The sequence below is a fragment of the Homalodisca vitripennis genome, chromosome 1, assembly GCF_021130785.1.
Source record: "Homalodisca vitripennis isolate AUS2020 chromosome 1, UT_GWSS_2.1, whole genome shotgun sequence".
NCBI classification, from domain to species: Eukaryota; Metazoa; Arthropoda; class Insecta; order Hemiptera; family Cicadellidae; genus Homalodisca; species Homalodisca vitripennis.
This window is the reverse complement of record NC_060207.1, coordinates 29,820,259-29,892,347: the sequence shown is the minus strand read 5'-3', so window position 1 is coordinate 29,892,347 and position 72,089 is coordinate 29,820,259. Positions and strand designations below refer to the sequence as shown.

The window sequence follows — 72,089 nt, the reverse complement described above, 5'->3', positions numbered from 1 at the left end:
CTTTACGCCAATAACTCTATAGCCGCCCCATAAAGAGATCTGATTGTTTAAACATATTGTTTTTCATCGATTTCTAAGATTTAATTATAAGTTGGACCATAAAAAATTACTAAGCCGGACCAGACTGTTTGACACCTTGTTAGAGGCTACATATTGTACTGGTACAGCTCGGCAGAAGAGGTAATAACTCATATCGACACAGGTGAACAGTTATCTCCGAACACAGGATTACGATCGGCCGATAGAACCGGTCCAGTAATATTAATAAGGCGGCGGCTCAGGCACATCATTTCCATAATTCTCACAGTTTTTCGGTCTGTGTCCCATTCACCCTGGGGCCGGGAGTAAACCGAGGCGGGACACGTCGGGCTACAGAGAAACCCTTTCGGTGGCGGGAGCCCGGCCTCCTGGAATGCGGGGTTAATGCCTTCCCCACGGTTCCAGGAATTGTGAACGGGGTGAGCACTCTAATAACTGGGATTAGAATCAATCATGAGGTTACTCCTCGTTATTGGTAAGTGAAATTTTTATCTTTTTTCACTCATAATTTAAAATTGAAATGAAAAAAAAAATACAAAAAAACATAATGTAGTTTGCATACTTCTGGTGTACTAATTTTAATCGACGTGTAGAGGAACATAAACTAAACATTTAGGGACGTATGATGTACAAAGTATTATTTTGTTCAAATAAATGTAGCGAACTAATTTTGCATTTGAAATCATTCATTGGCCGAGCGTTAGTGAAACCTGAAACTTAAGGGACTACAATTGTATTGCTGTCATTGTTTCATTGACATTACCAGATAGAAAGTAATCCGCCATGTGTATTGCTTTTAAACAAAAATAATAACATAAAGGATATGTTTCATTATATTTTTACAATTACTAAAATGAAAAAAATATTTTAAAATGACATAATTTATTATAATAATTAACTATTTGGTACCCCGACTACTTGTCGCGTACCAGCCTTCGCTTCAGGAACATTGTCTATTAATTAAAAATTAGCTTCGCTGACGCTCAGCCAATCACTCGCGGAGAAAATATTTGTACTTACTTTTACACTTTTAATGTTTTGTTAATTAAATCTTACTCAATGATAGCTTTGATTTAACTTTAGAGAAAATTCCGTTTACAGTTCGTATATTTTAAACTTTCTCTACATAATTATATTTATGTAAATGAGTTTATACAAGCCTGAGATATTTGTGATCAGCTTCAACAGAATTTTCTTCTACACGTTAAAATCTCATGTGTGTTATTCAGTTTCTTTAACAATTTTTTTATGCAGCATTTTCTTGTTCCCATCATAGTTACCCACAAAACCAATGCAAAAATTTCCCGAATGCTTCTCCGAATTTCATCGTGACACGCACCATTATCGAACTCACTTTTACTTATATAGATATACAGTTAATGAAACATTTCAAGTCTATAGTTCGTTTTCAGATATTATGTGAACAGACAGACAGTTAGACAGAAATTACATTTTTCCTGTCCCCATAACGTCTTTGTCGAGATATTTTGCACATGATACATTTAAATTTCGTTAGTTACGTTAGGTTTAATAGAAATGTTCAAATAATAAAAGTCCCGTTGCAGTAGGAATGTGAGACTGCGCTGAAATCTAATCAATGAGATACATACCACCATAGTGAGGAGTATTGTCATTGTAATCCGATTGTCGAGGGTTGCCATATTTATGATTGCACCTACACCCCCTCACAGTAAGAAGAGAAGCTGGAAGCCGAAAGGGAGAGGCTTTGATCTCTTTCAACCAAAATTATTAATGGCGCGCCAAGTAGACAGGTTGTTGAATTTACAAGCTTGTCCCTTGCGTCAGGACATTCCTAGTAAGTCATCCGCTTAAAAACCGAGATCTCCCGTAGATTTTTAACCTGTCAAGTCTTTGTTGAGATTATTTCGTTAAGTGTTTATTAAAGGTACAGGTTATAAATTAAAAGGACTTTGAGTACTGGTAGAGAGAAAAGTTGTCAGGTAGATTTTGTATACAAAATCACCCTGTTGTAATTATCCTCATGATAGTACTCGTACTTACCGAAAATTTCTGCAGAACATCGTCAAACACGACTCCCAGAACCCAAAACGGAACCCCCTTACAACTGTATATGCGATGTATAAAGAGACTTGTGGAAAACATACCAGACCAAAACAAGCCCAAACAAGTTGAAGAAAGTTGGCACAAAAATTGATCTTATAAACATATCGGCCAAGATCATTAGCCAGCAAGGTTCGCAGATTTGTTTTATTATGGTGGCCGTTCAAACTTAAACAAATGCATAACTCCGTTATTTATGAACCTAGAAGGAAAATAAAATGTGTTCTGAAATGCTTATACCGTTTCTTAGACCATTTATAAATAATGTTGTTTTATCTAAAACAATTTTCGAATAATGAGTACTCATAAAACCCCTGAGGATAAATTAATATTCCACTTGTGACAAAACTTACTTCTTCTGAATAAGCCGAAAGAACTATTTAATTAGTTATTAATTTCCCCGTAATCATTTTCAAAGTTATTCTAACAATTAATGTGGCTTTATAGAGAAGGAAAACGATAGGCCATGACTGAATGTATAATTTTTTTAAGAGAAATGTGGATAGTAGGAGAATTGTAACGTAGATTCAAAAATTGCTGTCGCCAAAGAGTTTAAACACTTTTGCTTTACAATCATGACATAAGTTTGTACAATAGGATCTGTCAGGGTTTTAGGTAAGAGCATGACTGAAAGAACCTTTTCTTCAGGCGAGAGGGAAAGGTTATCTCGTCCAGTCAACGCGGCGCGGCGCGGCCAACATGGCTAACATGTGAACAGAGCTCGATTTGTCAGCTGCCACTCAATGTCAGTTCTGACAGCGGCAATCATCAGCGTGACATCAGCATAATTAACATGACAACATCAGACAATGCAGAAGCTGGCACTGTTTGATGAATAGTTAGCAGTTTATAAACGGGAAAGAAAACTATGTCCAACATTTTTTTTCTGTAAACTGAAATAAAATTTCGATTTCTACAATATAGTTCAACTGCAAATGGAGGAGCAGCTAGCAACAGAAACTTACAAAAGAGCACAAACTTTGGCTATTCAAATATTATTGTGGCTTGCTAAAAAAAACCAATGTAATGTTAGCCAGTGTTTAAGGTGGATCCAAAATTCAGCCTTATCATTCATTAATTGCTAAAAAACCAATGTTGTAATGTTAGCCAGTGTTTAAGGTGGATACAAAATTCAGCCTTATCATTCATTAATTGCTAAAATAACCAATGTTGTAATGTTAGCCAGTGTTTAAGGTGGATCCAAAATTCAGCCTTATCATTCATTAATTGCTAAAAAAACCAATGTTGTAATGTTAGCCAGTGTTTAAGGTTGATCGAAAATTCGGCCTTATCATTCATTAATTCATCATCAGCCCCAGCGCTTTCTAGATTCTCTGATAGCCTAAGATAGTGAGATTCTCAGAGGCCAAATAATGGTTATGTAGCTAATTATTGACTCAAGAGGCTAGTGTATTTATATAGTTGGTAGTTCCTAAATAATGGAAGCTCTCTGAGTGTCCTAGAGAATCATATCCTCCTCCCTCAACAGTGGGGTTCTATAAGCCAGGAGCTCTGACAAGTTGGGAGTTCCCAGAGGCCAGAATCGTTAAGACAGGAACCTCACAGAATCTGAAGTGGCCTTATATGCCTTTAGCTTCCGAGGATGAGAGTTCCTAAAGGCCTGAAGCTTCCAAGAGCTGGAGTTCACAGATGCTAGAAGTTTCTAGAAGACCTCTATAAAGGCAGAGGCTAGTGTCTTCTAAAGACATATTGCAACCCAAGAGTAGTATTTCCAAAAGCTCGTATATGCCCTTTAACTAATCCTCAGTTATGAGGTTTTTAACGACAGAATCAATAAAATCAGGCAAAGACGAGCCTTTCTAGGCGGACTTTAGGCTCAGAACAGGTCACTGGCTTGAGATTTCAAGATATTAGGTAAACCAGATGATCACAGATGAAAATTTATACACTGGAAGGTCCAGGAGCTTGTTATTTGTAGAGGCTGATGGCGTCATTTAACGATCGAGGCATTTCAGAAGATAGTTAATGCTAGAGTATGTAGGCTCTTACAATAACACTTGACTTAGAGAATGATGATTTTAGAGGACATTCCTAAAGACGGGAGAACTGTAGAGATGTGGTGAACCGTGATGCAGATATTTCCAGAGTGCCATTGGAGGCAGATAAGTTTGAACATTGAACCTTCCACTACCGCATATAATTCATTTTAGAGGCTAAAAGGTTTCTAGATGCCAGTTAATGACTTGTTTTTAGAGGCCTTTAGCTAGCTATGCAGCTAACTATTGGTCTAAGAGGGTAGTGTCTTAATATAGTTGGTAGTTCCCAAATAATAGAAGCTCTCAGGTCGGAAGTTCCACGATAATCACACGACTGATACTTCAACGGTGTTACCAAAGTAGTTGGCGAGGTAGGCTGGGAACTTCTAGAAGATAGATTATCCCGTTGATTGTGTATACTCAGAGACTAGACGCTTTCAAAGATGAAATGGTCCACTGCCCAGAGATTAAAAACCTGTTTCTTTTGAACCATCTCGGATATATACCTCATTCTTTGTAAATGGTAATCCAAGAGATCCTGTAGCAATTCACATGATAATGCATAGTATCGTTCAGAAATTGTATGCGCAATGTAGATCTCAACATATGCAATTTGAGTTATTCTGTATTAATTAGTTCTACAATGTTAAATATATTTTTAGTCATGCATTGAACTATAAATTAGTATAAAATACATTTCACCTTTAAAATCTCGACAATGACATACATTCTTGACAGTTATATTTGATAATATCACAGAATATGTTGGTGAAGGTAAAATAGTTAACATCCATTACAAAGTTAAAAGACTTAAAACTTTATCCATGATTTTCTGATCTTATCTAAATGTTAGAGATGGCTATTTGAAGTACAATTCTTGTGTTGATTGGTGTGTTAGTGTACAGCTAAACAATAAGGAAAATTCCTACACTGGCCGCCCCTTAGAAAGCTTGACCTGGCGGTTCTCTAGGCCTGGACACTCGGTAGATGGGGGCCACGTCACTTAGGCTTACCCAAGTGCTGAAATATAGTCACTTTTATATTCAAGAGCCCCGCTAATGGTTTAAAGTTGCTAAGAAATCACACCATAATGACAATCAGCATGCCAAGACGACTTGACTTCCACAACCCGCATTTTCACACAAAGTACAGGTTTTATGGTTATGTTTGGAAGTGGCGTTTAACTGACCAGATTGAATGTAATAGCTTTAGAATAGCTTTAATAAAGTGGCATTTGAAACGAAACAAATCGGCTTTAAAATCGTTACGATAATGTGTTAGAACCTACAGCTATATTGCTGTATAATATTGGTAAATATTGGTAAATGGTATATTGCTTTAACCTGCTTATTATATTATAAACGACAAAAACAAACTAAGACTATTGCACTATCACTACTTTAATTATTTTATTTTTCCTGAATTGAAATTTTTCACATCTTCCAGTGAGCGAATGCAAGTTAGCAATTTAAACTATAGCCAACAAACATTACTTTATATCTTTATGTAAGGTATTTTCACAAGCTACTAGACATTCCAGCACGAGACTTTTGAAACACAACTCAACTATACATTGTGGGCGAATTCCTAAACTTTGACTTGTTCTACGGACTGATAGTTTACGAATAGACGAAGGTAGGGAAGTGGACAAACGTGTTACAGTGTTGCAGCGTCCCATGTATCACAGTAACACCCACGGTCCGCCTAACGGTTAACAGACCGGTTAAAACACAGTTTGTCTTTTCTCAATGGCCAACCCACAAATTGACCCGAGCTGACTTCCCAGATAGTTCAATCTGTCATAACTATTTCACTTACCATAGATGTGTGTGGTCCATAAACTCTTATTCTTACGTGGGATTAAATATTTTCAACAAAATTCCTAGAAATGCTTGTGATATTGATTTTAAATGTTTTAAAACAAAATTGTACAGTTGGCTATTGAGGAATCCTTTTTACAGTGTAAATGAGTTTTTAGATCTTTCAAACATTGACATTAGCTTTAATTGATGACCTTGCCTTACCTGCGATATTAATGTTGAACTTTTTTCATTTTTTGCAGATAACGGATTTTTTTAAACTTTTTATCATCATTGTGCATTACCTTGAATGGAACTTAAAGTGGCAATTAGTGTTGCCCTTCAAATATTGACTAACTTTAATTCTTGTACTTTGCTTTTTTCTGTGAAGAATGAATTTTATTACTTGAATTATATTTTAACTTTAAGTAAAGATGTACCAATAAAGACAGAACTAGTATTTACTATTATTTGTTTTGTAATGCCTTGTGGCAATTTGACTTCAAATGTATGAGTTACCAACTTGTTTTTGTTGCAATAAAGACTTTTACTTTGACTCAAACGTAATTCTTTAGAAATTAAGACTTTTCTAAGACTATTCAACAGTTGATATAATTGAAATTTAGAATGCTTTTTCTAGAAAGTAAGACGGGTCTGAGATATGATGGATTTCGAACTGTGAGAAATGATCCACCCACCCACAAGAAGCGGCCAGACGGCTCTAAGATAACAAGGGCTCGAACGCCGTTGTGATGAGGGTTGGAGCTTAGGGTGGTTGAACCTGTGACGTGGTGTCTGTCTGGGTCAGGTATGCGATAAGGACAGGTTCAAGGATAGCTCGTGAACTTTTACTGTCCTTACATTCTTCTCCCATGATGATTAACTCGTTCACAACTTTCCTTGAGGATAGTTATTGGTACTAGCTGAATATACAGTGTTATCCCGCTGTAATGCAATCTTGGTGTACCGCATATTTTTTGCTATACATGCAATAATCACTGAAACATATTAATTATATTATTTGTTGAAAATTATTTAAATATGTTTATATGAGGCAGACTTCAACAGCCCAATAGACCCGGAACCTCTTGTAGTATTTATTGTTGCTATTACTATAGGTAAGCACCCCTGATTTTTTCATCGTTTGGTTATTAAAAAAATTACTTTATTTCTTCTTAACGTGCTTTAAATTCAATAAAAGTAAGTCTATATTTTATAGAATTTATTCTTTTTCTTAACGTAGGTAGAACAATTTTTCACATAACTCACGAATAAGTTTTTGGGCCCAAGGTCCCCAAAATTTGAAATCCACCTCTGATGTTTTTAATTATCCAAAAATTGATACATCAGTGTATGTGAACAAAATGTACAAACACAGTATATAGTTCATTCAAGTGTATGAGTACCTGTGTTGCATTTTTCAGGGTCAATGTATATACAAGAATCGTCGGACACCATTCAACTGCATTCTGTTGATAATTAGAGGAAGATACCTCTGCCTGTTGTGACAACTACAATGCGCTGTTGAACAAATTTCCTGATCCAACTTATCTAGTTAGATAGCGAAAAAAATAATGTACTACAGATAAAATTATTAAATTAAAGCAAAATAAACTGTTAGTCAAATCAGGAGAAGGGGGCGTTATTGTAACCATTATTTAATAAGATGCTAGATCCGCCGAGGTGTTAAATAAATTAAAAACGCCTATCAACTAACTATCTTTAATGAACAAGTGTATAAAAAAGTCAGATCAATCAGTAAAATTCCATCAAGGTGATTGATCATGCCGGGCCGCCCGTCATTACTGTGACGGTGGACGTGCATTGTGATGCGGAGGTAATGTATTCACTCTAGCGGGAGCGACGCCTCTCTTCTCGGCCATTCCAATAAATCTACCCTGGGGTGAGTTGCATTCTTACCGAAACCCGAGTACAATTATTCCCGAGCCGCTACACAAATTACGGAATGCCGAGGATTCCTACGAGTGTCGTGCCGAGTGCTCAGGTGTTATTACTGCTCTGTGCTCAGGACACCGTGGCGCCAACCCTATCCCTTACTTCCGGTCGGGTACAAACCTCAATTACTTTTTTACACCGTTACAAAAACTATACTCCCTGGGTGACACTCCATTTCGGAAAAATTCTGTCCACGAAGGTTGATATCCTAAGCTGTTTTGTAATACACAAGGTAATTAAATCACATAAAATCTCGAAAATTTCTATTTCCTTTATCTAAATGTTCCCGATTCGTTTGTTCCCCATATAAGTGCTGGATTTATTGAATTGGTGTTTGATTGACAAATTTATTTAAACAATCGTAAAATTTCTAGTGAAAATGATGTGAAAACAGGAGAGTATTAGGCTTATGCTCTATGTTGTGCAATGTTATGTGTTAAAACTGAGCACAATTTAATTCGTAGTCGTAAGAGATCCAACGACAACATGCTGTCTTAAACATTGTAGGTCTTCGTGACCTAGTGGTTTTAATTCTAAATGCAATCTGGAATAGTGTATACAATGATATGTGTTAAATGTTACTGTGTGTTTCGTTAGTGTTATATTTGTTTAAAATCAAATGTTTGGCAAACCAGAAAAAATAAACAACAATAGAATATCCAACGGGTATGAATGTGGAGTTTAACTCCAGTTTACTTCCTTTCTCTTGGTGCAGCGTCTGGAATCTAACGCTGTCACAGACGAATCCTGGAATCTGGAGTCATGTTCGTCTGAATAGATCCCAAAAAATCGGCGGCGAGAAGCTCTAACAAACTCTTTACATCGTTTCAGCATCAGAGACACCTAGAATGCAAAATATAAAGTAATCTAAGTGAAGTGGTATTCTCATGGTGTCATCAGGTGCACAATGAGGGTTCAGACAAACATGACAGACAACATTCCAAGAGTCAAGCCTGTGACAGTGGCAGATTCAAGACGCTGCACTAAGAAGAAGGTGAACTGGAGCTAAACTAAACATTCACAATGAATCAACCCTTACCACCAAAGCTATGTTATGTATATATTATGTGTAGTATCTCTGTAATTTATTATACACATTTTAACTTTATCGGACAAATGTATTTAGTTTCAAATATTCATCACCATAAAGTTTTAATACCAAATTTTAAAAATTAAAACTTGTTAATTGTGTATAAGATTCAAATTCAAAATAATTTTTCACTGTTGCACTGGCGGATTGAATAAATTCATTCATATTTACTAATTGCATATTACTTAAAAGCTCCTAATATAAAAAAATAAAGTCTAGGAGCCGAGTTAAAATATATTGACACTTTTTCTTTTGAAAAGGCAGATATTTTACGAGTAATAATTCCATGCAGATGAGTTCTAGTATAAAGTTTAAATAGCATTCATCAAATAAGATAGTTGCATATTGTAAAACAATAGTACTTAACGTGTTTTAAGTGTAAAATAAAGTTGTCAAGATTTCATCTCTTATTTTTAATTTTTATCTTATTGCAATAATAGATGTAGCTCTCTAATGGTGCTAAGTATCAAAATTAAGTTCTTTCACGCAAGACGCCAATCCCAGTCCTTGACAGTATAATAATTCTATGATTACAGACTCATCACCATTTTTAAGTTCTCTTAAGCGTGACAACGTATGCGGAGTTCATATATTATCCAAACACAGTAGCTAACTAGTACAATTGGATAAATTGATAAAAAGTAGATAAACCCATATAAAATTACTTATATACTAATATTGGTAGTCATGCAGTACATATTGCAGTAATAAAGTTTTCATTGGATATAAGTTTTGGCCGTGGATTTGTTCTCAACAATGTTTCATTGTCTCATGTTTGTGACAATAATGCCTTTCACTGCATCATTGTTTGTGTATCATCTGGGTACACAGCCCATGAGACAATATGTGTACGAGTACGGTCAGTCGTCACTTCGCTCGGGCATTGAAGTGGAATCGACAAGCAATGTGAGTGCATTACCATAAATCGAGTCGAGTCATGGTCTGCTATCAAAGCTGCCGCTACGAGGTCTGACTCACCAGAGCCTCAGGGCTGCCGGTATTGTGTGGGGAAGTGGGGGGAATAGTGACCTCAGTCAACATCCTCTGTGGTGGTTCTGACTCCGGTGAAGAGTGTTCCAGGCCATTAGCATTGATCAGACAGAGTAAGGAAAATATTTCTCAAGGAAGTATTTCTATGCCCCAGAGTATATTTTTGCTAATGACTTTAACGTTAAATCAATTTGTACGTTTCACCATTTTTCGTATGAAAAACTTAAACAAGTATTAGTTTAGGAGCAATACCTTTGCGTTGGTTACTTTCAGGATGAAAACCCCGGAAAAATATTTAGACAAAAGTCCGACCAGTTCAACGGTGTGGTGGCGAGTGTACTCTATCATTGAATTGTGTGGCACTCAAAAGCTGCCGTACATGGCGCTAGTCATAGTTTGTACTCGAACACTCAGTTATTCGGTCTCAATTTTCTTTATTTATAGGATAAACATATTGTCGACTATTATAGAGCATTAAGTTAATATTTTATTTATTCTCCAATTAATCATGAATGGTATTGAATGTAATGAAAAATACTTTGATGGCGTTCATAAATTAATTTATACAAAAACCTATTCTTACTTTCAAAGCTTAAACACATAACACTTTTTCTAAACTGTTTGAAGATAAAGTGAATCTTTAAGAATATATTCCAATTCATTTTATCTTCAAACAGCTTAGGAAAAAGTAATATTTTTAAACTTTGTTAGTAAGTATAAGTTTCTGTACAATTTGTTAACTCTATAAAAGCATTTTTAGACCATAACCTGTCAAAAACACTGGCAACAATAATAAATAGTTTTTAAGCCTTATTTGTTGTATGGACGATTAATTGTTAATAAAGTTTTTTAAGAATAAAAAATAAATTTAAATCTACTTTCAAAGCTTAATCTAACTCTGATATTTTTAAAAACTGCCTAGAGGTAGGACATAGAATCCAGCGAGTGCATTAACAGTGTCATCTGATCGGGGGTTAAAAAATCTAAAAAGTGCGTTAAATGGGACGGAGCCAAAAACTGGATCTAGGAGTTTGTGAAGTTCATTCTTAAACACTCGGATGTTTAATCCTAAAAATACTCTAGGACTTCAGCCATGAAGCAACTGTCTTGGGGCAATTTTGAAAGCCCTTGATGAACTTCGGAATTTTACAGCAGAAACTGACGTTGGAAATTAATTGTAGAACATATATTCTTGAGTGTGTCATGTTATAAGCAGGCACGGTGTTATGATTTAGACACGTGCTATTATGTGCTTACGCACAGGGTGGCAAGATTTGGGAGACGGCAAAATTTTAAATTTTACTTTTAATGTTCATAATAAAATATTTACAGAGCACTTAATTATAAAAAGTTATGTTGTATTATGTACTCATCAGTCATATCATTACATGCTTGTCTGAATGGGGCCGGCATGGCGTAACTTATATAGTTTGTGTAGACTTCAACAAATATTGTCCAGAGGGAATCCGCTACCACCTATCGCTCTACTACTCTCGTATCAAAAAGTATACATATCCAAGTGTGTACATACTACCAGTTTGAACTACGAACTAACTAGTACAGTTAAACGATGAGAGCTACATTACATTTTAGCTTGTTTAGTTCTGCGTTTAGACGTACAAATCGAATAATGTACAATAACCAAAATTGTACTTTTGAAAATTTCGTTTCGGGAACTTGTGATTCGATTAAGATGGGTGTTAAGTTAGAATTTTTTTTTAAGTATACGAATAAAAGATGTTTTCCAACTACTATCTTGACCTTTCTTCTTTACCGGGTGGTTCAAAAACTTTGGCTTCGGTCACATTATGGAGATCTAAAGTATCTTAAAGTCATTATCTTGGGGGTGTCATTTTGTAAACTACTATTTAAAAGTTTAATTATATCACCGGGTTCATTGAAAATTGTTAATTCACCTCGGCCTACTCATTGAAACGCACAAACCCTGCGGAGAGCGATGTCCAACGACCGCTCCCGCCCTGCATTGTAAGAAGCCGTAATAACGTTTGACTATTTCTCATGAGGGCTTTGGATGACGAATTGAAGGTTTAAAAATTAATTTCTTACTAAGAAACATTGATTTTATCTATTTCAGCAGCAATGCTTTTCATTGAATCAGTCTAAGTTATGAAGAAGTGATTGACAATTTTACCCCCATGCAAGCTAGAATAAAACCTTACTTAAGTAAGCTAAAGGTCATTTTTTGAATTCAAAGAGAATTTTTTTAATCCATAATTTTTTGCTGTAATTATTTTTGTTGTTAAATGCGCAAACTTTAGAACCATTAGTTAATTATTGAAGAAATGCTATTATAATTTAAAGTAAGTTTTAAGTAAAAATATGTTAAATCTATATTTAATCATAGTTTGGTCCCTAATTTGTATGGTGTTACTTAACGGTTATGTGTTAGGTGGTTATGTGTTAGGGTACGAATAGACAGTGACGTAACACAATGCCATGCGACACGAAATTGTCCAATACAGTGACGCATGCAATAAAATACACGCTCTGTGTGTTTTATTCCTATATCTATCTGTTTGATAGTTTCACCTCGCGTCGCATTGCAAAAATGCTGTGTATTCCTAACCCTATACGAGGCTGGCTGATGGATGAAGGAAAGGGGCGAGTGGGAATTTGTGGGGGGAGGGGTAAACGAGTATAGGGCGCATAATTCCTAAATACGAGCATAGTTATAAGTGTCAAAATTATAAATCATAGGTTTTGTATATTAAATGGTATTTGGCAATAAAATATTTAAAGCAATACTGTAGGAGAGCCACGAGACGACCTCTGGTCGGTTTGCATATCGGCAAATTGTAGGCGCTAATCACATCTCTTGATACTAACTATAATCGTGTTTACTATTGTTTCAGAGGTAATTACTGACTCAAGTGCCCGCAAAATAAGGCTATACCGCTACAATACAGTTCTAACATGTACTGGGTCAGGGGTCTTCTCGTGATTCGCCTACAGAACTATTATAAACGTACAATCACAATATCTGACTGACTGCAATCAAATCAAGTCCACAGTTTTTAGAACCACTTATGTGTCTATAACTGTCCTGTAAGGTTTGTTTCAAAATAATGGAGTTTCTAATTTTGTTTAAGTATATTTTAAATACTATTAAAATGTTATCACTACCATCAATGTTGTACAAATTAACATTAAAACTAATAATGTGTTTTAATTTAGCTTTTCTTAATGATAGTTACACATGAAATCTAGCTCTTTCTCTAAGTTTTCTTCTGCGACTTATGGCCAAAATGATTAAAACTTTGGTGGAGTACATTGGGCTAATATTATTATTTTCAAAATGTAAAGACTTTGCAGACGCCTACAGTTGCAGTTTAGGAAAGATTTACGACATGATTCTCTTGTATTGGTATTTATTAAATAGTTTTTTAAGCTTGAACGCTCTCAAAAATTGCTGTAGAAGTCCCCATACAACTCATAAGAAGATCCATAATAGCCGTCACACTGTTTAAATTATGAAATATATCGTAATACTATTATATTACTAAAGGCTTCAAAATATGGGTATCGGTGGCAACATTTGGATAAACTACATTTGTGTGAACATTCCACTTAATCGATGTATATTCCTATAAATTTGAAGATGTAGACTTCTATTATGGAGTCTGCCAACATCGTCATGCAGTCGCAGGGCCATACTCACAATCTGTAGAACGCAACTGTGAGAACAAAAAGTTAGATATTTTGAAAGAGGTGAACTGTCAAAATTTTGCACACAGCTTAAGGGGTGTCTGTACCTTTTTACTCCACAATGTTATTTAAATGGGAGAACATTCCCTCTTTTAGGTACGCTTTGTTCACTTATCTATTTAACAATTGAAATTTTTACAGAATGCTCTTTATAACTTAGATTTCATGTCCTCATGGTCAAAATGTGATTTTTACTTATTTTATAAAAAAATTTCTAACTATGAAATTTTTTAAACCCTGTTTTTATTAAGTTTATACTAAAAATATTAAACCATAACTTAGTTTATGAAGAAAATAAGTATCAAGCACTACTTACCATATTGTGAAGTACATCTGTGCCAAATTTCATGTTGTTATCTCTTATAGTTTTTTTGTAAAGCGTACCTTAAGTTAAAAAAACACAAATGTCGGTAAATCGCACTTAAAGTTTGATATATACAATATTTAAACTATGTTTGTCTTATTAAAATCCTCCTGCACAGTAAGTCTCCTCCTCATCTTCCTTCTTTCTCTTTGTAAGTCTTCTCATCTTCCTTTTTTTCTTGTTTTTACTTGTGCCTCAATTTCTGCCTTCCGAACCCTGTGTTCATCGTACTTATTCAAGCCGTCAATCATGAACTTACCAGGATCTAAACCAAGTCTTTCCAAGACATTACATTTTGCCTTTGAGCTATCATTGAAACATATCACAGCATCAGTGACTCCAAGCTTAACAGTCTCCAAGCCAACAAAAACAGTTTTTGGAATTCTTTGCCAGATGGTACTATTAAAACTCTCATTCGGGTTTTGAGCCTTTCCATGTGTGCACCATTCTAATAATTCTTTTTTTGGCAAGTCCTTAAAAACAGGCTCTATGGCCTTCATAACAGGAACAGGAATTACATGGTCATGGGTGTAGTAAGTTTTCAAAGCCTTTAGCCTTGTTGTATTTGCACCATGACTCAGGTCCAAGAGGACAACATTCATGCTGCGGTTTATCGTCACTTGAAATTCTGTGATAGTATATAGCCCAAATAGCATTTTCCATGGCTCCCACATCATGAGTATTATTTCTTATGGCCTTGCCATAGTAGTTTGAAAGGTGATTTATTTCAGTATTAGTTAACCGTCCTTTTCTGCCAAGGCTCAAGCCGTCAGCTAACTTAGTTTTGTTTGTTTCAGCCTTCAACCGTCTCAATCTTGTGCCTACTCTCTTTTGAACGTGGCCTACACATTCTAATTTACTAATCTGTACATCATTTCCATATGGCCTATCTTCCAGTCCTGCAGCAAACCCCTTGGAATCGCCGTCCCCTAAATATCAGTTTTTCCGTACAGCGAAGTTTTTCCTCTGAACGAGGAAATAAAGCTTTAGCTCCAGCAACCTCCATTCCGCCACTATAACCAGCATAATTACAGCAGCAAAGACCTGATTCTTTATGTAATGTCTGTTTTTGTTGAGGCCTATTAGATTTTTGCACACAGGCAGTACAAAACTTTGATAGACATTCAAAGTCTAGTACTTTCCCAGTATCAATAATGCAGTCACCGTTACCACCCCGTTCATCGAGGTATGGCCTCGCTTTAGCCACGTACCGTCAAACCAGGCAGCTATGTCACTGTTTCCATCATTTTCTCGTATAGCTTCACATGCGGCATTTCTAGTGGAAACATCACCTACTTCAGTAGCCGCTCTAAGCGAGGACTTAGTATATTTCCTACTTCTAGTGTTAGGCGGTGCTATATTCATTACAGCAGAAAATAATTCTCCCGCTTCCAATCCTTTGCCAATAGACCTTAGAGCACAAACATACCGTGTGTTCACCTCATATGTATTTATAATAATTTTGGAGGTAATTTTATATGCTTCAAAGTCACAATTATTACATTTCAGGGTTAGCCTATGTGCTAAACCAGATTTGAAATATTAGTTAAGGATCTGTTTTAACATTCGGCAAAAAATGTATATGATAAAACTAAATGTTATTACTTACTTATAAATTATTACGCTTTGTCATACTGACGCCGTACCAAACAGAATCCACAATAACGATGACGTGACCTCAATGCTACACAGATACATAGCAGTCTTTCTTGTTGGACTATTTTGAAGACCAAGCGCCAGGGTAATACACTGCTGGTATTGAACTTCCAACCTCCTACATAGATATGTGTTGACCCATATTCTCTTCCTGATTGAAACATCGCGGCATCACCACTTTTCTATTTCTTTATCGGTTACCAATAACAATAGAATACATGGTGTCATGGTATGTAAATAAATTAAAATGTATGCGATTAAATGGCTGTTATATTCCGCTATATCGACTTGAAGATTTAATTTTTGCACTGAAGGTGGTTTCTTTTACAGTAAGTTAATATAAATAAACACTAGATTTTACTTGTCGCATCCTCCTAACTTCACCTCTAAATAAACGCAGTTTTAGGCGTACGGTATCTTTTTATTAGATGTAATCCGTTGCGGGTAATTTACAACAAGAATCAACTAGTTTATTTAAATTAAATTTTTAAATTACGTACTCTGTGTAGGAATATTCCACCAGCAATTTCGTCCGTCAGATATACAACGGTTTTTTGTGTAATTTTTAAATGCTGAGCAACCGAAGACTCTGTTACCTGAATTTAACGTATTACACACACTCATACACATACTAAGGGTTTTGGATGTAAATGTAAGTGTTATATTTACACGATTTAACAAACTGTTACGTATCCATTAGTCATAATCAGACTTAGCCAGAATATAAAAAATATGAGTGTTTTTTTTTTTATATATAAAACTATTTAGTATATATTTAAATATTTAAATAAACTACTTATAGTAATATTTTAATTTTTAATTCATTAAATTTTTATTTATAGTTCATTAAATTTAGTTATGTTATTTTTAGTTTCGTGAGTGTTGTAAATAATAACAATAAATAATATCAACATTTTTATTTCAGATCTACCCTCCACCACCCCCCAAGTACAGGCAATACTTGAGACAACTAATCTATTACAAAATTTGAAATAATCAGTTATAAACAGTAAATCACCAAAATTTTAGAGGGTTATTCAAAAGTTAACACTGGGGAAAACATTGTTTGATATGTAAGTAATTTGTTATTTATATGAGTTCTGGTGCTTTCATTGAAGTCCGGGCCCGATGACTGATTTGGAGTGTTAGTGTCAGTTACAGTTCTTCTTCATTAACTGGAAATTTCGGGGCCATGGGTAGAGTTCCCGGCCGCTCACTGACATTTAGACTGTTGGTGTTAATTTTAATTCTTCATCAACTGGAAATTTCGGGGCCATGGGTAGAGTTCCCGGCCGCTCACTGACATTTAGACTGTTGGTGTCAGTTTTAATTCTTCTTCATCAACTGGAAATTTCGGGGCCATGGGTAGAGTTCCCGGCCGCTCACTGACATTTTGAATGTTGGTGTCAGTTTGAATTCTTCTTCAACTGGAAATTTCGGGGCCATGGGTAGAGTTCCCTGCCGCTCACTGACATTTAGACCGTTGGTGTCAGTTTGAATTCTTCTTCATCAACTGGAAATTTCGGGGCCATGGGTAGAGTTCCCGGCCGCTCACTGACATTTAGACTGTTGGTGTCAGTTTTAATTCTTCTTCATCAACTGGAAATTTCGGGGCCATGGGTAGAGTTCCCGGCCGCTCACTGACATTTAGACTGTTGGTGTCAGTTTTAATTCTTCTTCATCAACTGGAAATTTCGAGGCCATGGGTAGAGTTCCCGGCCGCTCACTGACATTTAGACTGTTGGTGTCAGTTTTAATTCTTCTTCATCAACTGGGAATTTCGGGCCATGGGTAGAGTTCCCGGCCGCCCGATTTCCAAATGTACAAAATATTGAAAAAAATATCTTAGACCCGGAGATAACATGTTTAGGTGTAGTATATTTCTTGTGAACTGTCGTCGTTTTCCTCCAGTGGATGTTTCAAATACTTCAAATTTTATTTACGTGTCACGCTAACACTTTGAATTTTGAATGGTAGTTTGCTGAATGTTTAATAACCATAGTTACTAATTTCAACAATCACATAATAAACATGTTAAATATGAATAGTTTACAACGTCTGTGGCTGTATTTGGAAGACATTGATTCTCGTGATTTGGAGGATGCAGGCTTTACAGAAGAAAAACGTTTTATTTTTATTTCTAGAATAAGTTGCTGAGTTATTTTAATTTACTAAGATAAATTCCATATATAAGGCTTTATATCATAATTAATTATCGATTTTGAAATAAAAGTGATTTGTGGAGAGATCAGTGATAAGTAAATCGCATTTAATATTAATGCATATATGATATAACTCTAACTCAAAAACTTCTCTAATTATTAATCTCCAGCGCAATATATAACATATCAAACTGTTTTTATTTCAGGAGAATGCGCCAACGTATCGTATGCTGATGCCATTGACGTATAATACACCCATACATGATGGGTTGGTAATCGTCATCTGTTTACTGTCAAGCACCTACATTACTAACACGGATTACAGTTTTATAGTATGAGGCTAGTTGAGTAACTAAATGTAAAATTGAATAAATGTATTAAAATGTGTAATCTTCTAATATATACGATTAAACTATTTTACCACCCACAGTAAAAAGCTTTCAGGCGAGAAGGTACTGCAACTTCTGGTCTACTTGTTCTTACATCACATTTCATACAAACATTTCGCTCTGTTGTATTCTACTACTATTCATTTTACCTTGTGCCAATGTATGACCAATAGCAAATTACAGCTAGACTGTAATACGTATTCACGGGTATTCCTAAGTTTACGATTCACAACAACCTAGAAATTTATACGGGAGATTATGCACATGACGAAGCTGTACCGAAGCTTCTGTACTGGGATGTGTTGCAGATTATTAATGATGATGACCGACAGACGCCCTAATCAAGAATTATTACCGACTACGGATGTGGGCAGTCAACATTTTTATTTGAAGACTGTTTGTTTTGTCACACTGCTTACATTTACAATTTAACTGTACAAACTCTGAAATTAGTTCTATATTTACAATAATATTTACATTCATGTCACTACTTACAAAACCTTTTGGTAGGCTAGAGTTATTTATTTTCTTGGAGCTGGATGAGAGGTTAGTGGTAGGCCTAGGACTTTGAGTGCCACTTTCATTCACAATCTTATTAGTATTGGACCTTTTCCTTTGTGTTGGTTGCCTGTGATTCGATATTTTGAATTAAATTTTCTAACTCTATGCATTTTTTTGTCAATGAAGTACTATTTAGACCAGAAATAAATCAAAACACTTTCACAACACTGACACCAAACAAAACAATAACAAACTACAATCAAAGCAGACAGACTTCAGCTGTGTTGTCTAAACATAAAGTAGGATTGCCAACAAAACAAAGTAAATAAATTAAGAATAATCAACTGTTTGTACACTACAACAAAGTATATTCTAAACACAAACTTCAGTGCTAATCCACAGCTTCTGACCCAGCACTGAATCCAAGCAAAATGTTGCGCAGATCTTAATTTTTTGTTTATTTTTTGTTTATTTTTTTACAGTAACAGCATTTTACAACTATAAAGTGTTATATATCATCTTAAACACAAAGAATTGGAGAATGTTTTCTGATAAAAAACAAAAAACCTATTTTTTGGTCCAAAAAGGTGCAGACTCCCCAACAAAAGCCTGGTATTCAATATCTTCTTTTAATATTCCATTGCAGCAGGTGTCGTTATCAGCACGTCCCATGAGTCTTTCGTGATGGAGAATTGATGACCGAATGTAATTGAAATAGATCAGGAAAAACATCAGACTGAGGATAGAGACTTGGAGGACTTCAAAACTCAATTCGAGTTAAGGGAAGTCGGTTGGTCGTATTTTCTTACTGTGACGCCTTTATTACTCTATGGTGCTTTGTACGTGCAATGAAATATACACATAATAAATGAGAAAGTCATGCTTTCCAACGTAGGCGTAATTGAGATGAGATTCACTGGAGTTACATTCTACCTTAAATATGTATTTACGAAGCTATTTACTATATGAATTTACACGTGTTAATTCATAATAGTAATTGTCAAACGTAAAATCATCCATTACAATTTGAAATTACCAAACAAACTTAATGCAAGTTTATTATTGATGTAATGTTTTAGTTACTGTACAACATGTATACAACAAAAAATAATCAGAGATTTAAGAAACAATAAGAGACAAACATAATAATTGTATATTTTTGTACACAAAGTGATTTTTTTGCAACTTGTGGTGAAAGATTTTATTAGATTTCTTTATAATTGTATAATGTAATAACTTATACGTTTGTGAGCTGATTGCGAATATACATTACGCTATAATTTAACAATGATAGTGGTCTTCTAAATTATTGTGTTGGCTTTATTAATTTGTTTTTTGTCAGAAATACTCAGTAATTGTGATGTTATGTAAATGAAACGTAAGTGCAGTCAACCTTCCGTCAATCTAAATGCCTTGACGAATTCTAAATACTACAGTGGGTAAGAGCATTCCGATGCAGCGCTATAAAAGAACCGAAGACGTGCCGCATTCGTCCCGGTTGTCACAGGAGAAAAACCCTTCGTCAGGAACTCACTCGCTTGTTATCCGTGTGTAGATATTATGTGGGGTTTTGTATTCTTTTTACTGTGCAGATATATGGTAATATATACACTGAGTAAGAAACTCGCTTATCCAATACTGAAGTAAAAGTTTTACTAAGTGCATTCATTAATAATTGGCTAATTAATGTATTGGGTGTTTTGAATAAATAAAAAAAATTATGGTTGCCTGTAAAGTCGGTTTTACGGGCGAAGATTTTACGTGACAACGTCTTTTTCTCGGTAGAATATTTATTGATATGAATATTATTAAATTGCACAATAGGAACAAGGAATTGAATGAAAATAAGAATTGCACAAATTTTAACTATAGAAATATATTTTGTTTACTAAAACATTGTACATAATTTGAAATTAATTAAAATTTGTTATTGTAAATGGTAAAGTTGAATAAAACATTTACTAAAATTGGAATTTGAAATTCTTGCTAAACACAGTTAAATTCTAACTCCGCGCGTGGTGATTGGTCGGTTTAGTTCGTTTGTTTGGTCGCACTGTTATGACAGGTTAGAGGTTATAATTTGTTATTTTAAATGTTTGACTAGCAATACGCGCTGTTTCTTCTCAATCGACTGAATTACGATTGATTGCAGAGTGATTTAAACTAATAATTTACTTAACACTACCAACATTTGTCAATAGTATGACATAACCTATAAACTCAGTTTCTCAACTTTTGTGTCAATCTAACAATTAATCAATCAATCATAGTTTACGATAATGAAATATCAGTGTACAATTATTTACCTTTATTGTTGTAGTTGTTGTAAATGACGAATCTAAGCACTCCACATTTTCACGAATAAACATAGTTATCTGCTTTATCCCGTGCGGCGGACCCACAGTTATCTGCTTTATCCCGTGCGGATCCCGTGCGGCGGACCCACTGGACGGGCATCGTAACGTTACCGGGCGTTACACTTTTTCATGAGTGACTCCGAGCCGCAACCTAATTTAAGACGTTGTCACGTCAAAAAATTATTGCTATTTCTATATTTTTACACAATTACTGAAGTATACGTAAATAAAACAGCTAGCACATTTCTTGCTGAGCAATTGCTCGAGTTTCTTTACTGAATTAATTGTTTTAAGAATAAAACGTTGTTGCTTAAGCAGTTTTTAGATTCAAGTGAACCGGATTTTTCTAGAGTTACGCAACGAACGATTGTACACACATGTGCACCTGATGATGCAATGACAATACCTCTTCACCTCGATTGTCCTCGGAATTATTGAAGTCGGGGTGTCCTTGATGTCGAAACGATGTAAGGAGTTCGTTTGAGCTTCTTCGTCACTGACTTTTTTTGGTCTCTTCAGAAGACGACGAACATGACTCCAGATTCCAGGAGTCAAGTCTGTGACAGAGAGATTTCAAACGCTGCACTAATAGGAAGGTGAACTGGAGCTAAAGTTAACATCCACATTACAGGTTCATAATTTATATTCAATATAGAGTATCTTATATAAAATATATGAAGAATATAGTAAATAATAAACGATTAATATTAAAATATAATTGCATGTTTTACAATTCATTAGCATTGAGAAACTAAAATCTATGTTTATTTATTTTAAATGTATTGATTTCAGATGAATTCCTGTTTATGACGCAGTTTTAAACTTTTTCCATGTTACAAGAGGAGCCTCAGATTTGCAGCCAGCAGCTAACTTGCGTGCCCTTTTAAAACGAAAATCCTTGTAAATTGAACACGGTAGCATTAGAGACATCTAGTTTGCGCTATTCTTCAAAATAAGTGTCACTAGATAACTACCCCCTATTTTCGTTTACATTGAAGTTTTCATAAATAAATAACTCCTCGGTCGTATAGACGCTTCGGAAGTTATTCTTTGTATCTCTGACTGTTCAAAAATTTAAAAAAGGGGCTAGGTTCTTTAAGACATCCTGTATATGAAATATGCGTTCTGAAGGACGATTTTCTGTGATCAAGATACTTTACTCACTTAAGTTACACCCACTGCTCTATATTTTCAATCTTAAAAATACTAACTTTGGACTAAAAAACTAAAATAAATTAATTTATAAAATAGAATAAATTTTATTGTCAGTAAAACTTTTAATAGACTTGACAAAATACAAATAAAATATTGTTTTATATTTTATATCTTACAAAAATGGTTGGAGGGTACTCTTAATGGGAGGGGGTCTTTTAATGTAATTTAAAAATTTCACTACTGCCTTTTTATAATAACTTTAGCGGACATTTTTCATGGCGTCACCTGATGCTTGTGATTTGTATCATGTACTTAACTTTTAAAAGTGTCATTTATAATTAATATTAAAATGTTACGCTTTAGTTAGTTTTATGCTTCAAGACGTATATTATTTATATGAAGAATTTAAACACTGCCACTTTTTTCCCACGTGTTTTTAATATTTATCTCAGTAGCGGGCCTTTAAAGTTTAAGTTCTTGTTACTTTAAGACTAGTTACTTCTCACGTCTTGTATTGTTATCTTTACGTCTGCGTTGAGAATGCTCAATTCCATTGGAAAATGGCTTACAAAAATTTTATATAGTATTTTGATTGCACTTTTTTAGATGTTACCATCGAATATTACCTCCATAATTTGTACTGATTAGCAGTTCATATGTTGCGGCTTTAACATTTAAGGCTAATCGTTCTCCAAGCCCTAACACCAAATAGTGATCACACACTGACGTATGAACACATGCACACACTGAGGCTAAACTAAACTACATGGTCTAGATGTTATTCTGTATCGCCAAAGTCAATAAGTGTTTGGATTTATCTGGCAATATGATTTTTAAAACTACTTTTGTAATAGGATACTGTAATTACTTCGCAATAATGAGCACAGCAGAGGGAATAATTACAACTATACAGAAGTAAGCGCTTTTATTTGGCCTTCAGTCGTCGAAATTGAATCGTCGACCCCCGTCGAAACGATAGCCGTAGGCTGGGCTGTTCTTTGCGTCCACGAGAGCGGGGTTACGGTGCTGGTAGAAGCTGGCGTGGCCGTGAGACGGTCGTGAGGAGCCGTTCTCCACGCCGTACGCCTCTCGAGGGTAGAACGCCTCGAAGTCCACGTCCTTGCCGAGTAGCACGGAGTCCAGGTAGGGGTCGTCAGGGTCGTACGGTCGGCAGGACGCCACGACCACCAGGGTCGCCACCATGAGGTACCCCAGCATCTGTATTGCATGAGCCTAGTTTAGTATTATTGGTGGTATTATTGAGTAATTATTTTAAATTTAATAATTTTTTTAAATTAAATAATTTTTTTAATGTGTATTTATACTATAAAAATCTAAGAAAGAACCATAAGGCCCTAACTTTGTGTGCATAAAAGAGTTGTTATTTCGTTTCACTTTTGGCACGCAAGTTTTAGTTCATTGAAGAAACTCGTGTATAAACTTATGTGATCGACTAAGTGTTTTATACTAAAACATATATATTACCGCTGTTATACTAGGGACTTTTAAAATTTCAGTAAGTTATAGCAACTTCTGTGATAGTAAACTCCTTTTAACACGTTTTAGGATTTTTAAGTCGTCGACAGTTAAATGTTTTCAAAGAATACAACGAAATTAGTTATTTTAAAATAACACATTTTTAGCATCGTATAGCAAAAGTGAAAAATGATCACTGTTTGTAACTAATACATGTAATTTTTATTCCTGTAAGTTTCTCGATATCTTTCTCAGGTAAGCTGATAACCACTATCAACCTTCAAAGTTACTAATAGTCCGCTAGTATGTAGTAGTTATCTTTAGTATGTAGTAATTCCTTTTTAAAGTATCGCTTATTTGTTTACTAATTTATCTTAGAACATAATGATTATCCAAACTAACCAAAACTGTATAAGTTAATCGTGAACTAAATTGCACCCAAAGTGTATCAAGGTCAAGGAAGTGTATCAACAACGTGTAAACTAAACCAAGACCTTTTGACTCAAGTGACCAAGTAGTGAGTAGCCAGAAACCTTCCGGTCACTGAAACTACCTGTCCTCTACAAGCCTCTGATCCCAAAATATTTACTGGATTTGAGGCCACCTACCTCTACTCTTAAGTGTTACGACCAATACTGATCTCTGTGTGAACCTGGTCATTCAGGACATTGACCTCAAAAATTATCATTCTTTCTTTATTTATGGAGGCTGTGTGTTACAAAATATCTTAACTATTTCAAAGGTATTTGGCATATTTGTTTGTGGTACTTTGGCAACCACAATCGTTGATTTTTCAAATACTAAAAGCTGAAAATAAAATACATCTCATGTTATGCTAATTTTAATAACTTTTAAGATTAACATTTTCTTAAGTATAGGCATATTTTTGAAATTGTGATTATCTACTTATTTAATTTTTTCAAAGCATATATTTATTTTAAAGTTGAGGAACAAGACCAATTAAAGGTGACCAATTGTAGGGTGTTTGCAATATTTTCATATATTTAAAAAATTGTCTTCTCATTTTTGGTTCTGTCGACCACAATTTCAACTTTGCAAGAAACTAAAATCTTATTCGGTTAAGAGTTTTTTTAATAGATAAATATAAGTTCTACAAGCTTGCATATTTTAGTTACATATACTTTAGTATTTTTCCATACGGTGTTAAAAATGAAATCTAATGTATAAGTACATTAAATACCATCCTCTCGTAGAAAACCTTCTCTTAAAATTAAAAACTTTGCTACTCTTAAATTTTTGCAATAAACATTTCCCAAGGCTCCACCGCTGTTCAATTTTCACGTCTCAATGCGAAATGCTCAATAATTTGTATTAGTGTGTCATATTATATTGAATTTTACAGTAATGAACAAAATAAGATAAATATTTATACTGCGATATATTTAATTCTTATGTGGAGCTAGTGAATTTTTACAATCGGCATTTCCAACAATATGCAGTTCTTGGATGAAAAATAACATTTGCTTTAAGAAAGCATATCTTCATCCACTTTGGGATGATTCCTTCACCGTGTTTTACTTCATGGTATTTTCAACCTTAAAATTATTAGAAATGGAAATGTTAGTTTAACTTGTTATACTCCCCCATTCACTCCAATTTACCAAATCTAATGCAAATTTTTATATACCTAATATTTATATTATAGATCCATTCAGCCAGTGAATGGCCACATCTGGCTTAAAAAGTCTCAATTCTAGCGCTGAATGCTTTTAAATTTACAAAATAATAAGAATAAGCTCTTTCGATGTTGAACGAATGATGAAAAATATCATTTATATCGACAAGCAACAACATAGGTTATATCGCATAAATTCGTTAACAAAAATACGTAGCAACTCGTATACATGCCGAGGCACATATTTGAGATAGTTTTGTCACATGTCTTTCTCCGTTTTATAACCAACTTACAAACAATTGTAAGGGATCTTAATTTGGAATTCTAAAATTAGCACTGTGGTTGATGTTATTCACAGATCCCCTTTAGAAACCATAACAATTTAGCATTGTTATCAATCACGAGATAACTTTTAGTACCAAATAAAATTTCCCTGCACTTATGAGAGGTTTGTTACACCTAAGATGAATCTCTCATATTTGTAAGAAAAAGTAATTAAATAGCAGACCGAAATAATAACTATTCTTTAAAATACTAATGCTTACTTAAAACAATGCCAAGATTCATAAGTTTTATACAACACGAACTAATCTTTTAAATCCCACCCACTTTACGCACTCATTGAAAAGACATTATTAACCACTTTAAAATTATGTTTTCTCTAAGGAGTTTTAGTACATATTACGAGATGTTGTAAAAGAAAGTAGAACAGTGGACAGTCAGGCTATTTCCGCCAGGCATCATTTGTTTCCTCTACCCAAGACAAAAATGACTTCCTTACTGAGTAATGGCACCATGACCTGCTGTGGTTACCCTTTATTTATGTAACGTCCATGGACACCCACAATAGCAGGGTAAAGCTATTGTTCGTTAATATGCTCTGTCAGTTATGAAACTTGCGTGGGAACGATGGCTATTCTCCAGGTTTTGCTAGTAGATCAATTTCTCTGTCGAATCGCAAGCCTACTACTTTTTCTAAGTCGTCGGTTGGTAATTTCTGAGGTATGCGTTACAGAACCATCATCTCAAGGATATTTTCAGTCCTAGAGATTGATTTCTCTTTATAGAATCTCCCTTCCGGCATAGTCGGTAGAAAAGTGGATTGCATGTGTAGCTGCTTTCTAAATCTCAAACTGAACTTTTAGTACCGTACTATTTTTGAAGGTTAATTTGTAAAAGTTATGGTATAAGGATTCTCGCAATTGGCTTATTAAAATTCTATATACTTTAAACATTTAGAAACATCATCATCTTGATAGTTTGAAAACAGTTGTTATGATCATAAATAGATGTCTCAAAAGGTAGATTTGATTTGGTTGTGTGATCTAGTTAAACGGTTAGAAATTGATGTTCGTATAATTATTTACTTGTGTTGATTCAATATGTTATTGTTTACTACTCTAATCTTTGTATAGCAACCATCTAGAAACATAACGTGATATTTTTTTTAACTTGTAGAAATAACAGAGTCGTAAACGACCTCAAAATTCTTATGACTATTTTTGTTTTTCTATATGATGTTTAGTAACTGAGATACAACCATTTCTGTTCAGAACTTTGAAATGCCACTTGATACTTTTATATACAAAAAGTATAAGGATAAAAATTGCTTATAACTTCTTTGAAACGTGTTTTTCTATACACTTTTCCGTTAAATTCTACAGTGCCTTATAACTGAGATGCATCATGAAACCTCAAGAGGTATGACAAATTTGTAAGAATAGTAGTTGCTTAAAGTAGTTAAAAAAACTTCTTAAAAATGTGTATCAGAACTTATCAGTATAACAGAAAAACTTATAACGTACTATAACAAAATTAACCTATCATTCATAACACCTAGAAAATTAAGGTGTAATTGCACTATAGCAGCTGAGCGGATAGAAACAACAGCGAGTGAGTGACACCATAGACAACACTCAACATACAACTGAATCTAACAGCAGTTCACATGTCATGGCATTACGTGTGCGCTGCGATATATTTCCATGATCTCTATCTTCGAGACCAGAAATCGAAAGAATTTTTTAGTGAAAGAATGTGATGTTGTATTTCCGAACATTTAAGCGTCTACCGTGAAGTCGGACATTTTACATGATTTTCAAAATACGAGAGGACAGGAGGACACAAATTAAAAAAAGACATTTCTGTCTAAAGCCGGACGTCTGGTCACCCTGTTTATGTCATATAAAGCGTCTCTCAAGGATACTTTTGATAATTTTTATTTAGTCGAATTTCCAACGTAGCTTAAACCAACTTGAACTCTAATTGAACTCAAAACATATTCTAGTGTACATGACTTAAACTGTTATAACGTATAAAAATATGAGAATATGTAAAAGATATTTAAATGAAGAGTATTTTATGGTGGGCATTGAACGGTTTAAGATTTTTTTACATAAGTCTATTTGTTCTACATATTCGTTTTCTTCCAAATGTTTAACCCTTCTAAAAGAAAGATATACTTTTTACTTCCTTGAGCTTTACTTGTTCTAATAGAAATTAATTTTAACTATGAGTAAAATGTTGTAAATTTTGCAATATATAAAATGTTATTAGAATGTCTGTTTAGTTGCGTAACAATAACTTTTGACTTCATGTTAAATTGTATTATTTAACAAGCAATTAATGCAAATAAGCAAATTTTAGATATTTAGTTTTTATAACTTAAATGTCATATTTTATGACAGAATCATAAAGCTACAAATAAACAAAAGGGTAAACATTTTCACAAAGGAGTCACCTTACACTTAGGTAACACCGTGATGTAACTCGGGACAAATCCACAATACCAAGGGTCTTTTGTCGTGCAGTTATATACAACCATGAAGAGAATTGACAAACAGATAAGTTTCTTAAAAACTACTTAACGTCGTGTTTTTAAGATTTATCGTTGCCACTTGATGGTCAACTAATGAACTGTCTTAGAAGCGAAAAATAAAATAAACTTGGATATGTTCGAATTTTAACACCATTGAATAATTTAAATAACCTTTTCAGTGATACGTAATTTCATGACACACATTGACGGTTTGAATACCGTTGTTTATAATACTAACATTCACTACAAACTACAAATAAAACACACTAGAGAAAAAACATAGTTTGTACCTGTTCTTGGTTCCAAGCGTTGATCGTTGTGAAGTATAATTATATAAAATAGCCATTTGGTAATACGAGGCCAAAATTTTCTCTTAAACAATTTAGTAAGTCTACTATACAAATTATTTAATGAATGGTACAAAAAATTTAATTCAATTTTACTTTTGAATAAAGCTGAATGTCCGAGAAGTATATAAAGTTTGGATTATTTTACTATTGCAAGACATACAGTCAATGTATTATAAGGCTTTTGTTTTGATTTCGTTTTATCTTCAATTGGCTATTGGCCCCAAACAAAAAGTAGTTGGGGTAATATGTTTAAACATTGCTAGTCTTAACAAATTATTCAAGTTCTATTATTTACAAGTTTCAGTATTGAAATAAATAAATGTTTAATCAAGTACGATTAACAGTTTCGTAACTCAATCGTAGTGAAAGTGACTAGTTCACAGACAACTTGTGTAACTTGTCTGTGGTCTAGTTGTTTAGTTACTTACCTTCAGAAACAGACAACCCTATAATTTAGTGACGTAAAAATTCAGCGAGTTCAATCAAAACAACATGTATGTTATATGTATTTAGATAATACTCTCAAGATGAACACCGATGGTTGGCGGAACGTACTGACTAGGCCGCGCATGCGCATTAGCTGCTTCTTATGTATGTGCATCTCCAGTTTCTCTATTCAACCTACGGTATATGACTACCTAAAATTGTGGTCTTGTCAGAAATCAGCAGCTGGAGATAAAAATATATTTCAGAACGGTCTTGCTTTCTATGTAAAGGTTTTAGCCAGCTTGTGTACATGTGTCCATAGGCTATAACTATAGTAAACAATCTGCGCACGGTTGTCAAGACGGGTAGCAAAGTAACTTAGAATGTGAAAGAAAGAAGAGTATTTGCAAGCTACACGCGTCGCGATTAGTGAGGTTAGGACACGTGACCTAACCTTGTAGTGTAGCTGCAGCTGCAGTGATGCAACTGAGCCCTAGAGCAGTGCAAGCAGTGACTTACCTCTGGTGGTCGGTGATGAGGATCACAAAAACTGGTCTGAGTCGGCTCGCGCTGACCTCCCAGACACTTTCACTGGGCTGACGCAACCGGCATTGTCTTTGCGGGCAGGCGTGGCCGCCAGTAGCCGCTGATAGGACCAGAGGATCGACTTGTGGGCGGCAGCGGCAGTGACCTTTTACTCGAGACACGATCTTACACTTATAATGAGTTTTAATTGGTAGTGTTTTTACAAAATATTCTTCTAATTAAAGGAAAGCTCCATGAGATACTCTTATTTTTGTAAATACACGTTTTGTGTGTTCATTTTTAAATGCTTACGGAGCTTTGTATCCACCAAAATGTTTCAATAAAACATCTTAAAAACTTTTTGTTTACTTTAATGGTTCTTTTTTCGGAAATTCGATTTGGACACCGGCACTCGCTTTGCGATCAGGACCAGACTTAAGACCGCATCACAGCAAATGTATATCCATCCACTGAACGGATGTTTTGCCTTGGACGTCCACGGGATACTACCTGAAAAAATTCATCCATCGGATGGACGGACGAATTTGTTTGCGTCTCGTCTTTCAGTTCAGTTGTGATCTCCGTCAGGGAAACATTGAAATGATGGATGGCCCTTAGTGTACCGCGTTGTAGCAGTGATTTTGTGAGAAGTGTACCATGGACAGTGATGACGAAACTACAGCCCTACTGTATTCAGTTAGTAAACGAAAACATTGGGTGCACCTCATTATTAATAAAGGAAAGTGTTTAGTGGATTTCACCTTTTGAGCTGGTTTAGAGGGAAACGAGAGAGGTTGGACGGTATTTACATTAAGTGAAGAACGATTTGAAGAGGTTTTGACATTTATAGAGAACGTTATAAAGAGGGAAGACATGAAATAGAGGAAATCGGTCATACACAGATAACGGCTAGCAGTATTTTTGCGGTAGGTTTTTTTAACAATTAAGAACCAGCAAAATCCCAAAGGTATTTTTAGCTGATATTGGCAAAAACATAATTGTATAAATTCATCAAAACTCAAAATTTATATTTTTCCTACAAAAAATACAAGAAATATCTGCATTTTGTATTTTATTTCATATATATTTTTATCTTGTGTATTTAAAAAAAGATTCAAAACATTGTTACTAATAAAGAAAGGGTACTATATACCAAGAAAAGAGTCAACAATAAAAGGAGTTTTAAAATAAGAAATTAGCAAAAGCTAATTTTTGAGGTTCAAATAACACGGATGACAAGGCACAGCGACCAATAAAGACACCACGCAGCAAGGAACTAGCGGGGTAGTGTCTTCTGAAATAATGTCATGCGCTTGCGCAGCTGAAAAAGTACACAAACTTAGTAAAAATCGCTCGGTGAGCGATTCCATAACATCCATTCACTGGACGTTTCGTCCAGCGGATGGACGGTGGTGTGCTGCGGCTTTTATGGCACCTCCTCGCGCTCAAGAAGCTCCGCACCAAAAACGTATTTAGGTTTGCAGATAAATGATAATAACAATATGGAGAGCTTTTGTATAAACACAACTTTTATAAATACCAGTCTATTATATATATATATATATATATATATATATATATATATATATATATATATATATATATTTGGTATATATATATATATATATATATATACCAAAAAAGCCTATACAGTATACTATTATTATTAATTAATCTTACGTAATTTCTTTCAGTTTAACAACTCGCACACGCGCGTGTGTTTATATATATATATATATATATATATATATATATATATATATATATATATATATATATATATATATATATAATTTCTATGCATTATCTACATGCCACACTGCATTCCAGTGAGTCCCTTTGCACCAAGCCACGCATCAACTAATGCTGGCCCTATGGAAAAGCAATGGTATTAATTAAGCAATGTAATGATTTTTTTTTTAACCTCAAGTCAGCCTGTCGAACTTCTCGTTCCTACAAATCATATTGTACAAAATTTAATTTTGTAGCTAAATAAACGTTAAGAGAGTTTTCGTTGAAGTCATTAAACACTTATTACCATATTAACTTATCGAGTTTAGCCTTCGACTCTTCTTAGCAAATCAAACTAATTATTGGGGATGAGAAGGCAGTTAAGCTCCGAACCACTGACCACGGTCTCGTAATTACTAGTCTGACGGTAAGCAAGTGGAGTGGGATAAACCTAGGACCGTTATGTACAGAACAGCGGGCCGAACCGGTGGCGGTGAAGAGTGGTGCATCAGCTTAAATAATGAAGTAGGATCAGAGACTAGGCCGCAGCAAGCGGCTACTCTATTAATCAATGGGCCATGGACATATTTTATGGCCCAATTTTGGACACCGAACCTCTAGTTATTCTCGGCAGCAAGACGTCGCTTTATCTTGAGCAACGCGATGCGTATAATGCCAAGTGAACATTGTAGAGCTATCGCTCTAGTTCTCAGTCACACTGTAAACACGAAGCAATTTAATAAACAACCTGGTACCTAATTTATTTATAGACAGTGAAGATTCACATGGGCGTCATTTCAGCTTTTTAACTGGGTGGCAAGAGATCTACTGGGGGGTATGGAATACCCCCCAGGTGGAGGGGGTCCGGGGCCCTCCCCCGGAAAATTGTAAGAAACTGGCTTTAAATTTGTTAGTATTTTTAAGCTTTTTTCAAGCTATTTTTACAAAAAATTTTACTGCTAACAACTTAGCCTAAAACAATAATTTTTAATGAATTGAGTTATTAACTAAACCACAAGGTCCACAAGTGAGGTAATTATTGTTCACACACAACTCAAAAGTGTGCCCCAATTTTAATTTATGTGTGCCCAGCCCGTTTGTTTTTTATAAAAGGAAAAATTCAAGTAAACATGATCAAACAAATTTCACTTTATTCATGTAACCAGACTGCATCCACAAGTTAGTTTTAAACAAAATGAAGCCTTCTCTTCTGGCTTGAATTGAAGTCATCAATTACTTTTGAAATGTCTATTTCTACACTCCTTTCAATAGCCAAAAGGGCTAACGAAGACAACCTCTCCTGGCCAATAGAGTTTCTAGTATATGTCTTTAAACCGCCGTAAGCATGAAAAGGATCTCTCACACGATGCCGAGTTCATTGGAATTGTATAAGTACAAACGAAAAGTTCAAAAAGCATAGGGAACACACTTTTCAAAGATGTTTGTACAAAAAAACGTCAGCTCTTTCTTGGATACTTTTGCTTCTTGATTCCTCCGTTCTGTTAAAACAGTTTAGTTCAGACAGAAGAATGTCATAGTCTAAAACTATAGTATTTACACACATACTGTACACTGGCTGTGTCTATATCACTTCCACCTAGAACTTTGCTTAAGTGGTTAAGTACATCTAAGGTTGTTTTCTTGAAGCCTGGCCTCTATCTCCTCGCTTAGGATATCAATAACTGGCCAGAGGATTGAAACTTTGTAGTACTGTTGTACAGATTCAAATGGAGCTTTACTCCCACCCCCGATTTTTGAGGGAATTTTGCCCTTTCTTGGCAACTCCGGCAGCTCTAAACCCGCACGTGTCAGCAATTTCTGTGCAGTGATTGAACAACTTGGTGAAAAACTCATCTGTTCTGAGGATTGCAAAACTTCAAGTGTGCTGTTTTTTTACAGATTTCACAACTTCATAGGTCACACTGCTTGACTGAAGGGTCTTTGACAGTATGTCACATTGTGTTAGAACTCTCCTGAGTAATAGAAGGTCAAATACAAAGTTGAAGTCCTCCATATTTTTCAACAAAGCATTGGCTTGTCCACCACTGTCAGGGTCTGTTTCAGAAATCTCTCGTAGTGTCGTAAGAGTGGCATCAAATTATCTAACAAAGAACGCACTGCTTCGACACGGCAAGCCCATCTGGTATCACTCAAAGACTTCAAATGTTGCTGTTCCACCACTAAAGCTTTTTGCACTTTTTTGAATGTTTTCAAAAACAGCATGTCTTTTAGTTGATTTCTCAATGAAGTTGTAAAGACTTTGAAGCACAAAGAAGGTGTTTCTTATTGAATTCACGCTTGTGCAACAGCTTACAATGCACAAGTTCAATATATGTGCATTGCAGTGAATGTACATTTGCCATGGGGCTTCTTGTATAATTCTAGCTGCCACTCCTTTGTAGGGACCCCTCATGTTCGAAGCCCCATCATAGCACTGAGCACGCAGATGTTTAATATTCAAGTCCAGTGAAATCAAAACGTCCTTAAGTACATTTGCCAGTGTATCGCCATCAGTTCTTCTAGCACGGTAAAACCCCACAAACGACTCATGAACTTCTAGTTTATCATTAACATGTCTCAAGACAATAGCTACTTTGCTCGTGCTTTGCTATGTCTTGGGTCTCATCAGCTATAATGGCAAAAACATTTGCATCTTTAACTTCTTTGGCAATGTGCAACTTAATTTGTTCCCCAATTATGGACAGAAGCTCATTCTGGAAAGTCGCTGAAGTATATTGAAAATTTTTGCGATGCTCTACAAAGAATTTGTTTACTAAACTATTATCTTTGGAACGAAGCCTCATCAGCTCCAAAAAGTTTCCTCTGTTTTTTGAATCTGTAGATTCGTCATGACCTCTTAGAGCAATAGATTGTCTCCCACAAAATATCAGGGATTCACACAAAGCCTCTAAGTACAATCTGTTTTCTTGTACTTCTTCTGAATACTTTTGATTTACTTTTTCAATAACAGTGCCACTTTTGTCGGCTTCTCTTAAAGAACTGAGTTTAGTGTTACTACTTCGATGCGAGTTACTCTTTTCATGATTCTCAAATACTTTTACAGCTTTCTTCCATTTGGAAAACCCCACTGAGTGTAAATACATTTTCTGCATTTTTTTCTTCTGGGCTGTAAAACGAACGGCAGGCAAAACAGAACGCTTTGTCAGTTAGAGGACTGTATTCCAGCCAAGGATACAGTTTATACCACTCTGGCCTAAATTTCCTACCATCCGTTTTAGGGAAATTTAATTCTCGTGGTTGGAATGAGCCTTCCCTAAAAAACGCCTTAGCCAAACCTGGGCCATGAGCAGGATCACGTTTATTAATTACAGTGATTGTCAATTGGTCAGATGAACTAGAGGAACAGCTAGGACTCTGCACTTCATCTGTAGGAGTAGTTGTGGTATCTTCATTTGTAGTTGTGGTTGTTAACTGAGCCGATGACGAATCTAAAACGTCTACTACAGCCGGTTCTGGTTCATGTTCCAAAACAACTCCTTCTGGTAGTTCATCTTCTAACCGTTTCTTTTTGTTTGCTGGGCCTGAGCTAAAGTAGGACAGCAACGAACTCTGCCCTTTTTTGTTCTTCTGAGCCTGAAAAAACCCCATTAAGAATAGCAAAAGAACATTTAAATAATGGCAAAATGCTACTAGAACACAGAGTCCCTAAACCTAAAATTAATACAAGTCTAATATAACATGCATAGGCTTTGCACAATTTTTTTGATTTTGGGCGCTATTGTGTGGACACTATTTCTCATCTCTTTGTTTTGACATCGTACCATTTGATAGGGGATTGAAAGGGCAACAAAAAAAGATGCCCTGACATTTGACTTCAAGTTTATGGTTTTCATACAATTTAGGTTAAGAAATTTTAAATGGCAATCATTTTGAAACTAATGATTGAATTAAATTGGTAATTCTTCTGAATATGGATATTGTATTTAGATAAAAACCATGCCAAGTTTTGAGTTAAATCGGTCAAAACATTCTCGAGATATAAATAAAAATTTTAATAAAACAAAATGGTAGATATCTCAAAAACGGTGTTTTTAAGAAAAACCATTATTCTTCATTTTTACTTTATTTTGATTTATCTACCAAAGTTTTGTTTTGTAATTTTTGGGAAATTTTGTGTAAAATTTGTATCGGAATAAACACAGCCTAACAGCCAATGAGTAAAACAGTCATACTTTTTATTTGCATACTGTAAACTGTACTTAAGAAGCTGTAGGCGTACACGAAAACCCAAGTCTGCCTACATTACCAGTTTCGAAATAGTTTAAAATTTGCTATTAATCTGGTATTTTTATTACACATAATCTTTTTTTTGCCTAAAGATAAAGTTCATTTAGTGCCTTACTCTACGAGTTGATTGTAAAACATGTATTTTAAATAATTGCAAGACCATAAAAGATCTGGATGTTTACTAATTATTTTGTATGACCTTTTTAGTCATTGGCTCTTCGACACAAACGTCTGCAGCCTGACAGCCACGGCATTGCAAAAAACAGCTGTCAAACACAGGAAGGCGGGAGTTATTAAAATGACAGTAACATAACCTAATTAGAGGTATAAGCTGAAATTACTTAATTTCAGGTGATTGGATGGTATCGTTGTTATTTTTACATATATAGGTTAAAGTAGTGTTGCGTTAAAATGTGAGGTTATATGACATCGGTAAAAGCATTTAGGTGGCCAAACAAACAAAAATAAACCTAGTATTCCATACCGTACTATAAAACAAGCTACTTCCCTTATATATGCAAAAACTTCTCCTATACCAACCAATTACACCTATAAAATGTTTAAACAACTAAAACCATAAACCGTAAACAATGCAGAACTAACTGGCAGAACTAATAAAGTTAGAATGTTGAGGTTATGTTTTTTGGGGGCCATTTATTGAAATCTAGTCAGTAAAAAGATTTTTCTATTTTTCAGCATTAGGCCTAGTTGGATGTAAACAAAGATGGGGAAACTCCAGAAACTGACCAACACCTAAGTTTAACCTACGAAATAAGAAATAACTGAACTAAAACTTACCATCTCTTAGTCCATGCAATCATACGACGGTTCACTTGAAATGTAATTTCACATCGTACTGCAACTGCACTAATCGAATACATCTACTAGAGGAGTAAGGTTAAAGTAGGCAGGCGACACGACAGACGTTGTCTGCTTCTAGCTGTAAAGACAATATACTACAACAGGTGCCCTGTTGCCAAATCTCCCCTCGCCAACTGTGTATTACAGAGTTGCCGTTTCCAGACGGCAGACGAGAAGCAGCCTACATTGCTCATTCTCGCTCTTCACGCATTTAATGTTCCTTATTTCATTTCGTAAATTCTACTACACCAATATTTCATTTTAAGTTTATGATTTACAAGTTTTTAAAAGACGTGCTATCTTTCTGTGCTAAACTAAGCAAAAATTAATGGAGAATTGATAAAGTTAAAAGGTTCCCTATTGGTAGACTTGTATTTTCCAGTTTTAAGTAAGTTATATGTAAATTATTTAGACATTTACTTCAAAATTCTGGGGTGGCAAAATACCGGCTCCACAATTCTGGGGTGGCAACTGCCACCCCTTGCCACCCCCAAATTACGCCTATGAAGATTCAGTAAAGGCAGATGCGTTACTGTAAGTTGGTGAAAAAAAAGGAAACCTCTATTGAATTCCTTTTCGTAGTCCAGCCTCCATGCCAATGCCGCTGTATGGAATGTTGATTGTGTAGGATCTGGTCACAACAGTTATTACGGCCAGGTTTGTAACCAGCTTGTTTATGAGCGTTGTAAACATTTACATTTATAATAAATAAGTAAGAAAATGCGAAAAACACATATAAAACGTTCTTAGAGTATATTTGTAATGTACTGTAAAAACTTTAAATAAATCAATAAAGAAATACATATTTCAATATCTTGTTTCCAAAATTTATATTTGTTACTTTTATTTAAATTTTTTTAATACTATTACTTTTAATACTATAATTATTTAATGTTATAATTTTGGTCATATGAATTTTATGAATGTGATTTGTTTGTTTTTATTTTATAACCAATACAAAAGTTTCAGTTAAGTTGTGTAATTGTTAATATGATTCCCTCTTGCAACGTACTCACAATGAACAGTTACTGGTGGTTATATAATAGAGTTATGCTCAGCCATAAATTTCCAACCTTGCCACTTAAAGGGTTAATAATATAAAAATATACATTCTTCATAGATCATTGGTTTAGCTTAACATAACATCAACATTTAGACATATTTATAATAGATCAACATAAGACATAGCCAAAAATGGCAGCTTTAAAAAACTCTTTCTTGTTGGATTTCAATAACATACCTAACATTTGGTTTTAAATGTGCCAAGATAATGAAATATTTTTGAAATCTCCATTTGGTATTTTTAACCTTTTTAATTTTCTCATTTTTACTACAGTTACAACTAGTATATTTAAAAAGATTTTGGATTGCCAACAACATTTGTTTAAGATTCTATAGCATGTTCCAAATAAAATCATTGCAATGTAAAATAACAAACTCTGTATGAATTTCAGGTCCCTGTCAGTTCACAGCATTTGGAAGTTCTCAACTCATGATATAGCTCTTGGCCACTGGGGGTTCCTGATCATTAGCAATGCCTAGCCAGCTCTGGCTCCTAATCTCTAGCAGCTCCCAGCTCCTGATATAGCTCTTGGCCACTGAGGGTTCCTGATCATTAGCAGCACCTAGCCAGGTCTGGCTCCCAATCTCTGGGAGCTCACAGTTCCTGATATAGCTCTTGGCCACTGAGGGTTCCTGATCATTAGCAGTGCCTAGCCAGGTCTGGCTCCTAATATCTAAGAGCCCCCAGCTCCTGATATAGTAGCTCTTGGCCACTGAGGGTTCCTGATCATTAGCAGTGCCTAGCCAAGTCTGGCTCCCAATCTCTGGGAGCTCCCAACTCCTGATATAGCTCTTGGCCACTGAGGGTTCCTTGATCATTTGCAGCACCTAGCCAAGTCTGGCTCCCAATCTCTGGGAGCTCCCAACTCCTGATATAGCTCTTGGCCACTGAGGGTTCCTGATCATTAGCAGCACCTAGCCAAGTCTGGCTCCCAATCTCTGGGAGTTCCCAACTCCTGATATAGCTCTTGGCCACTGAGGGTTCCTGATCATTTGCAGCACCTAGCCAGGTCTGGCTCCCAATCTCTGGGAGCTCCCAGCTCCTGATATAGCCACTAACTCTTAGCCACTGAGGGTTAATTTAAAGTTCAATTATCTCATAATAGTCATTAATTTATAGGTGCAAGAATGATTTACACCATATTTTCAGGAAATTGATTTTCTTCAACATTACAAAATCACAGGTTTAACTTTAAAACAAGTGTTATACAAACTGGCCCTGTTTAAGCTCCACTGTAGCAGTAAACAATATGCACTGCAACTTGGGAATTCCAGGTTTGAACTTGAAAACTTGTCATCTCTCTTAATATATAGAGGTTCCTCCAAAAATTACAAATGTTTTTCCCTGAATACACAAACATTTTTATGTTAAACAACATGAAAATTATGAGGTTTCAAGGAGAATTTAGAAAAATGTATGTCTTGAGGAATTCATTTATTTAGGTTCCATAATTGAGGTGCAACTGTACTACTTAACATATGACTCAAGTAGCCCACACTATTTCCCACAAGAACTGGCCTTCTAATGATTCAGATAAGCTCTTTTTGTTGTAATAAAAGGCTTTAGGTCAACACAGAAAATCCATTATAATATAATTAATTGTTTAAACTCTTGAGTTATTTAACAAAACTGTTAACACTTTAAACATATTGATGAAATGGCCGTTGTAGGTAAAACAACATATAAATATTGATTGTTCATGAGCTATTAGTGGTCACTGGAGAATTAAACAAGTAGTGTACATGATCACTAAAGGCCTTTGCTAGCTATTGTAAAAACCGAGTGGGTAATCAATGCTTCTAAAAGACATGAATGTATTAACCCTTTTAGAACCTTGGAATACAGATTTTTCATGGCAAAAAGACTGTCTAGTTTTTATCAAAGTTGTAATGGTTAATGAAAAAAATTGTATCTTATACACAAATAGAGATACTGAAATGACTTTTAATCACTAATATTTCCCTAAACAATATAGATTTAAAAAAAATAATGTTGCTTCTGCAGGAATAAAATTGTTTACTGACCCACAAACTATATTTATGTTTATCAAAGTTATTATTTATGTTTTAAAAGAATCTGAAAAATATACTTAAAATTTTACAACTGCAAATTATATAACATTGTTTGTTAAAAATGCACTAAGTGTTAGAAGAATTAATGGTAGGCTATAACTGTGAAATTGTGAATCGACAGAGAAAATATAAACAAAGGCATTGGTTGACATTTCTGTCTTTCTGTTAAATGTCTTTTAATAATTTTGTAAAAAGAAATTCTACTTAAACACCCTAAGCAATAGCATATACAAACTCAAAATAATATCAGACAGTTGGCCATCAAATGTCAGTTGCATGAAATGTGAGCTGTCTACTGCACAATTTCTTCTTCCTCACACTGTTGCTGATCAAATCATTTCTCAATTCTAAAACATTTAACAATATAAAAGCTATAAATAGATTTCGGGTCGAAAGCCAAATAAATAAAAGTGAATATAAAATTACTTAAAACACAAACTACTGATATGTTGATGGTTAATTTTAAAAAGGTTAAACAAAACTTCAAAAACTAAAGGTATTCAAAAGTTTAATAAATAACAATGCATTTTGACTGGGAAAACGTGTAGATTTATTACACATATTTTATAAATTAGTTTCATCTTACAAATAATTTAAATATATATTTTAACACAAACATAATCAGTAAAAAAGACGGCAACAATAAAATTTTATATAAATAAATTTGACGACATAATTTAATAATATTACACTTATTCTTGCATTTCAAACAAGTCACAACCTCATTGAAAGAAGCAATCCTGAGGATAAGTAAGATCATGATGAATATGATAAAAATAATGACCTTATCTGATTAGTTTTTAGGCTATATTGAAAATATAAAAAAGCTGTTTTTTTCTTCAAACTCCGATCTAACACCGTGATGCCGAGACCGTGGTGATGCCCATTTGCCCCGCCACAACATTTGTCACTGTCGAGGGGAATAGTGCAGCAAAGATCCATTGGAGAATGTGGTATGTTTACAGAGAAAACATTATGAGTGATTGTATTTTACGTGGATGGTGTAAATGATTACCAAACTGACATGCACGATAAAGAAGAGTCAAAGACCCAAGTCTGTCGCTCCAGACGGCCTTTTTGAACAAATTGACAAAGTGCTTAGAAAAAACCTTAGATTCACAATAAGTGGAATTTTCTGAAGTGTCAAGATCTTTTCTTTATATATTCTCAACGGACGTGCCTCATGTCTGGGCGTCATGGCATAAGATCGGATGTTGAAAAAAGCCCTTGTAGTATAAGTTTCAAAACTTATAATCATTTTATTTATATAGTAGATGTCCTCCCTCAAGTAACATGACTAATTTGGTTTGAAACTCATGAATAAAAAGCAAAAAAAAAAAGAAAGAAGAAAGCATGCTCAGTTGAAATTAAACAGACGAGTTAGGGCTATTAAGCTTTCTCTACCACTCTGCCTCATATCAATACAAAAAAATAACAATAATTGAATACAAACAAGTCAAATTAAATAACAAAAAATATTCAAAAACACAATTTCGTGCACAATACTGTATATCTTTATGGTATGAATATATATATATAACTTATTTAAAAGATGCAGTGCATGGTTTTCAATATTTAGAATGCACAAAGCTATACAATCTGATTGACAAGAACACAGGTATTGACTGACAAGCAGATTCACCTGTCATTCCAACAAGTCATTTACTATTATTATACTAGACAATGGCTGCAGTCTAAGGCAATGGATTTTGGATTTGGGTTTTAGACAACACAGCATGTGACCTTGGCATTTATTATCAGTGCTGTTGATTTTGTACTGTACTGACTCTCCCTCTTATTCTATTATATACGTACATATTTTAATTTGTCAATTTTAACTTATACTGTATTGTATAATTATATGTTATTAATCTGGTATAGTAATGATGATCAAACTTACATTTATATTATTCAGACTTTGTACACTAACATACAATAATTCTTATTAAACTCCCAAATCTAAATTTGAACTTATCCTATAACAACGAAACCAATTCGTTCTAAAAAAATATGACAATTTAAAACTATACTAATCTTTTTAATCTTACAAAACATATTTTGATAGAATGTAACATAACTAACTTATTACTAATTCAATAATTTATAATTTCCAAACAAAATAAATGTGATTGTAAATATCACTTATTGACAAGAACAACTTTAACTCTATGTTTTAATTCATCGAAGATAAACTTGTGTATATAAAATTATACTGTAAAAATAACTAATACCAAACAAGCTCTGATGTAACATTAAACTTAATAGTTAAATACAAACATAAACAGTTCAACAGTAAAACAGTAGTTTTCTACTAATCACAATAAAAATTGCACAATAATTCCATTAAAGCCTATGCATCAAAGTAACAATTTTGTTTTTTACGCTGCAAAGATTTACAGTAAAAAAGATTTGCTATAGATATAAGAAAATCATGATAATAGACAATATACACTTAGGCATGTTAATGCTGGGAATTTTTATAATTTTGTAACATAGATCAGGTCTACGAGTATATACCAACCAAAGATGTAATTTATAGTGTTACATTAAACAATGGCATTTTCATTGATTAAACACTTCCACAGCTTATTAGTCTAAGAGCTGAGAGCCATTTTGAAGCATATAAGAACACAAACTTCTTGAAATTAGTAGTAGAAGTTTGGCTAGAAAGAAATTGATTGTTATCAGGTATGCTAGTAAAGTTATGGTAGAGGTTTGAAATGAGGGGTAACAAACGGGTTAAACATATAAAACAATAATTTTTCTCAGATTATAATTTTCCTAGTTTGATGGACTTAAAACGGACTGGCAGACACATAGACAGCAATTATGTCACCATCAGGCAACTAGATAAATAGACTGAAGGTTCCCACTTCAAGTGTCTGTATTGGTTAACTGACACTGACGTAACATTTATTTGTGTCTAACGTAAGGTCACACACATAAATAAAGGCTATGTTCTAAGGTAGGTTCTAAGGCTATCAAGCTAGGAAAAATATAATCTTAGAACAAAATTATTATTTCATACTTTTAACCCTTTCGATACTCTCAACCAAAATTAGTGTAGCTGGAAATTGACTTCTTTCTGAGGAAAATTTATCCATACATTTCAAGAAAAAACATATATATTTGTTCTTATACAATAAAAAATGGCTCCTGAACTATATGTTTACAAGTATTCATGTCTAATTAATTGATTTACAACAATATTTCTAGTGTAAAAAACATGCCTTTCATAATAATTGTTGTATTCTACATATTTTATCCATCCAAATTTTTCAACATAATATTAATTTGTATATACAATTTCAGTGTATAAAAATTGTTTGAATTATTGAAGCACCCTAAGTGTAAATTGTAAAATATTTCAGTTTAAATGCTTAACATTTTTGTTATCGTTAAAATAATTGGTACTTTGGGATTATACCGACCACACCCAGACATGAATCGTTATTTCACATTTTGTTTCTACTGATTACTAGATTAGCGTAGAACAATATTTCGTCAATATAAAACAGGAATTGTCTTATCGCAAACCCCTCCCCATCCTCAGACAGAGGTCAAAGTCGAGCGTCTAGTAGATAACGTGATTGCAGAGTCTCGCCGCCCGTTCAGCTGGTGCATCGCTTTGTTGTACTTCCGTGTTTTACCTCTACATTTCTCCAAACACAAAAATTCAACAAAAAACAAACATTTACCAAACTAAACTCTTTATTTAAAAAACACTCAAAACTTGTTTTTATTCTTGATCACATTCCGCCACCCAAAATGCGAGTGCCTCCGGCCATCAGCGCGGGCTTCGGCAGCACCTTCGGTGCTGCCCCGCGCTGATGTCGACGAAAGAAAAACATCCCTCGAGATAGTACCTATCAGTAAAATATCAAATTCTAGAGGGGCTAATCAGAAATATAAATTGAATTGTAATGGAAAGGTAATTATGTACCGTGCAAATCACGTGATGCCGCGCGGCCTGCCGTAATCAGGATTCTCGAGAAAGATAAGATAACAGCGACAACAATACCGATCACAATACCTGGAAATGCTTGTAAGTTTGTAATTTTGTAATTGAAGAGTTGTTTTTTCGTTCTATCATGTTTGTTTCTATAAATTTCTATTTTTGTGTTCTTCATACTGGTGTGGTCGGTATAATCCCAAAGTACCAAATAATTAATTATAAATAATCAATATTAGAATGTAGGAAATTGTGTCAACAAAATTGCGTAATGTATTCAAAACTATTTCAATATTCTACCCAGTTAGATGATAACCAACTTAATACATACAATCTGAAGGAGAAATAAAGCCAACTAACTCTGTATTACAACATCCACTGTGTAAAACTAAATAGAATTTGTAGTCTACAGTTAAGGCTGCTTTTATTACTTTTCATTAAACGAAATTTATTAAAATGGTGCTACAGTATCCCAAATTATTATTTAATTCCAATACAGTATATATAGTTATAAAGAGTATAATACTTTATACATTTTTATTGGATGGATTCCGGAAAAAGTACACAGACAAATTTATACATAAATATAATTTTGTGTCTTGTACTTTTAACCTTATTACAACTCAATAAAAATATTATTTGTTTAAAATTATATTTTCAAGTAATATAACAAACTTTAAGAGTTATACATATACATTAATTTCTGTACTCCAAAATTACATACGAAAACACAAGTTGTGTTACTATAACACGCATTTAGTTAGCATAAATTTATATAAGAGTTTTGTATGAATAGCTTTAAAACATCATGTTTCCCGTGATTTTTACTGTCTTTTGATATATTTTCACTACAAGTCTTAACTTATTTCTACAGTAGTATAAAAGATTACTAACATTTTGTAAAACTAATGACAAAAAAAATATCAGTGATAAATTAAATAGAATAAACCTACTATTTTCAAACTTAAAAGTAGCAAATAATAATTCGTGTGAGAATTAGGACAGAATACATTCAAGTTTTTTTTCTTAACAAGCTTGTGGACTAATAAAAAAAATTTAACATAAACTTTTTAAAAAGTCTTATTTATTTAACCAAATAAACTAAACGTTTGCTGATTGTATGATACAATATATGTATCATATACCTTGTAGTTAATCAACATATTATATTAATTGCTTTTTAAATGCATTAGTATTTTAAAAAATCCCACTGAGATATTTTTACTTTTGACTATTAATACGAATGTATGAAGACTGTTTTGTGGTAGCCTTGTGATAGATGCTGATAAAACTGTGTGTTAACTCTTGCTAAATAATGATAATGTATGTCAGGAAAAGGTCCGCTTCTGGCGTATCAAAGGCTTTGCCGGAACATAAACGGAACAAATAGAGAAAGATGCGGAAATAGAAAAGGAAAGACATGACTGGAAAAGCAGTAACCACATACAGCATGATAATGCTTAAATGTTTTTGGAACAATTTTGTATCACATGACTAACAGTTCTGAGACTAGCACATGCCACTGTACATCTAAAAGCTGAACCTTGGCATCTGTATTCTTGTTTGATGCAGCTGATTTAAATGTGCACAGACTGAATATAATACCAACCTGGTATAATCAATGAAAGCAGAAATTTAGATTCTCCTACATTCACATCATCTGCCAACTGTGAAATGTTCTGACATAACCACTTTCTAAGGTATTCACCAAATAAATGTTTTTTACTGACCGAAACAACAAGACAATTCACCAACACTAAATAGTGAACAAATAAAAAATAACTTACACGAGCTCTTTAGCTGCCAAGCATCACAATAAGAATAATTACAACAGAAGAGGGGATTTTAAAGCCACTTTCACTTACTGCAGCTTGAAGGGAGATTTTTGGGTGGTCACAGCTAAAGCTGAATCGAAACACAAACAGAATCAAGAACAAACATGTAATCAAAAAGGCATAAGCAAACTATTTTCAAGTACAGTCACGGTTACTAAAAAATATTGATTATCCAATCAAGATAAACGTTAATACCTCCATCCACCTTCTTCAGTGCTGTTTCAACCTATAAATACACAGTAAGCTAAAAATTTTCCAAAAAGCAAAGCTTGGGAAACATAAGGTAACAATTGGAGCTTAAATTACCTTGATCTTAAAATTTTCAACAGCAATAAGGCACTGCACTTGGCCAATTTAAAGGCAAGCCCATGTACTGACATGCCTTTTACAGAATTATATGAAGATTCCACAAATAAGAGAGGATTGTCAGTGTAAGCCAAAGTGTAAACTGGTGTTCCGACACTAGATATGAGTCCTTCGCTAGCCAAAGTGTTAAGATTGTACACTACATCTGGAGATTGTGTACAAAATAGGAAGTGGCTAACACTTATCTTAATTAAAAAGATCTATTTTCTTTTCATTTATTATACGAATTGCTCTTTCAAAACAGTCTTCTACTCCTCAAGCATTTCCTTTTCTGTTGAAATTTTTCTTTCAGGCTTTATGATAATTTTTAGACAATACATTGTAACCTGGTTCCACTCTGAGCGTACACAATTTTCTTTATTGTCCACATTTACCCCGCTTTAAACAAGAAAAGTTGATTATTCCACTGTTCTAATACAGAGATAGTTAGTTGAGAGGATTATCATATACGAGTGTTTATTATGAGGTGTGGCTATAAAATAACTAGATTAGTACTAGCAGAGCCATAGAACGAATGCAATAAGGCTGAATATTGTACAGCTGATTACATGACTCCCTCCTCGAGTTACATCTGGCTCCCGTAATTATTCCGCTCGTAGTGCCAGTTATAAGCACTTACACTTAGTCTTTGCGTAAGAAAAAAGTTGAGAACAACATGTGAATATGACATTTCTTTTCAAACTGCAAAAATCTGCAAGTGTAAAATTTGTGATGTTACAACCAGAAAAGCGGTAATGACGGTATCAGGAACACAAGTGTTTGAATGGTTTAAGTGAATATAAAATGGCCATGAAAACGCACATGATGACACATGACAAAAACTGATACTAACATTGAAAAGATCGATAACCTTGTTCAAAAAGATTGTCAGTCAACTATCAGAGCAATGACACATGACAAAAACTGATACTAACATTGAAAAGATCGATAACCTTGTTCAAAAAGATTGTCAGTCAACTATCAGAGCAATGACACATGACAAAAACTGATACTAACATTGAAAAGATCGATAACCTTGTTCAAAAAGATTGTCAGTCAACTATCAGAGCAATGACACATGACAAAAACTGATACTAACATTGAAAAGATCGATAACCTTGTTCAAAAAGATTGTCAGTCAACTATCAGAGCAATGTCTGAGCGAATAGGAATCGACAAGGAAGTGTCGAGCAGCTTCTTCATGAAACTTTCAACATGATCCTACACAATTACAATGCTCCAGCTCACAAAGCTTTGTCAGTGAAGATATAATTTTGGTCAATCACAACATCCCCGTCTTAGATCATCCACCCTACTCACCCGACCTGACTCTCTGTGACTTTTTTGTTCCCTAAGTCAAGTCAGCTTTGAAAGGAACTAGATTTGAGACTGTTTGAGCAGTAATAAAGAAAGTGATGGAAGTCATGAACAGGGTCATGCTACATAAAATGATCTGCAGCATTTTTTGTTACACACAGTGGAAAATTCACATGGAGCAGTGTAGCGATCGAGCAGGGGGAGTACATTGCATCAAATATCTGTAAGTAAAATTTTCACCCTCAGTCGATTATTTTCTAGCCATACCTTGCATATTAAGCGACCACAAAATCCAAATGCTAACAGTGCCCTAGAATTATAAAAGAATCATTCAGAACAGAAACTTGCATTTAAGTACAAAATTTTTCAAGATACGAGATATGAAAACATTGCTTTAAAAGGCTTAAAAGTCACAACAAATAAGTAAGATACTCACATTAATAAAAATATAATTGTGATTATTAACTTTGTGCACATAATTAAGCTTTTAAAACGCATTGCATGCAAACATTAAGTTATCTTGAGACAGAGAACATTTGTACTTAATATAATTTGATTTACATTACAAGCCAAAGTGGAAGGATGTTAAGTGCATTTTGATTTCAAAATAGTATAGGAAATCTAGATAAAGAAACCTAGATTTTTATATTAAATGTGTAACATCAGGTGATTGTAGAAGAGTTTTGAACCATAATGATATTTCAAAATCAACAAGAAATGAGATGTCCAATCCTAACACACAATTTTGATGTTTAATTTTATCCAAAATACATTAAAAGAGAATTTTTCACTACACACTATTGGAACCTAAAAGTATTGAATACTGGTCACCTATACTTAGTACCTAATCTATATGTTGTACTCCAGTTATGTGTAAACATTTTAAAAACGTTTTCTGCTTATTCATCGTAAAATTTTATTTTGGTTGCTTTTAAACCCATTCAAAGACCAAAAATAATAAGGACAAATACTACAGCTTTTTTTGAATGCGAGGTTTACTGTATACATAATTAATCATTTGTACCTACCAATCAATCAGTTAACCAGATTATTGCAGTACATACAGGTAACGTAAAAACAGTAAAAAATTAATCAATAGTTCTTTCTAATAAACCAATATTTTTTTTCCAATCTAATCAATTTTATGTTGTTATTTTTTTAGATACAAAAAATTAGAGAAAGAGCTAAAGTATTAAAAATCAATATAATATGGTACTCTAAAATATTATAATGCCCATAAAAATAATACTGTATCATACTTATAGTGAAAACATTTAATTTTATGTGAAAAATACTAATATAAATATATAAATATTAAAATATTTATTAAAATCAGTAGGTTCATGAAACAAGTAGGTTTACATATTTGATTGAAGGTTTTTATCAATTGCTTAACTAATATTAACTCAAAGAATAATTACGTCATAAAACAGTGCAAATCACCATGATTATATAATAATTTATATCAGAAGGTCATGTTTCTGTTGCTAAGGAACTTTTTTAAGACAATACAAATCTATGATGTACAAATTACAACTACAGCAATAACAGTGTAAAGGCATACATTAAAAATATATAATACAGAATGTTCAGTATTCTCATGTATGTGGTAGTTTTCTCAGTACAGTTTATATAGAGTCACATTAAGGAATCACAATAATGTACTGTAGTTCTCAGAAAACTAAGCCTTCTGCAAGTGTTTTTAAACAAACACCAGTCTTAATACAAAATAACTCTTTACTAGTTAAAATCTATCTAATGTCATTTCAAAAATATATATAAAATATTAAATATATCTCACTTTGGCTATGGAAAACCAATACTACTTTGTTTCTATCATTTAAGACCAACAACACAAAGATTATACAAATTAATACATTATTTTCATATAATACACAGCAATATAAATACACACAATTATATGCAACAACACGTGATTAAGAACTCTTCAATATAACTTAATTCTATACATCTCTATCAAGAAAGCTTGCAATAAAATACTGTACAACAAAAATACAAAAATCAGCAAAAAGTTAAATAACAAAAATGGACGACTCAAACAGAATACAAATAGCTTTCTAGTTTCACTTTTGGAGGAGGACGTGTGAATGGAGAGAACCATGCGAGGGAAAATCGTCCAAATACTGCTTGAATACTTTTCCAACGGGACTTTCTCACCCAACGAGCCTCCTCTTTCTTAAGCTGTTCAATGCCCTGCGAACAAATATATTAATAGTCATAAGAAATAATATGATTTAACTAAGCATTTAAAAAATAGAATTCTTAAAAATAATTTCACAATTTACTGTGGATTTCGACCAGTTACCAGACTTAACCCGTTTTGGGAAGAGTACAGAGCCAGCCACAGTGCTACTGTTCAACATTTAACCCTCTCCCAGGAAAGTCCGATCTCCAACAACTGCATTATCATTGCTCTCTGCTTTATGCTGCCATAACAGGGCTAATTTTGGAATTGCTGTTATAAATATCTATTGACAGTATTGTTCTCCTCATTCATTGCATGTTTTTATACCTAGTGATGCTATATAGGTGTAATATATAAAGCGTTTCTTTAATCTCGTCATTCACAGTAATTCAGTAGCTACTGAATATATATATATATATATATATATATATATATATATATATATATATATATATATAAAATATATATATATAGTTTTTTGTACAAGACATGTAGTCTCATTTTAATATAACAATACAAACAAACATTTCTTGTACACATAAGTAATAGGGGAGGCCCAATGAACTTAGCCCAATAGCGCCAGAAACACGTCATGGTAATTTGATTGGAAGACGGTTAATAAATGGATTTGCAGGCAAAAACAAAAATCAAAGTTAAAGAATGTCTTATTATATCAGGTGAAATTACTTAACCTGGGGACCAATGGCTTACAGGTGACTTAACCAATAACCACTACCAATAGCCGGGTAGGCGGGCCGCTTACGAGGACAGGATCGCTCAGCGGTCACCCATCCAAGCAGCAGCCACGCTTGACGTTGCTTACTCAAAATGATACAAAAAGATAATAACAAAATAATTCTTTCATAACAATGTTTGTTATAAAATTACTTATACAACATACATATCATGTTGTGTATTTTAATTACTGTTACTATGAAAATAAACACTGAACGTAAAAATTACACAATTATACATAAAAATTACATTTTAGTGGCAAACAGCAGTGTTGCCAACCCACAGAAACAAAATATTAAAATATTCATCCCACAAGAATAAATTTTGTATTATAATTACCAAAATCCAATCATAATCTCTCATATAATATAGCCAAATACAACGTTCATCACAATGTGAAAAACATAGAGGGCAAAAAGAAAACTTCATATTACTACACCCATAAATTTAAGACCAAGGTTTTGTTATTAAAAACATCATTTGGGTTTATAAAGGTACAAAAAATAAACATGAATAATTTTCAAATAACTAAGTGAATTAGTAGGGTCATGAAGTTTTTTCAGGGAGGACCCTGGGATGTGTAATAAAACCGGTTGAGAGGAGGGTCTGGGAGTACATCTCTAATTTTTTTCAAATAGTTGTACTACAAATTTTGATTTTTGATTAATTATTTAACACTTTTTTAGTATAAAAAAGGAAAAAATAATTTAGTGCAAAATAAACAAAATTCTCAAAAATCCCATAGATTGAAAATAGTACTTCCAGCTCTAATAACCCATTTAGTTAAACAGTGAACATTATCTGTGCTTACCGTTTCGTCGTTCCAGATGGCCTGCAGTTGTGTCACGAGCATGGCGAGTGTAAATATGGCAAAGAGCAGAGCCTCGAAAACGAGAAAAACCAGCAGAACAACAGTGGTGGGAGGAGAGTAGGAGGAGCAGTCCTTCCACTCAAGCCTGATGCACATGTAGAACTGGTTGGCCACCAGGAACAGCGAGTGAACGGAGATTGACGCTATGTAGAACTGGGGAGAAGACACATAACAGTAAAGTAACTCAAGTAAACACTGATAAGACTGTAAACATTTCTTTGGTGGAAGAACTATGACTGTAAAAGGAGTTTTTCTGACATTTTCCATTATTCAGTGACACTATACTTTGAGACCACCAATATGATCTCTCCCCTACGTGCATAACTAACTGTAACCAAACTAAAACATACCATATTTTATGAAATGGTATCTCTCATAAGATATGTCAGAAGATTAATTTATAGATCCCCTAAACAAGTTGATTCAGAAATCACAACTTCATGTAACACTTCGCTATATTCACAGGAACATTATAATCCACTAACCTACGATCACCAAAACTACTATGAATAACCATTAAATTGGTTTAAATGAATGAAAAAGTTCAACAAAATTCTTTTCACCTCACTTCTCAATATTATGTTCCATTTGAATTTTTAAAATAAACCAATTACATGATTTATAGAAAATTTAAAGACTAATTGACAACTCAAACTATTTCAATACAGCCGCAATAATTATATTTAACTACTCTCAAATATCACATTCACTTATAATCGATACTTTTACTTTTAAAACATAGGATCGGTCATAATATAAGATATATTTAAAATTATTGTCAAACTATTTTTTTAACTTATTGAAGCTATAGATTCATAATTTCCAACTGAACGAGTACCCCAGATTTAAGAACACCCATTTTTAATGTAGATGAAATCACCTTCAATAATAATTATTTATACCATTACCAACTTATCAATACAATATCAGAATCATACTTCTTTCCATTTGTAATTACTATAATTAACTGATTAAAATATAACCCATCTGCCAAAAATGATTCTATGTATTGAGTATAAAAAGATCAACAAATATAACTTTTCAACTCTCATTAATTTATTCAATTTACCATATCCTACGACTTACCTCTTTTAGAGTTTACATGTTTTCAAAGCAACAAAACTTTAATTGCACACTGATACCACTGTGCAATCATTACTGATTTTTTGTGCCGCCCTTTTTTGAAAACTGACACTACTTAAGCTACAACTTATAATCTGCCAGTTCTTCACATCTTTGTAGTGAATCGCAATTGACCCTTTGTTCATTATACCATACCTCTGCAGCATCCAAAGGACGTCACACCTCGCAACCTATTAGATGACACCATCTGAGAAATTAGAGCCATCATAGTCTGACTACAAGCTGCTCTTCTGCAACCTATTAGATACCACCATCTGAGAAATCGGAGCCATCATAGTCTGACTACAAGCAGCTCTTCTACATCATCAGTATCTGTGGGCTCACTCCTTTACTGATATTAGTCTTTATTGATTATTCCAAATTTAATAGTTATTAGATTTCTTTTCAATTTTCAAAATTGAATATCAGTTCTTCTTCTGCTTAAAAGCCCAAACCCACGATTCTGACATTATAGTTAAAAATAATTTCATTTTGTTCTTCATTTATTAATTTACAAGAGTTATGTTTACCTTACTCTCCATTTTTATGAAAAAGATTTATCAAGTTGAATATCTTACCTTGTGTTAAACTAAGGATCACTAATTATTAAAACATTTCAACAGTTTGATCCAAACATTTTATTGTTTTTTTTCCTTTTTATTAAAAAAATAATAACTGAAGGTTACAAAATATAACTTACAACTACAATCTAGGTTAAAATAAACATATCGAACCATATCATTGTGACAAGCAAAAGTCAGAAAACACAACAAACGTGTGTGTGGACTCCTACACACTACCTCTAAAACATGCATTTAACAAAACATAACACGAATTATAGAACTGAACTAAAGAATACAGGCCACAATAGGTCAGTCAGTGATTGGTCATTCAGAGTAGATCCACCCAAATCACTTAATGCACGTCACTGTATGGGATTTGGCTGAGCATTAGTGAACATTTCCACATTGGTCTTACAGGTAACTATGAGGCAACGAAAAAAAATCATAGAACAAACAAGTTTGTAAACAGGCTGAGTACAACCACATCGCATTTTAACACTTGACATTTTATGGATTACTTGGTAAGATTTTCATTACGTTCTATTGATCCTTAAATATTCCGTCATATAGGTTTATTTGTATACAGACAAGATAAAAGAATTCTATGGTGGTACATACTCCTCCAATGGACTTGGCTAAGCATTAGAATAAGCTTACAACTCAGGATGATCTCAAGAATGAATTGAGCTAAGGACTTGAAATTTGTATGTAACTTCATTCCTACATAGACAATATTGTGACTGATGATGGACCTATCTCTCTACGGGATTTGGCTAAGCTTAACTATCCTGAGGGTATTTCGAGAACAATTTCACCTCTAAACTTTAATTTTTGCATGAAACTTAAATTCTACGTAGACAAGAACGAGTTTGATGAAGATGCATGTCCATCCATGGGATTTGACTGTCAGAGGGCTGTCAGAATTTATTTTGTTTCTGACTCCTACTCTGTCCGCAGGACTTATTGAGAACGAAAATTAGCTATTTAACTTTTAAATTTTGCATGCAACTTCAGTAAATCCTGTTACGTAACATGTGACATAGTGTACTCCTACCTTGTAAATGTTACTCCAGTTCACCTTCATCTTAGTGCAGCGTCTGGGACCGATGATGTTACAGACTTAACTCCTGAAATCTGAGTCATGTTCGTGCATCATTGAGTGCATTACGATGTGATAAGCACGGTGGGGCAACTGAGTTTTCTACACATAAAGTATGTGTTGAACTGTTTGATTTTGGATCTCTTCAGACGAACATGACTCCAGAATTCAGTAGTTAAATCTTAACAGCGTCAGATCCCCGACACTGCACTAAGAGGAAAGTAACATGACTGGCCTAACGAAATAAAATTACAAAGTAAAATATTGTTAAGCTTACCGTGAATAGAACGAAATATTTTTGGTTATCTTCACCAACACAGTTATTAACCCAAGGGCAATGATGGTCCATTTTACGAATACATCTGAAACAAACATTAATTGATATGTAAGCAAGGTATGTAAATGTAATCATCAAATGTCAAGGGGAAATGAAAAATATTTCGAGAATTTCTATATAATGAGGTTCGATATATCAAAGCTGTTTGGGGTAGACTTTGATACACAGGGTGATCACAAAGGGTGTTATAAACTTCTGTGACTGATAGTAATCATCATTCCGAACAAAAAATGTCCTATAAACATAGAGGAATACACTTAAAAATAGCATTTTGTAAATTTTGTATGGTGGAATTTTGTTATTTGACTTATTTTTCAACAATTTTCAACAGGCATCATTTTTTTAATACTAAAGCAAATCACACCACCATATTTTTATTTTTCTCTCCTCCAGCTATGTACAAAGTTTGGCATTTCTAGATCTACTAGTTCTAGACATAAATTTATATATATTTAGATTAATAAATTAACTATTCTTCAGAAAATAAAGTGCTTGTAAATTATAAATTTTCTATATAATTTATATATCTGACAAATTTAATTATTCTCAGTTTGCTCTAAAAACAAATAACATAAATATTTAAGCTTAAAGTAAAATATTTTCTATTCTTATAATTTATTATAATAATTGCTTATGAATACTTGAAAACATGCTTGCGTTCTGATAAAAATCTGCCTGCCACCAAGCACCCCCAATCTGTGGGTTAAAGTTATTTTTACATAATACAGAAATTAACTATCTACAACTGGAGTAATAAATTTAGTCATATTAAGAAAATTCTAATTGGACACACAGTTAGTTCAACTTTTAGTAAATTGCTTTAAATATAAATCAAGAAAAATGTGACTTGCTTTTATGGATGAGGTAAATCACATGTTCTTTCAATAGGACTATAACTGCCATTTAAAACTGTTTACTGGTAGTAGTAGTAGTGAAGTACAGCAGAAAATTCAGTGCACACACACACACACACACACATTGGGTTTTTAACTGGTTTATGTGATTTTATAAACATACATTTAACCCTAGAACTGTTAATCGACATAATTATGTCGGTTAATGCCGCTTTTGTGGTGTTAACCGTCAAAATTTTGTCGATCAAACATTCCCTCGTATAATTACTTTTTATAATATACTCCGGTAAACGTATCGATATAATTCATGCACCATTGGATTCGGGAAGAAAAATGCTAAGGAACAAATGAGTTTTATTCCTCTTTGTATTACGGTTATGACGTAGCAAGCTTGTTATTTTGAACGTAAAAGAAAACGCGACGCCGTTTGTTGTGACCGCCATATTGCCGCTGCCGTTCTGTATTACTTTCGTGCCGAGCTGTGGATATTTGTAAGTTTTAATAGTTTTACGCGTGTTTTAGTGTCGTATTTAATGTGTAGTGTGTTGTTTGATGTCGTAGTAGTGTAAACATATACATTTTAGAATAAATCAATTTCTATTTACTGAAATATGTTTGAGAAATTACCGGCTTTGTGTAGGCTATGGCAAAATGACTTGGCTAAAATTCATTTCACATAGTTTGTTATTGTTTTCACTTAATAAACGTTATTTATAGCACTCTTTTAGCTCTGAAGTAACTATTTATTTTTGGTAAATAGATAGTTTTCACAATAAAATATATATTTCCTGTAATTTCTTTTGGTTATATATAATAACTGTTTGGGTTATTCTCTATTTTTTTAATATCTTTAGTTATATTTATAGTTTTCTAATTACATAATATTTCCTATTACTTATAAACCATAAATTTATACATTTTGATATAGTACAAGCTTTAGAAACTATTTTATATTTTGCTGAATGAAAATTTTTCGCAAAATTTTTGAATAATGGCAAAATTTAACTTTTTTTACTTTTCAAAAAATAATTTATGGTAATTATTTCATTACTACTGTATATTCTATTTTATTCTAAGTAATAAAATATGCAAAATAACATGTATTCATAGATAAATGTATTTGAAAAACTTGTTTTACCAAAGTCTTACGTGTACACCCGATTTTCAGAATTTATACGCATCGCTGCTTTTTGTTCTATAGCTTTATGATGCTTTCATAAATGTGTATAATGTTTATGTTTTTCTGAAACTAGATAAAATTTGACACAGAATGGCTATCTCACTTATAAATATTTCTCACTATAACTTCATTTGCTAGGTATGGTCCCCCCCAAATTTAAGAAATATTTTTCGTAAATTTTATATTTGATTAAAAAAAAGGGTTTATTAGAAAATTTTTGATGGTTAATTTTAAAATATAGTGCAATTCTACGTTTCATTCTGAACACAAAAATATATACTCTTATTTATATTGCTTTTATTTTATATTTTTAATAATTTTTTTTTTTAAACCTTGCGCGAAGCTCCAAAACAGCCCGACACTACAGGATGAAATGACCGCCAGTTCTAGGGTTAATTTAATTCAATGCACAGTATATGATTGTCAGGAAGTGACAAGTCAGCTCAGTTCCATCTCTGTATATGAAACTGTCTACAGTGACAGATCAAGGTAGTAGCTTCTGATCTGTCTGCTGTTTGCAATGCTAATTTAAGGCAACTGAATTTAAGTAATTGCGATTAATTCAAACTAAGATAGATGAAAAATGTACAATACTATTTAACTTAGTACTCCACTTCACTTCGAACTGTACAAAGGAATAAATCTCTTGTAGAAGAAATCAGTATTGGATAATAACTTGGCTGAAGGGACGATAATTAATTACAAACCTTCAAAAAACAGAATGAAAATCATCACAACATTAAGTCAAATCTATTAATGCTAAGAAGTGAAATAAATACATTGAAAGATAAAGTAAAATATCCAGAATGTGGTTTAAGTCAAAGTGAAAGTAAGTAAAAGTCTCAGGAAAAACATGACTGCTTCAAACTGCCTACAATATAAGAAGGAACTGTCAAACAACATGGAGTGTACTCTTGGAAGTGCTAAGTGTAGCAATTAGTATTTATTCACAAGTACTAAATCAGGAATTGTCACATCAATTTTGGTATTTACCTAAGGGAACCCAGTGTGGCACATCATTGAAACAGTCTGGCCATATTTTGTACAAAAGGCCTATTTGAAGAATTTTAACTGAAGAGCTTTTCATGTGCTTTTGGTCCATTAAACAATAGTTGAAGTTCAAATTCAAAGCAAACTTTATTAATATTTGAACATAGACATATAAATACAAACATACAATGGCATCAGTTTATATAATCACTTATTTTACCTAATTATTACATGTAATTCAGTTCGGGCCTATAATAATTTAGTCAATAAGATAAATATAACACAATCGATTTAAGTCTTTGAGGTTGACGAAAGAATTCATCTAAACAGATCTAGCAATCAAGTACTGTTTTAACTTCTTTTTAAAGTTCATAAAATTGGTTAAGACTAAAATATCTGTAGGTAAATTATTGTAAAATATAAAACTGGCCACTATTGTTTTATATATATACATATATATATATATATATATATATATATATATATATATATATATATATAATTAGTCTGTGAGACTGCCAACTGACAATGGTTTCTAGTTAATAATTGTGGAAAGTGCCTTGTTAAGATACGTATTGTGTCCTTAGGAAGCCTTACTACGAAGACAGTTTTCATGATGTTAAGTCCATACATGGTTTGAATGCTCAAGTCTGAAAATATTTGTTTAACTTATTCCTGCTTCTGTAAATCTATTATATAAAAATGAAACTGTTCGTGTGTAACAGCATCACTCACAAACGGCTGGACGGATTCGCCTAATTTTTTTTTTAATTTGTTCGTCTTGATCTGTAGAAGGTTATAGGATACTTTTTATCCCTTTCCCGATTCAGGATTCCGCCCCACTGGTTACAGAAATACCCGTAAGAAATGCATTGCAGCAAACATATGTTATTAAGTGAAAGAGTCTTTTCAAATTTTTAATCAGCTGTTCTTTGTAAACATATATAATGCGACAAAAAATATATTTATATATAATTTAATTACTACACTTATAGTTTTAAAGCATAGAGTAAGCTTAAGAGAAACGACAAATTTTGTTTAAACTGTTTCTGCAATCACTGTTAAACATAGACTTTACTATCCAGATAATACAATTCAAATTTGACGTAAAAATTCACCTTTAACTGCAATATTTATTTAATATAAACCATGCTCATGCTTGATCAGAAGAGCAATGCAGATATCATAATTACTATCTTACGTTGGCTACAAATATAAAGAATGTTATAAAATCAACCTTAGTTGTTTTTTTTTGACAGAAGTATCAGGAATGTGGTACATACCTTCATAATGCGCCCAAGAAGCTCACGAAGGAACGACTATCAATTATCTCAGCAATGTTTAGAATGTGATAGAAAATGAATAAGTGAATATAGTGTACTGTTTTCAACGGGAAATTGCGTGCGAAGCCGCGGGAAACTTATTGAAATGCGCAGCGAAGCGCGCCGGGTCCGCTAGTTTTACATAATTCAAATAGCTTTTATTTACAATAACAATATACTTCACAAATTTGAATCACTCTTTGCTTCATATAAAACTACTACAAAAGAAATATAGGTGTGAATATGAGTGTAATAAACCATTTTCGAAGTTAGAAGTCACTGATCACCGTATTTTGCAGACATATGGGTCTGAATACTAAAGCACTATAAGCAGCTAGAATGGTTTATGAAAACGGTGAAATGTTACAAACAAATTTTGATCTGTATAAAATTAAATCCATTCATAATAAACAGGTTTTAAAATGGTGTTTGTTTTAAAACAATACTCAAAAGTCTGGTAAAACATATAATAAAATTAAAAACTAAAAAACAAATAGAATTTATCAAAATTTGTACTAAAAAAAAGAAGAATGTCTGTTTGAAACACATGTATAAGACAGAGTCAAATGTTGGTAAAGGATAAAAGTAATCTAGCAGTAGTAAAGGTTGTGAGGTTGAGGCAATGGATGTAAAGGATGATGAATAAATGTACCAATAAAACAATAAAGGAAATTTGGAATTGGTACACTGAGAAAAATCACAGTGGAAATTAAAAGGAAAATGTATTAATATTACAACAGAATGTAATGAGATTTACATATTTTCTCTCAGAAAGTTCAAAACATGATGTTCATAAGTGTTTCCAATGTATGAATGGCAAAATTTTTATAAAGGGCTACTATTGATGTGGTGAAACTTAAATTTTTCATAGTGACATCGCTTAGCTATGAAATATTATAAATTACTTCGGAAGAAATAACAAAATGATGCATTATACTGATACAAACTGATTTACAGTATCTGACACTAACCTCTGACAGACAGAACAGTGGTGGGCTCTCTCTGGTTTGATGCTACAACACTTCGGACACTTGAAAATGACGTGACCTTCACGACAGCCCATCTGCTGGATCATCTCCTTTGTTGCATTTCCCTTTGGCACAGAACCCTGTAATTTTACACAGAAAAGTTTGAAAACAGTTAACCCATTAGCCACTTAAAGTTCCTCCACCTAACCCTCTTGAACAAATCATTTAAATATGCAAAAAAGGAGTTGTCACCAAATATTTAATTTTAGTGCAATTTGGTTGACTTGGCTATTGTTTCTTTTAGATGATGAAACAGACTAGAATATGAAATAATTTATAAACATCAGAAGTATGTAAAAAAATGTTATTTTTAGGATAATAATAACATTCTGAAAGGAAGTAATATTTTAGAACAAAATAAGTTTAATCCATATTATCTTGTAAACTTTTTGTTACATAAAGAATGTGTGCATCAAGAGCAGAGTATGTCAGTATATCCCCAGCTACAGTGCACAATAGCAACAAACTGATACCTCTCAACTGTGACATATTTGGAGCTCCTGGCTTGTGCAAGCGTATCTTTAAAATGGTCGTGCTAGATTATGTGTTGATGTATTTTATTGAAAGAGTACCATTGGAATTGTTATAAAAATTTCAAAATAGTTGGTATCTTGTACAATTTTTATAACCTATGTAAAACAGCTAATGCATATCAAAATACAAAATGTTTGCTGCTCCCGGCTTGTGCAAGCATACCTTTAAAGTAGTTATGCTCGCTTATACATTAATGGATTTCGTTGAAACAAGTACCGTATTAAGTTGCAATTGTAATGAAATTTTTCAAATAGTTGGTGACTAGTACATTTTTTATAACTATACTGGTTTCTTTTTTATTTTACTTTTAAAATGTTCAACAGACACCATTTTGTTAATATTAAAGAAAATAACACAATTATATTTTTTATTTCCTCTGATCTATTCAAATCTATGTGCCAAATTCGGTTTCTTTAGCTTAATTAGCTTTAGAGATAAGAACTATTCTTGAATAAAAGATACAAAATGGTGTTGCAGCCAAACGAGACATTTCTCAACCTATTTTTATATGAGATGTTTTTTAGAGCCACAGGAGTTTGTGACACTCTTTTTGTGAACACCCTATATATTAACAACAATGAATTCGATAATGGTACATCTCACTCTATTGGATTTGGCCAAGTATTAGCAGATATTTTTTCAAATGATCTTTTGATCACGGCATGACGGCATCAAGAACATAGCAGAATAAATAAATTTGTAAAAAAACCAAGTAAAATCTTATGAGATTTCAACATAGAGTAAAAAGAAAAGGTGTGTAAAGTCCATGTTAAAATTTGGTGACAAAGGTTATGAAACTCGTGGTGTGGCGTACTACTACCTTGTAGTACTATACAGCAATGAGTTACTAAGCCACGTCTCTGAATAAAATGACTAACTAAAAAATAAAAAAAATATTTTCCATGTTTTTAGCATTATTACATTGTTTGCTTTCAAAATACTTATTAAAATTATATACTAGTATAGCATTTAAAAACTAGTTTTTCTTCTTCAATGCACCTTTTCTTCTAAATTATACTTGTTTTTGATAAGGTGTCTCTCACGTCGAAACAATCCAAAGAATTTGTTTTTGAGCTTCTTTGTCACCAAATTTTTTGGATCTCTTCACACGAACATGGACTCAAGACTCAAGAGTCAAGTCTATGACAGTCTCAGATTTCAAATGTTGCACTAAGCAAAAGGTGAAATGGAGCTAAACTCAACATTTACATTGAATCAACCATCCCCCACCATCGCTATGTTATTTGTAGTTTCATAAATATACAATCTTTAAACAAAAAAAGCCCAAATTATTTACTTTTAATATGTATTGTGAGTCTTGTCTAAGCAATCTAACTGTTAAAGAAGGTTATGGTTGGCAGCCAGATTATTATGTTGTGATTGGAAAGGTTTACAGTCTTTCACGATTTTTATGATTTGAAGGGTTAGTTCAATATGATTTGATCACAACATTTTTAAAGATCTGACCGATGTGAGACAGACCTCCATAATAAGCTATATCTAAATCCTTGATGATACTAGAGATTTGGACATTTTTATTAGTGTGGTATTTTAGTTTTACAGATATCTACAGCTAAACTGAATCTGAATAGTGATAAGATTGAGGACAGAAGGTAACTTAATAAGCCTGATTAAGTATAATCAGACTTAAAATTTAATATTAAAACTTTTATCTAACCTTGCCAAACGATTATTGTGTTAAGATTTATTAGACATCTTCTGCCTTACATGATTTTGTTGCTTTCTTCAATAATTATTACATTCAAGTTCAACTCTTTCATTGTCTTCTTCATTACTGTACTATTTTTTTTTTTTATTATACTAACATATAAATATTATTAAAATGTTTGAAATAGAACCTTGTGGATGAGTCAATGGTTGTATATGAATAGTGGACATCTATTAAAAGGTGGAAAGATGTACACATAGGTGAATTCGTGTACTGTGTATGCTACAAATGATCAACAGATGGTGATAATGGCGATGATGTCGTGATTTTAAAGTAACCACAAAGGAGTATTTTAGTGAAAACTTGCTATATATGGTTCTATTCTTCAGAAGTTAGAAATAACCAAAGGATGGATAGTATTTGAAAAACTAACAATCCAACACAAAAGAATATATTGACAATGATCAAATTCCCTAATTCATATAAACACATGTAAACATTAAGTAAAATACCTCCTATCTGAATTTCAGATTTGTTATACTAAAATACCATCAGCATAGAGCATTTTATCCAGTCACAAAACTATGACTGTTACTAAGGAGGTTTGCTGCAGCAGGCTTCAATAGTACTGCTGTACAAGCTATACACGGTGGGCTGCTAAAACTGTTGCCTCAGCGTGAGCCCAGTAACGGCCAGGGAATGTTGAGCTACTCACTGTTTCTTTTCACACAAATCGTTCTTGGATCACCTTCTTGGTACATTTTCTCTGTTGTGTGTTATGTTTGTTGTTGTCTTTATTGTGTTGTAACTGTAGCCTAATAGAGGAGACAATGATTTCTCCAGTACAAAAGGTTTATTCAGTACAACCAACAAATAACCTGAATACTCTCATCTGAACGTTTTGTTTTGAAACCTTTTGGGAGTGATACACATATAGACTGTCATCCATGTTCGGATTCGAGATTCACCTTCCCCATATCACTAATTGTAATCTTGTGAAATCGTTATTTTCCATGCGTATTTTAAGCGATTCTGAAGGTATTGGAATCAAGTGAAATGAATTGCAGTATCAACTATCGGAAACAATCAGTCTTTAGTAAAAATTCCATGTACATTATAAAATTGTACAGGTTAGATTCCTGCGAGAGTATCATGGCTCCGAATAAAATCCCACTGCCAGCCAATACTTGAAGAATGCATAAAAAAGTTATCTACTACTGAAGTGCGGTTAGTTCGTGATCCATAGAATAAGTACCTAAACACCAGTACAGAACAGTGTCTTCCATATGAGCACAATTAACATTATCAATTAATGGTTCTTAAATATTTTGTGTTTGCCTCTAAGATAATGCAAGAATAGAATCATCCCATCACAACAACACAACTACAAAGTAAATAAATACACCAAGGCTGTGGTTCAAGTCACATTGTGTTATTGTTATACTCGACATATACGTTGGAAGTTTGAAAATTTCGAATACTGTCCAAGGGATCGTTACGTGTGCGGGGAAGTCCTTCAGATGATCGAAGAACTAAAGAGATTCACAGCCATCATCCAATTAATGAGTGCTCTGACGATGAAAACTGACGTACATAGTAGATTCAGCTGGCTGGCCGTCTGTAGATTGACAATAAAATTAAGATGCATTTACACTGGCAAGTAAAGTTACAAAAGATTTCTTGTAACAGAACTACTGTTGCATAATGTGAACAAGAAAGCAATTTTACTCATGAGAGCAGTTGCAAGTAACTACAGTTGTTACGAAAGTCAATACAAAGTTTGTTCACACACTATAGTGACGTCTAGACAATGTTTATAATCGGAATTTTACTAGTGGACACTGCTCTCTAGTTCTTACAAACAACTGTCCGACACTAGTTGCAGCAGCGTTCGTAAGAGCTTTTGCGCCTGTTTAGACTAGTGATTTTTACTGTCGGTCAAAAAACTTGTGCAATTTTTTGCCAGTATAAACACAGTTAGTTTAGTCGAGGTTTGGATTCAAATTATTTTTTTAGTTCATAAATTCTTGGAGAAAGTAAAATTGTTTTTTAAATTTTTACCGGTTCTACAGAAAAATTCTGACCATTAAATTCCCGACTTATTTCCAGTTTACGGTTTACTGGTCGGGTAGCCACCTTGATTTTACTAGATAAAGTTGTGTTTAGATAATGTGAAATATAATCGTGTATTAGGAGTCAATAGGACTTCAGTTTAAACTTAGGTCTGCTGTGGATTACTTCGCACACAAAATTTAACGACTCCTCAAAATATTGTTGTTGTGACAGTTACCGGGTCGGTGAACATGGTGCGGAGGTGTGAAGCAAATGCTAACACAGCCAGAGTCTGGAAGATCAGCATGTTGATGTAACTGTAGATGGGGTAAGGACTTGGTATCAGCATCACGCTCATCACCACAAACTCAGCGTACAGGATCAGGAGCCAAGTCAGGATGGCGCACACCACACCACAGATGTCCTGCAGCACACAGTTAACTTTCATTAATATATAACCGACCACAGAATCAATAAGAAGTTATCACCAGCAGCAAAACAAATGGAAAACCGAGAATTCCAAATCAACTACATAAAAAAAAAACTATCATCAACAGCAAAATGTGTATTGAAGCACAGTTTAAGACTCTTTTAATTTTAGTTCATTTTTAAAATACAGCTTTATCTAACAATTATTTAAAATGTAGGATAGAAATATAAATCCAAACATTGTCGGGCTTTACCACTGCTATAATTGACAACAATAATAATGGAGGCATTAGGTTCCTTTTTTTACTGAAAGTAAGGAGGTCAAGTGGTGGTATTAAAGAATTTTATTTCAAAGAAAAATGTATTAAATTTCCATAATAGTAATTGAGCAGATCTTGTTGATTTAGTGCAAGCATACATGAACAGACCAACCATAATCTTGGTCTGCCGCACGGGCCCGAGGCAGATTAGGGATAGAACAGCAGATTCGGGTGCCTACAATGAATAAATACAATTGTTACATGTATTTTCTTCTTTATCCTAGTTGTGTCCTACCCACCTCCCTCCTTTGCCTAAATCCCGTCTTTAGCAATTTCTTGTTCAGATCTGCTCAATATTTAAATGTCAGCATTTTGGTGCCCATTAGAGTTTGAGATCCCCAGCTTTCTCCAATTAGATACCTTCTTCTGTAAGTTGGCTATTCCCCTTCTGAACAAATATTTTCAGGTTATTCAAACTTTTTTGATTTGTTCAATATAACACGTAAACCTTATAGCAATTATTGAAGTTAAACATTTCTCTAGTAAAAATTGATTTTCTGGTCTGTTACTTGTATGTTCTTGTTACCAGATTCTAAGTGATAAAAAAGACTTTTATTACTTAAAGAATTTATAAAATTAAAGAACATTAAGAACAGTAATTTGTCAAATTACAATAAATAGAAACAAGGAGTTCTATTGTTTATAGAATCCAGGAACTCTTCAATAGAGTACACAGAATTCTTCAGCAGGAATTTTTGAAGCGACCTCTTTAGTCTTTTTCCAGTCAGGTTCTGAGGCGGTCTGGAAGAAGGTTTTACAGCTTTAGGTCTATATATGATGGTTTTTTCACATAGAGGGCTGTTCTATGTTAGAGCAGGATGAATCTGGAGGCATTACGTGGGGCTAGTTATGAAGGTCCATGTGTCTGTAGATTTAGTTTGTCTACACATAAAAGATATAGAGCACAGGTACTGGTGTATGCTTAGGGTTTCATAGGCTTGTTAACAGCTTTGCTGGGACTCGAGTGCAAATGATCCTAATTGCCTTCTTTTATAGTACTAGTAGTGGATTTGGACATTTGCCATTGTTATTTGTTATAAAAGTGGAACACTTTATTTCAATCCTTATGGTACAATTTTTATGTATCCTTGATCTTATCCTTGTAGTTATTAACCCTTTTAACCCCAACATCCGTATTATACGGACATCGTAAATATGGTGTCAACTCCCAATGTCCGTGTACAAGAGTTTATTATTAACACTTTTATTATTTTACTGCCTACCTATTTTACCAAATACTTCAAAATTCCACAGGTTTATGTAAAAAGATGTATTGCATTGAAATATAATTGTTTGTAAAGCTTTGACTTCATATTTTATGATGAGTTATAATGTTATATGTTCATTAAAAGAAATAGCGGAAAAACTGGCACAAAATATTGTTGAAAATAATTACAGATCTTTTATGTTTATCTTACATTGTAATAAACATATTTGATTACTTGTAACAAATTATTTATTTACAGTCTTACATAACAAAAGATGAAAATTAATTCCGAATTGTTATTACTGCAATTAAAATGGGTAATATAAATATGTTTGAACATTTAATTTGTTCTAACTAACTAAAACTAAAAAACTAATAATAATTAACATAATGGGGTTTATGTAGATTGAGGGTCCTCGAAGACTGTAAATTTTCCATGATAACTCTACTTTGTTTCTGAGAACATCAAATGAATTAGACTATTAAATTAAAACTTAACTCAATAATAAATTTAAAGAAAGGCATCATACCCTTATACACCAAATCCATCCTCCACAACATCGGTTGTGTTGATCTACCTCTCTCCTGTATAGTAGGTGATCGTAGTCCATTTCCCATTCATTTATTAGTCTGAAAAACATTACACAATAAATGTATTACAAATGTTTTAGGAATAAATATCCCACAGTTTTGTTAAAATAAGATTAAATACTGTATCAAGTTAATTGATATCTGGTGCAATGAACTTTCTGACTCATAAATAGCCTCATCAGTCGTACATTCATTTTATATACAAAAATCAATTCTAAATGGACTTAATTACAAGAAATTCTCCGAAGTAGGTGCAATTAATGTAAATGATTTAAAATTCATATCTACTATAACAAGGTTGCAGTACGCCACAGTGTGTCACATATCAAACAGCATTTGCTGTGATTGCAAGCAAAATTTCAAGCCTACTTATATTTCATTGTCCAGGAGCTGAGAGCCAATTTGCCTTGTTTTTGGGCACACATCCTGATTCTTCTTGAAATCGATATAGAAATTTCCATTACAACAGAAATTCATCGTCACCCATGTTAGTTTTGGTGGAGGTCGAAATGATAGGGTATGAAACAGGTAAAATTTGGAAGTATACTTTTCTTAGCTTTACACACCTAAAACAAACCTTCAGACATGTAAATAAACGTTACATCAGTGACAGCTAAATGTATACAGACCTTTGAAGTGGTGACTTTGTCTCTTATCTAGTTGTCTGACAGTGGTATAACTATTATTTATGTGCTGATGGTCAATTTTAAGTACCATCGTCGAACTCAGAGCTGCCTGTAGAAATGAAGTTTCATGTGAAATTTCAAGTATACAGGTCATATTCTCGTGATACTATGTGGGACAGACAGACAGAATGACATTTTTCCAACTGCAAATGATTATGCCATAATATATATATATATATATATATATTATATAATATCAATAAACATTGAATCGCAAAAAGTACTTGCTCCGCCGGGTGAATGTGCTACCATTACACCACAGAGCGCTTACTTTTTCCGATTCAATTATTTTGTATTTGGTCGTATCTGTCACATATGCGTTTAAATAAAACATATGATCGGAAGACCAAATATATATTATATAATATATATAAAACAACGTTCAGCCATCATTTAGCTGTTTATATACAACAATGAACAAGTCTGCTACCGTGAGCAACATATTTGTGTCTACATGTTTATTTCCCAGGTAGTCAGTCAAAGCATATTTGCGCCTTGTTATTTAATAGAATGTTTCTCTTAAAAATGTTTCACGCATATTTGTGTCCCTTGGTCTGTACCTATGATGATTAATGTGAGACATTATGGTTGACTACACATCAGCTTTTTGTCATTTCAGCTTACATTGTGTTCAATTATATCTGAGAATAAGCTCAAAATTACAAGGTTTAGTACAAACCAGAATGTTGTGGTTATACTTAAAACTGGTAAAAGTGAGGAAAACATAAGGTACATAAAAGACAATTTCACTGAATCTATAGTAAAAATGTGGTAATAGATTTTCATTACGAAAGTGAACATAATGAAGGTAATATCAATGTACTTAATCCTACAACCTTACCAGAAAATGCTGACTTGAAAGTAGGCCTAATTGAAGAAGGAAATAATGGCGGTTATTTGGCTAAGGTCAAAATGTAGAAAAATGGTCATCAATGCTATTTATGAAAAATTTGAGGCTGTTGAAGGGTTGCGGAAAAACACAAATAATATTCTTCAAACTTCTCATTTTATAAAACATAAACAAATATACATACAACAGATGATCCAGTGGAAGTATTTGGCAGTATCTTCAATAAATTCATTTTTCATAAAATCATCACATAGAGCAATAATAGAGCAAAAATTCAATAGGGGAAATCCTCTACTGAAGCATGCAGCATTCAATAAAAGTACAGAAGTTAATAACGATATGATTAAAAATATTTTAGGTCTTTGTATGTTGATAGGTAATTTTTACTTACCAACCCTGAACCATTATTGATTAAAAATCCACTCCTGATGTTTGGCAATACAACGTCTCACACCATATTTGAAAGAACTTTTCAATGTTTATGCTGTTATGAATCTGAGACAGATAACATTAACCATAGGTTGTATAAGATTTATCAAGTCCTAAACCAAATTTTAGAGAACTGTAACAATGTGTACAGTTCTGAGAAATTCCCACAATCTGAAAGAGGTTATAATCTTGTTTCACAAAAACCTTTCATTCTGTCAATATATGAAGAATAAATCTCCTAAGTACGGAATCATATAATAGCTTCAATTGTGGTAGCTTATTATACTGCTGCTGTAACTTGGTAAATATCTTATACCATGGCCATTTGGAGATTTGAATGTAAATGCACTAGTACATTTTTCAAACTTCGAAAGAGGGCATTGAGAGCAGCATTTGGGAAACCTTGCCCGTCTTCCTGCAGGAAAATCTTCAAGGATTCCAATACTCTTACCTTTCCGTCCATTTATATTTTGAGTTATTAAACCTCTGAATTGTTTCATGTAACAAACACCCCAATTCATTACATTCTTAGACAGTTCAACAACATCAAAATCCCTTAGCATCGCACAAGTTTCCTAGATCGGCATCTCCTTATCAGTGACACTAATCATTTTATTGCACTGTCTGACTCCCTCAAGGCCTCAAGTGCCGTAAAAGCTTTTTGAACAAAACTATCTTTTGAACAGTTGCCCCTACAGCATTCAGGAAGTCTGCAATACATGTAATAAACGGCCACGAACCCAATCGAATCAACACTCAAATGACCAAACTATCGACTAGAACGATTTATGCTGTCATACATGTTTACTCTGTAAAGTAGTAATTGAAAGCACTACTCTGCTCAAACTTAGTATAAAAAAAGTTGTGTTATTTTTTTATAATCTTAAATGTATTCTTTTACATATAAAAATATTGCTTCACTATAATATAATTTTAAAAGTCTATAAAGTAATTCAGCTCGACAATGATCTGATGTTGGAGAAGTTGGACGATCTGGGACATGATCTAAGGTCAAGAAAATACTGATCAGAAATGCCTCTGGCCATCAGCGCGATCTTCTAGCATAAAAGAAAAACACTCCTCAAAATAGTACCCGAATTAAAGCTCAGAACACGCTAGTGCTTATAAAGATTATATTTAACTTCAACGCTACTACTAACATATTTACGATAACCTAATCTAAACCTACTTATATCACATAATAACATTCCATTGTGTAATATTCCCACTCCTAATCTCATGGCCGTGGCTGTTGCTGGTTACAGAGTAATCCAAAATCACAAAGTTGTTAGAACACCAAATCATTCGGTCCAGCTGTTCCTGAAATACCAGTATCCTGGTAATAGGTTACCACTGAATTACCTGTTACTGACACTAATACTACTGTCTATCTAATTATAATGACGGGGTAGACTTTAATAAAGGGTCTACACTATTTATTCGGTTGTTTTTATACAATGGTTTGATTGTTTTAACCTGAATGAATAACTCGATATTACAATTTACTTATCAAAAGCATATGATTATTACTTATTAGTAACAGTCATTTGTCATGTAAACAATAAACAGCAAGAAGTAACTAATTTGTGGAGACTTTGGAAATGAAAATGAATATGAGAAACTTATCTGATAAATTTCTAGATATACATGTGGGTTTGGCTACTGTCTTCACAAAAGCAGTTGCTCACTGCTATCCGTGCAATTTCAAAATATTATAACATATTTCGGATGTGTAGATCTAGACCATAGTTGGATTTGTTACTTTGTTATATTATTACTAAATTAATGTTATTAAAAATTGTAATGTATTAATCTTGTTGTTAATGCGTCATAATTCTTGTTTCGTATGATTAATATATCGAATTTGGATAATATATGGAACAATTCGATAATAACAAACGAATAAAGAGTGTAGGTCGCTTATTACAGTCTCCCGTAATGGCAATGTACATGTGTTTTTTGTGTCACAAGTAGTCAAGGCACATTTATCCTTGAAAATAGTAAAAAGTAAGTGAATATTACATTGTTTCGTTTATAACATTTTATAAATATAAACAGCCTAGATAGTTTTTAATGTATATAGTTACTTTTAGCATTGTTTTAGCTAAACAATATTACTTGAAATACCTATTATGTAATTTGGTTCCACACTTTGTTTTCGGTACTTTTAGATAGTCGTAAATATCGAGGATTCGATACTCCTGAATATTGATGGTGGTGGCCGCTTATTATACTGCAACCTTCAGGAATATTTAAACTGTACTTTTACAGCCCCATGAATATAGAATATTTTAGGGCTGCAGTATAATAAAAGGCCATTGCCACAATTAGATCATGATTATCAAATGATATCCAATCATCGATATTCATGACCAGACAACCATCTAAAAATGCTAAAAACAAAATGTTAGACAAAATAACGTAATAGATTCAAAGAACAATTCAGTTTTCTGGTTTTAAATCTTACATATTAATATATAAAAATGTATATAAATTAAAATATAATATATCATAAAAAAAATGTATTTACTTTTGACTGTTTTCACAGATAAACATGACTTGTGAAACAAAGAACACACGCTCATCATTGTTCTTACCGCCATTAGTCAATAACCAATTTACACATGATTCCACTTTGAATGTATTTCCAAACACGATTTTACTTTGAATAAATTTTGATCAATAATTATGAAGTGAATTAAATTTTAGGATTTTTAAATTGTATTATAGAGAAGCTATACTTTTATATGTAACAGAAATGTATTTATTTCAAATTGTATAAAATAACTAAACCGTATTTAAACTAGTCTTAAGTTGTGTAGTACTTATGATTACTTCACAGGGAAGACATGTGTAATAGCATTTTAAAAAATGCTCGAATGGATCACCACCAATAATCATTACTTCTCGTTGATACATATATTCTTCAAGATGATCAGCAAAGCAGTCATTTCTGAGACCAGTTTTTAAGGATTTCTTTAGAGCTTTACAATATAGATTCTATAATTTGGGTGTTTGAAAAAGTTAATGGATCTACAAAGTTTGTATTTAAAACATTAGTCAATGTTTAAATATACATTTTCGGCCAACATCTGCATATTCATTGCCATTGTTCTTCTCCTTGTCACTAACCTACTCACTACATAAACGAAATAACAACAGCGTGGCCACTTATTATACTGCAGCCATTTTAATACTTTTATATTATAAAATATTAAGTTATAACTTTGTAATATCTATCTGTGAAAACTGACCCTACTGAACCTATTACAAAATTGAATACTATGTATAATAAAAAAATGTTAAGTTCTGAGTAACAAATAGGCATACATTTCAAGAAATATCATCCCTTATTTACAAAATTGCCCTAGTACCACCTAGCAAACAAAGATAACAGTTATTGACCACTTCCCACTAAGATTGCCTTTCAATTAGCACATCCATGTCCAAAATGTATAAATAAAATATAAATTAGGATTTCGGCTTTTCCTTCCACTCCAAGCATAATAATTAATATGAGCGAGCCTAAAGCTAAGCATATTACTTACCTTTCTGAGTTTAATGCAACACGATAATTATAGATACATCGTAACAATAGAATTATATTTTTTTAGAATTAAACTTGATTCACATGAATAATAATTAAACTACAAATTATTATAATTGAAACCAAAGTGAATTACTCCACTAACATAGGGATCACCATGCTATTTTCTGTAAACATCAATGTGAGTGCGATGAAATAGAATGAATGTCATATGATACATTTTATTCTTTTCCGGTGAATCCGGTAACTGAATATACAATAGAAATATATTTTTAGATTTCCATGGTGGTGATCTAAATACCTAGCTAACAGGTCAAACCGTCTTAAATTGGCTAATCAGTCCAATACAACTATGTTTCTCACCTATATCTTAAAATGAATTTTTGTTAATAAATCATATCAAAGCATATGAGCTAAATCCTAATAATACACTAAATACATCCAATGAATACCATCTGCCTACTGATGATTGGTAAAAACGGAAAGTTTTGTTTATTTTGCCTCTATATTTTACATATGTTTATGGAAATTCCATTATAAAATCCAGATA

At 33.3% G+C, this 72,089-nt stretch overlaps 2 protein-coding genes across 2 annotated transcripts; both read right to left on the bottom strand.

The window, feature by feature from the left end:
- Window positions 1-23,173: 23,173 nt before the first annotated feature.
- On the bottom strand, window positions 23,174-29,631 carry LOC124356268. The gene is made up of 2 exons (XM_046807482.1): window positions 29,489-29,631; window positions 23,174-23,481 (listed from the first exon to the last, which is right to left on the bottom strand). The coding sequence occupies exon 2, from the start codon at window positions 23,479-23,481 to the stop codon at window positions 23,200-23,202; it is 282 nt and encodes a 93-aa protein (XP_046663438.1). The 5' UTR covers window positions 29,489-29,631; the 3' UTR covers window positions 23,174-23,199.
- An 18,593-nt stretch (window positions 29,632-48,224) lies between these two features.
- On the bottom strand, window positions 48,225-71,723 carry LOC124359084 (palmitoyltransferase ZDHHC3-like). Its single transcript, XM_046811523.1, has 7 exons — window positions 71,541-71,723; window positions 65,967-66,066; window positions 63,719-63,904; window positions 59,169-59,305; window positions 53,792-53,876; window positions 50,671-50,883; window positions 48,225-49,132 (listed from the first exon to the last, which is right to left on the bottom strand). The coding sequence occupies exons 2-7, from the start codon at window positions 66,045-66,047 to the stop codon at window positions 48,974-48,976; spliced, it is 861 nt and encodes a 286-aa protein (XP_046667479.1). The 5' UTR covers window positions 66,048-66,066; window positions 71,541-71,723; the 3' UTR covers window positions 48,225-48,973.
- Window positions 71,724-72,089: the final 366 nt, after the last annotated feature.

Excerpts from the sequence above, each read along its gene's own strand:
- LOC124356268 (XM_046807482.1), bottom strand. The coding sequence starts at position 23,481 with ATGCTGGGGTACCTCATGGTGGCGACCCTGGTGGTCGTGGCGTCCTGC.
- LOC124359084 (XM_046811523.1), bottom strand. The coding sequence starts at position 66,047 with ATGGACTACGATCACCTACTATACAGGAGAGAGGTAGATCAACACAAC. Across the intron at positions 59,306-63,718 it reads GCACCATGTTCACCGACCCG|GGTTCTGTGCCAAAGGGAAA; the intron begins GTAACTGTCACA and ends GTAAAATTACAG. Across the intron at positions 53,877-59,168 it reads CACTGTTCTGTCTGTCAGAG|ATGTATTCGTAAAATGGACC; the intron begins GTTAGTGTCAGA and ends TGTTTGTTTCAG.